Below are 58,617 nucleotides of genomic sequence, written 5' to 3' on the forward strand. Positions count from 1 at the left end.
GCTACGATTTCATCCCTAGCCTGGGACCCTCCATATGCTGCAGGTGTGGCCCTAAAAAAGAAAACAAACAAAAAACCAGATAATACAACTGTTCTTTTCTTCAACCTATATGGACACTCTTTCTAGGTTGAGAGGTTTTGCTTTTAATTCTATTTCCCCAAAAGGGCCCATGTCCAGCAGCAAACGTAACGTGTGGTTTGGCCAGTGTGGATGCCTGTGGGGGCAACAGCCGGGCCAGGCCCCCTGGGAGGCCTGTCTTTGGGCGCAAGGGTGACAGACAGGTTGTCGTGTATGCACTGTCGTCTAACAGCTCTCCGATCAGGAGGAGGTTTTGCCCCCAAAACCCACGACCTCCTTTTCCTGGACCTGAAAATGTCTCATCTCTGAGAAGTGCTACAAGTCCACTTCTTGGAGAGCAGCTCAGCCTGCTCCCCGAGCCCCTCCTCTCTGGCCCTGTCCTCTGAGAAGCCCCCTGGGACCACCGGCTCAGATGAGGTCTCGTTCCTTTGATCTCAGAGTTGGCCTCTCCCCAGCTTCCCACCCGGCATTGTGTTCTGTATACGCATCTCCTCTCCCCAGCAATTTGGGGGCCACACATCTTGTAGCCTGAATGTTGACTCTGTTCCCTTTACAAACAATCTCTGAGCCTCTGTTATGTGCCAAGAACATCTGTGCCCTAAGAAAGTCCCATGCTGGGGCGGGGCTGCGTGTTTCTCTAAACCCACCCTTGCATCCAGGGTGGTCTGGGTGCAGGGCACTGTGGCCCACCAGCCAGTGGGGTTTGGATCTGGGCAGGTGACACCTCGAAGGTTCAAAAGTGAGCATTGACGGGGTAGGGAGGGGAGAGGGACAGGGGACAGCATTCCAGGGAACGAGGCAGCAGGCGTGGGATCTGCAGCATGGGGACGGGGACCTGGCAGAGAGAGGTGGGCCTGGAGGTGGGTGCTGCTGGAGCCGAAAAGTGAAGGTGGGGCTGGGAGCTCAGGCCAGAGTGTAACCGAGCAGAATCCAATGGGGTCTTCCCAGGACGGACCCGCGCCCCTGCCCTCCCAACCCTGGCCCACGTCCCCTGCCTCTTGTTTGTAGAAAAACTGCAGTCTCCCGGGCCTCCCTTGAGTCACAAAAGCCTGGCTCAAGAATTAATGATGGGTGGAGTTCCCTGGTGGCTCAGTGGGTTGGGGATCTGGCATTGTCACTGCTGTGGCTCTACTGTAGCACGGGTTCAATCCCTGGTCCAGGAACTTCTGCGTGCTATAGGTATGGCCAAAACAAAAAAAGAATTAATGATTAGAAGGATGTGAACATGTAGTGACAAAAATAGCAGTTGTGCCAAGAGAACTGGTAAGAATTTGAACAGTACAACTGCCATATGGCAGCCACAGAATCTCGAGTTCCTCCCTGCAGTCCCTAGATAACAGTAGCCGAGGTGCACTTTCTGAGTTTTTCACAGATGCTAAAACCCCCATCGAATGGGAGGAATTACCTGCTTGATGACGATGAGCCCTGCGACACAACCCAGATCCTTCGCCCTCAGCCACTCAGAGACGTGTGCGTGAGCTGATCTTGCACCTGCAGCTCCTCTCCTCACCTTGCCTCTAAAACCTCTTCCCTGAAACCCATCTGGAAGCTGAGGCCTTTGGAGCAGGCGCCACTCCCCCTCCTTACAAGGCCCTTGCAATAAACGTATTCTCTCCAAACTCCAACCTTTGACTTCGTTTGGCCTCCCTGTGGATGGGGGTCCCCAACTTCGACAAAAGCAGCAAGCAGGCAGGCATGACCTTGGACCCGAGCAAGAAGGCGAGGTGGGGGGGCAGGGAGTCGTCCCGGGGTGTCTTCTTTGCCCTCCGGAGCGGGGCTCCATCCTTCGCAGAGAGAGAATTCAGAAGCACTGTGAGCCTGGGTCCCAGCGAGAAAAGGGAGTTGCAGGAGGTCGGGGAAAGCTCCGCGCGCGGAAGAGCGGCGGCGGGGCGGGGGAGCCTGGAGACCCCCAGCCCCAGAGCACAGGCTGGGGAGCTGGGCCCCCCCGCCTCGTCCTGACTCTGCGGGGACAGCACAGGGTCTGGGGCCAGGGAGAGAGGAGCCCTGGGGGTTGGCTGGGCTCGCGGGCGCGGTGACTCCCGTAAGCCCGGGAGAGACCCCCGGGCAGGGGCGGGCTGGGTCCCACCGGCGGGGCGGCCCCTCCGGGCTTAGCGCGCCGACGGCACGAACGCGCCGGCCCAGCAAATCTTTTGTCCCGGCGGCGCTGAGCCAGCAGGGCGCCGCCCGCTATATCGGGCCCGCGGGCCGGAGGTCGGCGCACCATGGCGCAGCGCTCGGGGAAGGTGAGTGCCGCCCTCTCCCCTCTGGGTCCCGCCAGCAGCCCAGGTAACCGCGGGAGGCGGGCGGGGGGGAGAGGGCGGTGCGAGGCCGAGAGAGCCCCTCCCATTGCTCTCGGGCCCCGGATGGAGGGCGGGGGCGGGGGTGGCCACCTGTTGCTGGATGCCCTTTGCATCTGCAGAGCTGGCTGCATTTCCAAACGAAGCGGGGCATCCTGGCCCTGGTTGAGGGCCTCTGCCGTGTGGGGGCCCTGGCTCTGGGCGTCCTTCCTCGAGTTAGGAGCAGGGAGGGTGGGCAGATCTGAGGGGTACCTGGGTTGGAGTGAGGACACTTGACGTGCCCTGCAGCCGCTGCCAACCCCCACCCCCTCCACTTCTTTGCCTGAGAAGTTCTAATGCAGCTGCTCCTTCCTCAGAATCTCCTTGGGGTCACTGGGGCTGCTTCTCTGCAAAATGTTCAGATTTGAGGGACTTGGAATCCTATGGGAGACCCGTTGTCCTTGAATACCTGGGGTGGTGGTGGTGGGGTGCCCTCCATCAGGCTTGCCTTGTGCAGGAAGCCTGGCCCATTTGGACCTCTCCCTGCTTCCCAGCTCCCTCTCCTAGCTAATCTGAGAAAGCCTGTCGTTTCCAGGGGCTACATTCAAGGTTAGTGGATGATGAGAGCATTAGAGTATCGGTCTGCCTGGGCTAGGTTCTGCCTCAGTAACAAACAACCCCAAGAGCCCACCTCCACCGTTGCCTGCCCGCCCTTCTCTGGGCTGCAGAGGGACCTTTTGGTATGGGCAGAGGGAAAGGGAGAGATGAGAAATGGTGGCTGATTTTTGGAGCTTCCGCAGCTGGGCACATCCCTTTGGCCAGACCATCCGGCCTCACCTAACTCCAAGGGGCCCGAAGTGCCATTCCACGTCAGTGACAGTACACGGGACAACAACGGTCCTGGGCCCCAGGCGACGGGACTTTGCCAAGGCCCTTCTAGGAGCACACATCTTGAAACCCAAAGAGTTCTTGATGGTTGAGATTTCAGATTCCTCTGCAGAAAGGAGTGCCTTTGGGGGTCAATATGGTTCTTTTTGTTGCTGTTTTCTTGGGGGTGGGGTTGTTTTTATTGAAGTATCATTGACTAACGAGATTGTATTAGTTTCAGGTGTTTGACAGAGTGATCTGATATTTGCTTGCTTTAGCAAACCATCACCGTGCTAAGTCTAGTTCCCATCTGGTTCACGTTGTTTAGTTTGGGGACAGAGAGTACTCGTCAGTCCTAACTGACCACTGGGTTAGAAAAGCTCCAGATCTGACACATGCCTGTCACTCAAAGGAGTGGCCGGGTACAAAGGGATGGGGTTACACTGAAAGAGCCCTCTTTTGAGTTGTTAATCCCACGCCTGACTCTGACTTGGCTCCGTGGATTCAGTCTCTTGGGTTAAGGGGCTGTGTCCCGGGAAACTGGCCTTCTGAAAACTAGACTATTTGGTTATAATGGTGGGTGTGGGTGAAGTGTTTTCTTTTGAAAACATTTCCTTGGATGTTATGTTTTAAAGATAAGCAAAAACTGAGTTTAAAAAATGCAGTGGGAACTTGCAAAGAGCCTGTTTTCAAATGGGCCCCTGGACAAAGGGGGAAATTCCTGCCCCCTCGTACCTTCTGACGTCTGTCTGCCCGCATGGGCTCCCAGCATGAGGGGGGCCGGCTCTGGGTCTGACCTCAACCCGCCATCCAAGCTGTCTTTCACCGCGTCAACAGCCAGTGTTGAGCACCTACTGTATGCAGCAGGTCTGAGCTTCAGGGCTGGGAGTCAGCGTTCCATTAAGGGCGCTGGGCCCACGTGTCCATTTCCAAAACTGAGAGGAGAGGAGCCCGTGATGCCACACCCGTTCACCTGGTCTTTCTAGATCACTCTCTACGAGGGCAAGCACTTCACGGGGAGGAAGCTGGAGGTCTTCGGGGACTGTGACAACTTCCAGGACCGGGGCTTTATGAACCGCGTGAACTCCGTCCGCGTGGAGAGTGGGGCCTGGGTCTGCTTCGACCACCCCGACTTCCGGGGCCAGCAGTTCGTCCTGGAGCACGGTGACTACCCGGACTTCTACCGCTGGAACGGCCACAACGACCACATGGGCTCCTGTCGGCCTGTGGGAATGGTGAGGGGGCCTGTGCCGCTCCACCTGGCTGGGAGGAGGGGAGGCTTCCGGCTAGAGTGACCCAGGGCCTGGTTAGGCCTGGTTGGGCCTGGTCAGACTTGGGACCAGGAATCAGGGAGCATGGCCCTCCCGGCTTTAAGAACCGATCATTAAGACTGACAGATGGGGAGTTCCCGCTGTGGCTCAGCAGGTTAAGGACCTGACTAGTCTCCATGAGGATGAGAGTTCAATCCCTGGCCTCACTCAGTAGGTTAAGGATCTGGCGTTGCCACAAGGTGCGGCATAGGTCACAGATACAGCTCGGATCCCTTGTGGCTGTGGCTGTGGCTGTGGCTGGCAGCTACAGCTCTGATTTGACCCCTATCCTGGGAACTTCCATATGCCACAATTGTGGCCCTAAAAAGAAGAAAACCCTGAGCGCTGTCCCCACACAGACCCAGCCTGTCCTGTGTGTGGAGGAGATGGCCTGGGGACCCAGTTGGGGAGCCTGCACTTTCAGCCATGTGTCAGAAAGCCACTTTTCATTTTTGATGCCAAAATCTTGCTAGCGTTTCCACTGAAAACACTGTTGGAAACGTGAGAGGTTTGGATTTGCCACCAGATGGGGGAGCATTTGGCATTAGCAGGGCAGATGTGGGCCTGCTGCATCCAGCCTGGCAGGCCATCCTGTAGTGCTTTTTGGGAGCCTCCAGTGGAGTGGCTGATGGAGGAAGCTTAGGTGTCATGGGCAGAGATGGGGAGATTGGGGAGAGAAGCCAGCAGGTGGCTGCTATCTCATAGTGCGCCCACTGTGTGGAGAAGAGCAAATGAGGGGTGTCACTCCCCCTGTGTGTCCAGTTGCCCCTCGGGTGAGATTTGAGGACCTGGCAACCCTATTCCTTAAGTGTCTCCCAAGTTAAAGTCCGAACTGACCTGCTGTGAGCCCCGGAAGGTATGACAGGAAATGGCTGGTTCCTGAGACCAGCGGTGAGCAGCTCATCAGAGATTCAGCCCAAGGAGGGGCCTGCTGTGTGGCGCCCCCTCTCTTTTCGACATGGGTTGCAAAACCAGCTGGGCTTTGGCCTCTCAAGCCGTAAGAATGTTTTTTTAGTATTTCCACCAGGTCATGGACATTTGGGAAAAGGAATTAATACTGGCTGGCCCTGGATCTTGCATAATGCTATTTATATGAAAACGATCTTAGATATCTTTGAATGCTATTCTCCAAAGAGCTGTCCTGGGGGCCCGTTGTGGCACAGACCCAGCCCCAGCCGGCGCCAGAGCCAATCAGGAGCTGGCCCGCCTCAGTCTTTTGGAAATAAAGGAGAATCTTCTAGGGAGATTCAGGTTCTTGTCCCAGCGTAACAGTGGGGATTTCAGCAAATGAGAACTCCATTCTTTGCTTTAGATTGTTGGCCTCGTGTTTTAATAAAAGTTTCTCTTGGAGTTCCCATCGTGGCTCAGCGGTAACGAATCCGACTAGTATCGAGGATGAGGGTTTAAGCCCTGGCCTCGCTTAGTGGGTCGGGCATCTGGTGTTGCTGTGAGCTGTGGTGTAGGTCGCAGATGTGGCTTGGATCCCGCGTTGCTGTGACTGTGGCACAGGCCAGCAGCTACAGCTCTGATTGGGCCCCTAACCTAAGAACCTCCATATGCTGCAGTTGCAGCCCTAAAATAAAAAAGGTTCTTTTACAGTTTGTAAAATCTTATTTGCAGGCTGCCCATGGCCTGCGGCCCAGGTGGGTGACGGGCAAAGGAATGCGTTGGTGTGTCTGGGGCCTGAGCCCCCCACCTGTGCACCAGGAGGAAGCCCAGTGCCCAGGGCCACGCTGGTCAGAGAACAGCTGCTGTCCCAGGCAGCCTGGCCCTCTCTGGACCTTGGGTTTTTCTGTTTGTTTGTTTATTTGTTTCTCTTTGGTCATTTTAGGGCCACAGCTGAGGCATATGTAGGTTCCCAGGCTAGGGGACAATCGGAGTTGTAGCTGCCGGCCTGCACCAGAGCCACAGCAATGTGGGATCTGAGCCACATCTTTGACCTACACCGCAGTTCACAGCAACACCGGATCTTTAACCCACTGAGTGAGGCCAGGGATCAAACCCCCGTCCTCATGGATACTAGTCGGGTTTGTTAATCACTGAGCCATGACGGGAACTCCGACCTTGGGTTTTTTAGTTGAGGAAAGAAGAGATTGGACTGGTTCATGGGCTCTAAATCTTTTTTTTTTTTTTTTTAATTGCTTTTTAGGGCCGCACCTGCAGCATTTGGAGGTTCCCAGGCTAGGGGTCCAATCAGAGCTACAGCTGCCAGCCTACACCACAGCCACAGCAAGGCGGGATCCGAGCCGCTCTGTGACCTACATCACAGCTCATGGCAACGCTTAAACCTTAAACCACTGAGTGAGGCCAGGAATCGAACCTGTGTCCTCAGGGATACTAGGTGGATTTGTTTCCGCTGAGCCACAACAGGAACTCCCTGCATCTTTTAAAGCAATAGACCCCTCTCATCCAACGCAGTCTCAGGTGCAGGAACTAGCAGAGGTTCCGGGCTGAGGTCACACGCTGGCCCCCTGGCCCAGGAACTCTTGGGTGCCCTGGGCCCTGGGTGAGTCTAAGCTCCGCCCACATGGGCGGGGCGGGGTGGGAACATCACTGTCGGCCTTCTTCCCTTCCCCCATCCGCGGGGCCGCAGCACGGGGAGCACTTCCGCCTAGAAATCTTCGAGGGCTGCAACTTCACGGGCCAGTGTCTGGAGTTCAAGGACGACTGTCCGTTCCTTCAGAGTCGGGGCTGGGCCAAGAACTGTGTCAACGCCATCAAGGTGTACGGGGACGGAGCGTGAGTAGAGCCCTCGTGGCCACCGACCACCGGTCTCCACCCACCAGGGTGGGTCAGACCCCAGCAGTGGGGGGGCTCCCCCACCTCCCCCTATGTGACCCAGTGTTGGCTGCTGGGCCCTGGGCCCCCTGACCCATAGGCCTTTCGGAAATTCCAGGTTTGTCCTAAACTGATGGATTCGCCTGGAAGTGGGGCTGTAGAATTCTAAAAGGACCATTTGCCCTGGAAAATGGAAAATTGTGTCTCGTGAGGCCTGAGTCATGCCTTTGCATAGAAGGGGCCCTGAGGAGTTCTTGCTGTGGCACACCTGACATTTTCTCTGTGTGGGCTTGGGTTCAATCCCCAGCCAGGTGCCGTGTGTTAAGGATCCAATGTTGCGGCAGCAGAGGCCTAGGTCACAGCTGCAGCTCAGATTCGACCGCCGACCTGGGAACTTCCATATGCCCTGGGTGCAGCCAAAAAAAAAAAAGGTGTCCTCCCAGGCCCAGACCCCCCTCCCCCTCCCCCTACTCTGGAGGTGGGGGGTGGGGTGCTCCAGGGGCTTGTTTACAAAGAGGGCAGGAAGGTAGCAGCTAAGATTTGACTATAAAAACTTCAGCCGCCACTTAAGCTAAGAGGAAACCAGGCTCAGATGGTGGGGCCTTCACAGGAGGCTGCCTGTGGGGCCCCCCACGTGGATGCGGGCTCTGCTCCATTCCACATGAAGCCTCAGCCTTTGCCTCCTGAGGCTTTAACTTGTAAAAAAAAAAATATATATATATATATATAAGCTCTTGGCAAGAAAAGGCTGTCCTGTGCTGCCACCCTGAATCCCCCGGACATGACCCCTTTGAGGCCTTTCGAGGCACCTAAGGGCGGGTATGCAAGGCGGGTCTCCCCACCACCTCCCACGTGCCAGGAGTCATTTTCCTGTGGGTCCCAAGTCAGCTCCGGAATGGCCTGTCCCCACAGACCCAGGTCCTGAAGGGCACCTGGGGGGACAGTGCCCGCATCTCGCTGCCCCCATGCTGGGGGCACGGTCCTGGAGCGGATGTGGCCAGCGTGCTACCTCGCACCTCGCTCCCTTCTGCCTTCTTCCCAGAAGTCACAGCAGGAGGCAGGGAGGGTGAGGGGCTCCTGCCAAGGCCTGGCTAGTTCCTTCCTCTTCTTCCTTTTGGGGGCCCCCCTGCATGCTCTAGGGATAGCCCAGGACACTGCTGGGGGCATTTTGCAGCTCCGCAAGGTAGAGTGATTGGCTGGCTCCCCTTGGCAGTGCCTCGGGTCACAGCCGTGACATGTGGGGAGGTGGTGGGTAGCATGGGGGGTCATGGGCAGAGGGAGACCTGGGGTGGAGGGGCCCCAGTGGAGCAGGGGGCAGGGAGGCCAGGCTGAATCAGGCCCGTGATGCTCCTGGCAGGTGCTCCCCACTCACTCACACCCTGTGCCTCTCTCCTCGGTCCTGCACCCGGACCCCCAGCAGGCTGGGCCAGGCACAGATGCGGGATGGGGTGGGGGAGGAGAGGGCTGGCAGCCGCAGGTGGGCAGCTGTGTGGCCTGGGCAGTCTCTCCCTTCCAGGCCTCGTGCTGAATGAGCTCACAGATCCCGGGAACGTGTCTCCTGGGGAAAAGCTCCGTCAACACCCGAGCCCTCTGGGGTGGGCGGGCAGGAACGCTGAGGGCCACGGCACAGACGAGGTCAGAGCACCCCATGGCCTGGGCCAGAAGGGACCTGGCAACCAGCCCCTGAGTGTGTAGCCCCTTTGTCGGAGGCCTGGAGACTGAGCCCCGCTCTGCCTCCTGAGGCCACCAGCCCCTCTGCCACTGATGGAGAAAAGCTGTTTTCTATCAGGGGACAAAGGGAAAGAGGCCAGCATGGGGTGGAGAGGGCCGTGCTGGACAAACACTGGGTGGGGACCACGGGGGCGTGGAGGCCCCTCTAGGGGCGCCAGCCTGCACGCTGCCCGCCCCCCGCCTCCAGCCCCTCCGCCCAGGCTCTGACCCGGTCTCCACGAGGAGTCCCTGGGGACCTCCCAGCTGCAGGCTTGCCTCAGGGACAAAGGAGGGACAGGGCTGGGACATGCTCGCCACATGTCCAGAGGCCTCTCCTTGGACCAGGCTCCCTTCCCGGAGCCGAGAGGACCCTCCCATGCCCCCTCGCGCTCCCCTTCTGAGAGAGACCTTCCCGACCACCTGGGCCCTGGCCCTTCCCCTGCAGCCGCACAGCCTCCCTCCGGCCCCCCAGCTGCTCACGGCCAAGTCCGTGGCCTTGTCAGCCGGTCTGTCTGCTCTCCCTCCCCCCATGGCCCCTCCCCCCACGGCAAACACCCGAGAGCCTGATTGGCTGGGACTCTCCGGGCCTGAAGCAGGACTGGGCACACACGTGGACACAGGAGCCCATGTGCCGAATGAACAAATGAACAGCAATTGGTCCTCATTCTGTGCCAGGCACCCTGCCACGTGCTGGGTGCTATCTGTGCAAACAGTCCTTTCCAGGAGCAGGAAGGAGTGTGTGTGTGTGTGTGTGCGTGCGCGCGCGTGTGTGTGTGCGCGTCCTGGGGCAGGGTGGGGGTCGGGGAAGGAGGGTGCACACGAATCCTGGCATCGCTCCTGGCCCTCATGATGGACGTTCTAGCCTCATCAGTTTAAAATGTCCCCTTTTGCTGAGCACCCCTGGGTGCATGGTTCACCCAGCCCTGACCCCCAGAGAAGCCAAGAACAGGGCTGGGGCCGGGAGGGGCGAGGGGGGTGCTGAGGCCGCAGCACCCAGGATGCGGCCCCTGACTGCCCCGCTCCTGGCCTAGGTGGGTCCTGTATGAGGAGCCCAACTACCGCGGCCGCATGTACCTGGTGGAGCGGGGGGACTTCCGCAGCTTCTCCGACTGGGAGGCCCACAGCGCGCGCATCCAGTCCTTCCGTAGGGTGGCCAACTTCTTCTAGCCACCCGTGGGGTCTGGCCACGACCAGGAGCGGCCCGGAGAGAAGCAGTCCCCTCCGGCCCCGCCCGGGACTCGGACTCTGGGGAATAAAAGTCATAAAGCGGAGAGCTGGGCTGGCCTGATTTCCTTGTCCTTTGTGACCAAGGGACAGCTGCTGGGGGCCCCCAGTCCCTGGGCAGGGAGCTGGCAGCAGTCCCCCGGGGGGGGGGGACAGATCGGGGAAGGCTGGAGGGGGACACTGGGACGCACCCGTCGGGGGAACATGAGGGCTGGAAGGGACCTACAGGTCATGGAGTCCAACCCTTTCATTTCAATGTCCTACATGAGTCACCACCGGCCGGGTCCCAGAGCAGCTCCACCCAGGCCCCCGGCCCCAGTTAGGGGAGGAGGGACGGGATGGCTGTGGGGGGCAAGGACTGTGGAGCGGATGGGGGTGGGGCCGGGGACCCAAGGGGTCTGAAGCAGATGCTCCCTCTGGGCTGTGCCCTTCCCGGATCAGAGACAGAGGCTGCCAGGCCATGGGGTGTGGTCCACTCCGCAGCCAGAAGCCAGGCCCAGGGTCTGCATCTCTGGGGCATCTTGGCCTCGGGGGTTTATAGGGGAGGCCCCTCTGAAAGGATGGGCTGGCCCAGGGACATATCAGGGACATAGCACCCCTTCCGTGCTGTAAGGAGAGAAAAATGGAGGGAGGAGTCATTGCAACGACATCCTCAATCCTGGGGACGGAGGAGAAGGTGATAGGAGGAGTCTCAGGGCTAAAGGGACCATGCGGGGGTGGGGGGGGCACCGCTCAGGGGAGAGGGAGGGAGGCACCTGGCCTGGGAGGTAGTGGGATTTCTGGGAATAAGAGGCTGCCCCCACCTCCACCCACACCTCAGTGTCCAGCCTCTTCTCCCCAGTGAGAGAGGACCCTTGGGCCCTGGGAGTGGCCCAGGTACCTCTAGCCCCCTACCCACAGCCCCCCGCCAGCTTCCTGGACCACAGAGCCACCAGGAGTGACCTTGGCTGACCAGATATGGGTGGATGTGATCCTTTGAGAGGACACATCAGCTTAGGTCCTGTTCTGCGGCCAGGCTTCTGGGCAGACCACTGGACACCTGGACAGGGGGAGGTGGAGGTGGCAAACCCAGAGATGGCAGCGTCCTCTCTCCCCAAGGCCCCTGGCTGGAAGGGGGAAGGGGGCTGAGGCAGCACGAATGGCTCAGATCCCCCAAGATTTCTGACCATTGGCGCAAGCCTGTGGTCCAGCTTTCCAGACCCCTGCATCTGCCACCCCGCTGCGGGCCCCCTGACCGGCCAACTCTCTCCCCTCTCCCCCCTCCCTACACATCCTGCCCCTGCTTTTCTAAGTGAAGGGGGTCCCCCTGGGAAGGGCTCCCCTTCCAGGCTGGCCACGCTCCTCAGGACCCCACAGGAAAGGGCTTGAACCTGGAACCACAGCTTCTACTGGAATGGAGGTATGTGCACAGGCCAGGTAGTGGGAGCAAAGGAACCCAGAGATGAGGGAGGGAAAGCCGGCTCCGGAGCCGGATTCTGCTGCAGGGCTCTGTGTGCCAGAGGATGGGATGGCTGGCCCAGGTCCCACGGACCTCCCACCTGGCTGGGCCCCCTTGTCCCTTGCTGAGACAGAAACGGGAGCAGGTCTGTCACTCAGGACAACGCCCACCAAGGGCTGGGTCTGTCTGTTGCGGGACCCCTCCTGGCGGAGAAGTTACATCCCTGGGTGAGTCTCAGCCCCCCCCCCACCCCCCGGGAAGTGGGACGGGCTGCCCTCCTTCTGTCTGTAGATGGGGGTCCCCAGGGAGTGCCCCCAGGGGATGGAGTCCTGGCAGCCCCCCGGCCCCTGGCCAGGAAACTGACGGTCCCCAGGGCAGCAACTCTCTCCATCCGAACACAGCACTTGAAGAAACTCCCACAAAACCAACAGCAAAGCAGTGGAAATCTCCGAGCCCGGAACGCGTGGGCATTTGGATGTCCCTCGCCCGCGTGAGTCAGGAAGAGGGTTTGCTGGAAACAGGTGCGCTGTCGTCTTCCTTTCCGCTGCCAGTTTGTCAGGGAGGTGACGCTTTCTGCGTGAGCTCAGCCACGCCTGTCTCCAGGTGGGGAGGCCCTGCCTGCAACTGAGACCCCGTCCCTGCTCAGCTGGGCTTTCCCACAACTGTCGGACCCTCAAGCCTCCACGCCAGGCCTGGGAGAGGAGGCTCCGGGCCTCCTGGACCTCCCAGTCCTGCCTGTGTTGTCGAGGATGCCAGCAACGCCGCTGAACTTGTCTTTCATGCCCCGGTTTCACACCAGGCTCTGTACTAGTGGGATCTGTGTAATTTGACTTATTATGTAAATAAGACCATGATGGTGACATGCTTATTATCACAAAGGAGGGCCAGCCGCAGACAGGTGAAGCCACGTGCCCAAGCTCACACAGCAGTCAGGATTCAGACTGGGTCTCTGCTCGCAACCTCGCTCCCATAGGGCATGCACATGGGCATATATGGTTGTATTTTCCCATAATTAAAGTACTAGTCACCGCTCCAGTGGCCAGCACACCAAGGCACAGTCCCCTGCCCCACCTCATTCAACGCCACTCCCTCCCCGTGACCCATGAGGAAGGGAAGCAGGGCGTCCGTACCCTGGTCACCAAGCTCCACGTGCAAGCAGGGCCAGGCGTGAACTGGGAGCAAAGTCGGTCAGTCTGCACGGGGCTGAGAGAATGGAAGTTTTTCCTCTCTCGGCTCTGGAGGCTGGATGTCCAAGATCAACCTTCTGGCAGGTTTGGTGTCCCCTGAGGCCTCTCTCCCTGGCTGGCAGGGGGCGGTCCCTCCTCTCTGTCCTCAGGTGGCCTTTTCCCCGTGTGTGCCCGTGTCATATGGGATTACGGCCACTCTAATGGCTTCGTTTCACTTCACCACCTCTGTAAACCTCACCTACGTCTCCAAATCCGGTCACGTGCTGAGGTTCTGACTTGAACCCCTGAATTTCAGAGGGACACACTTCACCTGGGACGTGAACCGAAGAGCCTCGCCAGGCCTATTGTTCCAGCTGTGTACAGCTGTAAGGACCAAACAAGTCAGCCTGAGAAGGTAAGAATATTGGTTAATATCCATCGTAAGTGATACACACGATGTCCCACAGATCACGGGGGAGCTGGGTTAGGGGTCTCCACCCCGTCCTCTGTTACTCACCAGGATGTGTCCTTGGAAAAATCACTGTCCCGTGCCTCAGTTTCCCCTGCTGCACACGGGAGATAATCCCCTCCTAGGGAACTGAGCAAGAATCACCCTGGAAAAAGTCCTCCGGCTGCAGAGGAGCTCGGTCCAGCCCCCAGTAGCCGGGGAAGAGCCAGGCCTCTCAGCCCTTCCCCGCGTTCCAGAGGCTTCTCCCCAACGGCCCTGCTCCCCAGCAGGAAGAGCGGCACCTCATTAACTGGTGATTTAGTGCTTCAGGACAGGCTTGTGCTCCTGGGCGACCTCCCCCTCACCCCAGCCCTCTGCTCCCTAATCTGTCAGCAAATCTGCTTTTTGTCTGAAAGAAGAAAAACAAGATTCCCAGCAAAGCGCTTGTGGGCAGGCTTGCAATTTGTCTGAAGTCAGTCCAGGGGGTCGGTGGACCGAGGGCCGAGCCTTCTGAGGAGAGTCACACGTGCTTCGCATACTTGTCTGCACTCTGCGGTCTGGAAAGCTGGGACTCTGCCCGAGCCATCCTCGCGTCCTGGCCTGCCCACCCCCGCTCCCAACACCCTCTGGGGACCAGGAGCCCACAGGCGCTGTTTATCAGGCCTGCTGACCACAGGACAAACATTCCCTTTGAAATCCCCACACATGTCGTCTCCCCCCCACTCCGTGAGCTCAGGGTCCCCTGCGCCCCTAGGGACCCCCCATGTTCCCTGGGAAGGCCTCCCATCTTCACCTCCTGAGCCCCACCTATCTGCCTTCCCCTCAAGAAACCACATGGATTTTCCATAGAAACCCACTGAATGAGAGAATTTCAAAATGGAATGCAAGAGTTTCCGTGTGGGAAGAGGGAAAAGTTCTGGGGATGACAGTGGCGATGGCTGCACACCAGTGTGAAGGCATTTAATGAACTGTACGCTGGCGAATGACAGCTCTTATGTTCTGTGTACTTTGCCACAATAAAGACAAAAGTCTCTTCCCGCTGCTAGAAGGAGGAGGGCTGCTGGGAGGAAATCTGCATACAGAGCAGCCTCCGATTCTGGAGGACACCGCAGGCTCCACCTGCCCACCCCTCCCCTTACCTGGAGAATCTCTCACTGGGCGTCTCCCCACCACCCGCACCCCCAGTGCTGCTGAGGAATGGAAAGAGGGCTTTCCTTCCACAGGGGGCTCAGGAAGCCCAAGTGACGACCTGGGCTGACCTCTGACCTCCTGACCCTCAGCCCCTGCCTGGTCATGCCCTCTGTCTAGGTCTAGGGCACCCCAATGACACCAGAGGGAGTGACTTGCCCTGAGGCCTGTGAAGCCTAGACCTGTAAAAGGAGTCTTCTGCAAACAGGCTCTTGGCTTCCCCGCTGCCTGAGGCTAAGCCCCTCTTTGGAATCAGTGATTGAAAACATCCCGAAGCGTCCAGCTGACGCTGATCCTTGGCAAGGCCCAGCCTGAGAGGGGGCTGGGCGGTGGCCGCCCCTGACTGGCCTGTGGGTTTGGACGTGGAGCCCAGCGCCCCCCGGTCAGGGTATGTGGGGGTAACAGGCTGAGGGGTCAGAGGTGAGAACCCTGCTCCAGGCCCTTGCAGCCCCCAGGACGGCACACCTTGGGTGGCGGGCGGGGACCAGGCGAACCGTATGGGAGGGTCCAAGTTCAACAGGACGGGGTTCATGGCCGTGGACGCTGCCGGGTTTGCAGATCGAAGTGCGGAGAGGGGACTGGAAGACGAAGCCACGCCTTCTCTCCACCCATCCTCCCCCAACGCCCAGGGCCGAGAGCCCACCCTTGGGGGCTGAGAAAGGAGTCTCCGGGGTCCCTTCCCCATCGAGGGGTGAGGAGGCTGCCCCTGAGTGCCTGGCACGGGGAGCAGGGCAGCGGGCCCACTTGGGCCGCGGGAGTCCTGGACCACGTGGGTGGAAGGCAGCAGGAATCCCGACCGCGGAGCCTCGGGAGGCGGCAGAGCCCTCCGCGTCGAGAGGGGGCGCTCCAGCGCCGCGGCGGGCTCCCCGCGCCGCTGCCAGGGCAGGGCAGAGGGTCCAGGGCCTCAGAAATAAGATGGGGAGGGCCTGTGGAAAAGTCTGGGGCATTTTGCAAAAGGTGAGACCAAGAGGCGATGCCGCGCCCGAATTCCTGGCTGGGACTCCTGATTAGGCCAAAGCAAGCCCGGAAACAAGATGGGTTCCGGGAGGCCAAGTCCAAAAGCTGAAAAGAAACAAACCAGTTTCCCAGGAGAAGCACAGCGATTCCTGGGACTCGGGCCAGAGAGGAATTTCTTCCCTGGGTCCTCAGGACCCGTGCCGATCATCCCAAGCTGCGTCCTTAGCAGATTCCCTCCCGCACAGAAAAGAACCAGTTTCTTAGGATTTTTTGCTGATCACGTCCCATAGGGCCAGGCCAGTGGCTGTGCGCCAAAGTAAACTTTCTGTGGGGAAGAAACATTCAACATCACTTGTTTACATAGGAACAGTTAGCAAATTCTAAGCGAACCTAATTGGGCTGTTAAAGCAGGGCCGGCCTTGCTAGGTTATCAGTAAATACTGGTAACAACTCTAGCAGCTAACGTTTACTGAGCAATTACTATGCCCCAAACACTGTGCTAAACCAGTTTTTACTTATAATGAGGAAAGAGGTGGATGTGTGACTGTCTTTCCTCTTCTTTAAAATTTATATATTTAATTTTTAAAAATTATTATTTTTTTGCTCTTCAGGGCCGCACCTGTGGCATATGGAAGTTCCCAGGCTAGGGGTCCGATGGGGGCTGCAGCTGCTAGCTTACACGACAGCCACAGCAACAGAGGATCTGATCCCCGACTGCGACCTACACCACAGCTCACAGCAACGCTGGATTCTTAAACCCACTGAGTGAGGCCAGGAATTGAACCAGAGTCCTCGTGGATACTAGTTGGATTCACTTCCACTGCACCACAGTGGGAACTCCCTAATTTTATTTTTTATTTATTTGGCCAAGATAAACAGCTGCTTCATGTGGGTGGGGTCCCAGTTCTTAAACCAGGGGTTGAACCCTGGCTGCAGTGGTGAAAGCGTTGAGTCCTAACCACCAGACCACCAGGGAACTCCTGAGACTCTGTCTCTTCGACAGTTAAAGAAATAGGCTTATAGGAAGTTCTCTTGTGGCCCAGTGGGTTAAGTCTCTGGTATTGTCGTGGGTTGCTCCTGTGGCTTGGGTTCGATCCCTGGCCTGGAACTTATACGTACATGCCCCAGGCAAGGCCAGAAAAAAGAAACAAGAAAAAGGCTGACAAGGTAACTTGCCCAGAGTTGCACCAGAAGGAGCCAGAAAGCCAGCGTATCTAGCTGGCCCCTGACTCCTGCCCACCACGTACAGCAGAGGCTGTCCTGGCTTTTGGACCGAGACACAAACATGTAAAAAATATTCTTCTCTTTGTAGGCAGTGTCCAATCTATTACTTAGAACATAGCTTATAGAATTTTGAGACAGTATTCGATGAAAAGCGACCGTCACTCGAGCTCTCGAACCCAGAGACCAGCCACCCTGGCACACCGCCACACCACTTCAGAACACGGTAAGCTGGGTGGGCCTTCGGGCTGTCACCTGCTGGGAGAGGGGCAGTGCGTGTGCGGTTCTTCCAGGGTAGCCCCTGGGAAGCAGGGGCCCTTTGGATCCGGGACCACGGGGAACCTGTTACTGGTGTGAGAGCTCTGGGCAGCCAGAGGGTCAACGGCGGCGAGCGACTTGGATCCATTACTGTTGCTGTGGTTCTGATGAGGCAGCAGTTCCAGGGCCCTGCTCCCAACCAAAGCAAAGTCAAGGTAGGGCCATTAAACTCTGTCTCCTTGGAAATGAAATCCGGGTGCCAAGTCACCCCGGGAGAGAAGAAGGCTAGAGCCAAGTAAACTCACAGCCGCATCCCCGAGTCGCATTCCTCCAGTTCTGGCTGCTGAGGAGCTGGCTTTCCCCAAGTCCTTAACCTTCTTTAATCTGGACATTGATCTCTCCTTCACTTGCTCTGTTTCCAATAAATCCCTCACCAAACTCAAATTGCTTTCCTTGCAACCAGAGAATGCTGAACTGACACCCCCAGTTGACGCCCCTCTTTCTGCTCCCAACAACAACAACAGGCAGGTGTGGGGTTCATGGTCAGCTGGCTCTGGCCTCCACTCCAAGGGACCCAGAACTCATGGAAATGCCCTCTGTAGGATTAGCAAGCTCAGTACGAATCACACTGGGCTTCAGAATCCACACAGAGAGCAAGCAAATGCCTGATTTTGCGGGCAGCTAGAAATCTTCTGGAATGAGTGAAAACAGATGTTGCTAAACCAGGCTCATTGTCCCTCCGAGTCTCTCTCTCTCTCTCACACACACACACACACACACACATTCTAACCAGGGTACCTTACTGTGTCAGCTGAGCATGAAGAGCAGAGGGGCCCACGTGCAGGTCTGAGGTCTCTGAAAGGGCAGAGGTGTGTCCCATGCTGAGACCAGCTGTCAGCTTGCTTATCTCATCCTCAGAGAAACGCTCTTAGGGCAGCAGCCACAGATCCTCATCTGAACAGTCAGGGAAAGGCACTCTTGCCAGATCTTTGCTCATGATCTCTCTCTAGGAAAATTCAGCAGTGAAAGTGCTGAATCCTAACCACTTGACCGCCAGGGAACTCCCAGGGAAGTGCAGTGGGACTGCAGAGAAAGGCAGTACCCTGAGCCTTCTCTGGGTTAGCACAGAGGGTGGGGCCTGCCTTTCAAGCCGTGGCCTCTGTGTCCTTTCCTTTGGTGGACCTGTCGTTCCACGTGGTGGTAACAGACTTGAACTCACCACTCACTAGAGCAGCTTCCCTCATCAGCGAAATCAGGAAGATGATACTTATCTTGAGAAGCTGTTATGGAAGTTAAAAGTTATTACACAGTGTGTGTGATCATGCCAGCCCTATGATGGTCACTTGATGAGCGTGAAATCATATAAAGATTGCCAAAGCATAGGGGTTTTTGTTCAGAGGGTCTTCTTGCGGGGAGGGATAAAATAGGTAGGAAATCTTTGACCACCCCTGTAAACCAGCTCTTTTCCCTCGGCCGGCAGTAGCCAAGACAAGACAGCTGGTTTTACTTCCCTGCGAGCTGTTGCGGGCAAGATGCTGGTGAAGACTGTGAAGGGTGGGTTGGGTTCAGGTAACTACTTGCAAGAGGAGTTGGCAGAGTTGGCTTGAAATCATAAGCCAAAGACAGCTCCCACCTGCACAGGGAAAAATCAGGGAGCTTGGGAAGGTCTCTCTGGCCCAAATATTTCTCCCTCTGAGGCTGAAATCTGGAATGTAGGGTAGAGCTCCCTGCACCCCGCAGTAATTCCACTTCAAGAAGAACTGTGTCTGGAGTTCCCATCGTGGCGCAGTGGTTCACGAATCCGACTAGGAACCATGGGGTTGCGAGTTTGATCCCTGGCCTTGCTCGGTGGGTTAAGGATCCAGTGTTGCCATGAGCTGTGGTGTAGGTTGCAGACGCCGTTCGGATCCCGCGTTGCTGTGGCTCTGGCGTAGGCTGGCAGCTACAAAAAAAAAAAAAAAAAGAAGAAGAACTCTGTCCTATTGACTTGTTGAGTAAGTGGAGTGTCCCTGTTGCTGGGGCCTGCGAGGGTGGAAGGCCTCAGACTAGGGCCCCGAGGGAAGGAGAGACAGGTCCCTGGAAACAGCAGGAAGGTCCCTGCTGGGCCCCTAGCCAGCACCTTGGGTGCTGAGGCAGCATTAGCTCGGCTAAACTCTCCGTGGGATGTTCGGGGTTGTTTCCAATGTGTGACCATTAGAAATAAAGCCGCTATGGAAATTCACGAGTCAGCCCTCATATGGATGGATGCTTTGCTTCTCTCGGGGAAAGAGGAATGGATGAGTCATATGGTGGGTGTATGTTCAAGACTGGGAAACTGCCAAACTCTTTTCCAAAGTGGTTGTACCACTTTGTCTTCTCTTCAGCTGTGCTGGCCACCTTGGCGATATGGTGGGCTTGGTTCCAGATCACTTCAATAAAGCGTCAGATGAATTTTTTGGTTTCCCAGTGCATGTGAAAGTTCTGTTTACACTATACTGTAGTCTACCAAGTGTGCAACAGCATGTCTTAAAAAACAATGTGGAGCTCCTATCGTGCGTGGCTCAGTGGAAACGAATCAGCCTAGTATCCATGAGGATGCAGGTTTGATCCCTGGCCTCGCTCAGTAGGTTGACAATCTGGCATTGCTGTGAGCTGTGGTGTAGGTCACAGATGCGGCTTGGATCGATCCTGCGTTGCTGTGGCTCTGGTGTAGGCCGGCAGCTACAGCTCCGATTCGACCCCTAGCCTGGGAACCTCCATATGCCGCAGGTACGGCCCTAAAAAAAAATGAAAATAAAAATAAAAATGTGCATACCTTAATTAAAAAATACTTTGCTGGATTTCCTGTGGTGGCGCGGTGGTTAACGAATCCGACTAGGAACCATGAGGTTGCGGGCTCGATCCCTGGCCTCATCAGTGGATTAAGGATCCGGCGTTGCCGTGAGCCGTAGTGTAGGTTGCAGATGTGGCTCGGATCCCAGCGTTGCCGTGGCTCTGGCGTAGGCCGGCGGCTACAGCTCCAATTAGACCTCTAGCCTGGGAACCTCCATATGCCGTGGGAGTGGCCGTAGAAAAGGCAAAAAGACAAAAAAAAATGGTTTGCTGAAAAATGCTAACCATCATCTGAGGCTTCAGCAAGTCATAGTAGTAACATCAAAGTCACTGATCACGACCCACGTAATAAATTTAATACCAACGGGAGTTCCCATTGTGGCTCAGTGGGTCAAGAGCCCAACATAGTCTCCGAGAGGCTGCGGGTTCAATCCCTGGCCTCGCTCCCTGGGTTAAGGATCTGGTGTTGCCATAAGCTGCGGTATAGGTTGCACATGCGGCTTGGATCCAGAGTTGCTGTGGCTGTGGCGTTGGCGTTGGCCTCAGCTGCAGCTCTGTGTTGACCCCTAGCCTGGGAACTTCCATATGCCGCAGGTGCAGCTATAAAAAGAAAAAAAAAAATGGAAAGTTTGAAATAGTTTAAGAACTGCCAAAATGTGACACAGAGACATGGAGTGAGCAAATGCTGTTGGGAAAATGGCACAAACAGACTTGCTTGATGCAGAGTTGCCATGAAACTTGTGAAAACTGCTCTCTGCCAAGTGCAGTGAAGTGCCGTAGAACAAGGTGTGTCTGTGCGTGAAAGTTCCAGTCGCTCCATAGTCTTGCCAATGAAAGTTCTTGGAATGGTCAGAATTGTCCATTTGAACCATTCTCATAGGTTCGTGGTGGTGTTTCACTGTGGTTTTGAGTTTCTCTAATGACTAGGGATGTTGAGCATCTTTTCACGTGTTTATTGGTTATTTGTATTCTTTGGAGAAATGTTATCCAAACCCTTTCCTCATTGTAAAATTGAGTTATTTGTATCTTTAGGTTGAGTTGTAAGTTTTAAAAAAATATATATTCCAAATATTAAACCCTTATTAGAGATAGGATTTGCAAATATTTTCTCCCATTCCGTGGACTGGCTTTTTAGTTTCTTGAGAGTATACTTTGAAGCACAAAAGTTCTAAGTTTGTTTGTTTTTTGGTTTATTTGGGGCCACACCCGCGGCATATGGAGGGTCCCAGGCTAGAGGTCGCATCAGAGCTGTAGCCACTGGCCTACACCACAGCAGTGCCAGATCTCAGCCGTGTCTGCAGCCTACAGCACAGCTCACGGCAGTGCCAGATCCTTAACCCGCTGAGCAAGGCCAGGGATCGAACCTGTGTCCTCATGGATGCTAGTCAGATTCATTTCCACTGAGCCACGACAGGAACTCCCCAAAAGTTCTAAGTTTTGATGAAGTCCAATTTAAAAAAAAATGTTTGCTTATGCTTTTGGTGCCATAGCTTAAAAATGATTCCCAGAGTTCCTGTCGTGGTGCAGTGGTTAACGAATCCGACTAGGAACCATGAAGTTGCGGGTTCGATCCCTGGCCTTGCTCAGTGGGTTAAGGATCTGATGTTGCCATAAGCTGTGGTGTGGGTCGCAGACGCGACTCGGATCCCGCATTGCTGTGGCTCTGGCGTAGGCCGTTGGCTACAGCTCCGATTCGACCCCTAGCCTGGGAACCTCCATATGCCGCAGGAGCGGCCCAAGAAATGGCAAAAAGACAAAAAAATAAAAAAAAATAAAAACGGCCTTCCTGGGGTTCCCGTGGTGGTTCAGCGGTAACAAACCCAACTAGTATCCATGGGGATGCAAGTTCGATCCCTGGCCTTGCTCAGTGGGTTAAGGATCTGGTGTTGCCTGTGAGCTGCGGTGTGGGTTGCAGACACGGCTCGGATCCGGTGTTGTGTGGCTTTGGTGTAGGCCAGCAGCTGTAGCTTCGATTTGACCCCTAGCCTGTGACCCTTAAAAACAAACAAACAAAAAAACCCCACAAAAAACCCTCCAAAACTGCCTTCCATTTATCTAGTTAGCCTCTGATACTTCTCTGAAACTGCTGGGCAGAGTCTATGAGGGAGATAAAATGAAAATTTGGAGGGATGGGATATTTCCCAGCTGGCTCTAAGGCTGCAGAATAGCCGTGTCTGTACCAACACAGCCCTGGTCAGACACCCAGGAAAGGCCTAGACATTCCAGTGCCAGATGTGGGGTGAGCCTGGGGAGCCACGTGAGTGTCCAGACTCTGAACTTGTCTCCAGCCCAGTCTCTAAGTGGCCTGACTCCTGACTTCTGGTGCCAGCAGCTAGAGACAATGGCCAGGGAGTGGCCAGTACAAAGATTTTTTTCTTGGCATGAGAGGGAGGTTGGGTTTTCTAAGCCTGCTTCTTCTTCTCTTTCTTTTTTTAAATGGCTGCACCGGAGGTATATGGAGGTTCCCAGGCCAGGATAAGCCTGCTTGTTTTTAATTGGGACCCTGGTTGGAACGGACAGTTCCTTTGGAGCAGATTTGAGAGTATGTTATCGTGGGAATGAGGAGGGTGGGGAGAGGGGCAGACCCGGGCCCAGTGGTCCAAGTCAGCCTGGCTCAGGACCCCTGTTCAGAGACTAGGAGACTCTCAGACATCTGATGCTGGTCCCGCCCTTCTCTGGACCCTGCAAACACTGACAGTCTGGGACGTGCGTGTGTACGGGGTTCTAAGGGCATATGGCAGTCTTAGCCTGCCAACAGTGCTTTTAATTCATTGATAATTATCCTCCAAAATTTAATTATAATAGTAATAGTATTGCAGCTTCATAAAGCCCTCTTTTTTTTTTTTTTTTTTTCAGGGATGCAATGTGTTTTGTGTTTGGTAAAATACACATAACATACATTTTATCATCATAACCCATAGCCATTTTTTTTTTTTTTTGGCTATGCCCGTGGCATGCGGAAGTTCCCAGGTGAGGGATCAAACCTGCACCATAGCAGTGACCCAAGCCACAGCAGGGACAACAACAGATCCTTCGCCCGCTGCGCCACGAGGGAACCCCCACCGTAACCATTTTAGAGCATACAATCCCATGACCTGAAGTACATTCACAGCGTTACGCAACTATCCCCACTATGTAGTTACAGACTCTTTTCGTTACTCTAAACGGAAACCCAGCACCCATCTGCCTTTCTCAGTGCCCGGAGGAGAGGGCCCCGGGGTCGTTCTTTCTAGCAGGTGGAATCATGGCTATTTGGGTGGCACGTGTCTAAGCACAAAATGACCTCCTCCATCGGGGTGAGTGCCAAGAGTCACCTCCTCCGGTCTTCATTTGTTAAATGTTGCCTCTTTCCTGATTCTTCCATGAGGAACAGGGGGCTCTGGAAGGTGGGGGGAGGAGACCAGTGTATGCCGACGTCACGGTTTTGCTGGCAGACCTGGCTTGGCTCCTGGGTCTCTACAGCTCTGTTTTCTCAAGGTAGGAGGTGGGAGACCCCCGTTTCGGGGGAATTAAGCCTTGTTTTCCACCTTGCCTGCCTTCTTGCACTGCTGTTAGATTTGGGCGAAGTCACCAGAGCAGAGTGTGTGTGATGCCCAACCTGCAAGAGAAAAGGGGCAAGAAGCAGGCCCATGACAGCATCTGCACTGCACGCGCAGACCCCCAGGCCCCCCACACCATCGCCCACACACTGTCCCCACACAGGCAAGGGAACAGACGGGCTGGCTCACTCCCCACTGGGGAACCTCTTTGTGCCAAACCAATGAGGGGGGTGTGAGAGGGGAGGTGAATGCAGGAGAAGATAAATACAGAAGAAGAACCAAAAACATCATGATTTAGCAAGAGGAAGATGGGGCGGGGGTGAGCAGTACTGGACCTTGGCTGGTGGGTGTTGTGTTGACCACAGCAGTGCTTCTGAATCCCCTCCGTTGTGTTGTGCGCTGAGAAGGCAGGGGGCGTGGGGGTGGTTTGGTGGCAACTAAGGCACAGAAAACTGTGGCTCCATCTGGCTCACTAGTATTGCGTGGGCCCCTGGAAAGTTCAGGTTTTCTCGAGGTGTAGCCATCTCGTCTGGGAGACGAGTAGCAGGCTCTTTGATGGGTTGGCCGTGGCCAGCCCCCTCTGCCAGGGACCTCCCCACTTCTTAAACCCCCTCTCTCTCCTCTTAGCATCCAAGATAACGGATGCCTGCTCACAACATTTGGGGTCTCCTCTGGCTCTTCTCCGTCTTAATTTGTCCCGTCTTCTCACTCCTCCCCCACCGTCCCCAAGGACCGCAACTCTCGGCAGGCCCTTGACTCCCGCCCCCTCTGCCTGGCCTCACCTGTAGGCCACACCTGTATGGCCAGATGCCCATCAGCCTTCACGTCTGGATGTTGCAATGGCCCCGTTAAGTACGCAGGTCCTAAAATGAACTCACGATCAGCCTGAAGACGCATCTCTGAATATGTGTCACCAGCAGGTCTACCCAGGCCTTCCTTCCAGCAGGCGTCTGGTGTCTGAAGAGTCCCCTTCTGGGTTGCGACAGCCCCTGCTTCCTCCAGCTCTCCTGCTGGAGCACAGCAGCGTAACTCCTGCCTCCTTTCAACGTCCCCTCCACCAGTCTTTTTCCAGCAACTCCAAATGCCACTCTAAGGCCTTCCTCAAACCCTTCACGGGCCCCCATCACCTGGGAAATAAGTCTCCTGATCTCTCCTTAAGCCAAGCTGCAAGGTGATTCCTAAGTTTGGGAGAAGGAAGAATGGGTTTCTCAGGTTTTGACCACTTGGAGAATAAATGGCCCAGTGCCCGCCCTGTGGGACCCCACTATGGGGTTTTCTCTTGGAGTCTGGGCATGGTCAACGGTGGGAGGACCGGTGGTCCAGATGAGGGATGGCTTTCCAGAGCCACCCTGCTTCCTGCCCGCACCACCCACCCAAACACGCAAACACAAGTTCGACCTCAGGTTTGCCCAGATTTCTCCTCTAACGGGCCCTGGAGCATTCGGGAAATCCTTCTACCTTTAGGACCTGGAAGATCCGAGTGGGGGGTTCACCCCTCCCCGCCCCCCGCGAAGCCGGAACTCCGCTGATGGGAACCAGCAGACCCGCGCTCCAGGAGGACACGCGGGCAGCCGGGGCGTGGGATTCCTGCGGAGACCTCGGTGGAGGGTCAGAGGCCCGCGCCGAGCCTGGGGACACGGGGGTCGCTCCTCCTCCGCTGGAGGGACTGACTTAGAATTTGGGGTGTGTACGTGATTCCCCAGCGAGGGCGGACTAAGGGCGCTCTCCAACATGGGGGAGCGACCCCAACTCCCTCTGGCAGGGTCCTTAGGGCGGGGAGCCCGGGAGGAGCAGACTTGCCTGGTGGTGGCGCGCAGCCGCGGGCCCGAGTGAGTTCCTGGCTTGTGCGGCTCCCCAGCCCGGACCCTGCCATTCACCTCCTCCTCGTCCCGGCCTTTGGTCCCGGCCGGGGTGGCAGAGGGCAGGGGCCCAGAGGCGCAGGCTGGGCAGCCGGGAGCGCCGCACGTGGCGCGGTCCCCTGCGGGCGCAGGGACCGCCGGCTGAGATCGGTCCCCAGGGGGTGGGGTGGGGGGTGTCTGCGGGAGCGCGGGCCCGAAAAGTGGGAGGGGACAGGTTGAGGGGTGGTCTCTGAGGAGGAGCCTGGCTGGACTGTATTGTTCGGCGCCCGGCAGTCCAGAGCGCACAGAGCGGGGCTAGGAGGGTGCGCAGTTCCCCGGGCCCCCCGAGTCCCCGACGCCCGGCGAGGAGATCTGGGTTTTCCAGCGCGCCCCGCGAGACGCCTCTGCTCAAGTGGGGTGCGGGTGTTCCCGGGGGGCACGAGGGAGGGAGGCGTTCCCCGCAGGTGGGGCTGCGGCTGCTTCACCCGGGGACAGGGGGTCCCGAGTGGGTCGCCCCTGAGCCGGGTCAGGAGACTGGGAGGCTGGGTGGGCGCACCGGAGCTTGTCTCCCCCGCCTCACCCCCGCCGCTCCCGGTGCCTCTGCAGGAACCCGGCGCCGGGGCCCCGCGATGGCCGCGGGCCGCAGCCTCAGGGAGCTGCTGCCGCGTGGGTGCCGGGGCGCCCCTCCCTAGCGGGGCGCAGCCTGCGCCCGGTCCCCGCCCGACCAGCGGAATGGGGGGCGGAGGGTCTGCCCTGAGGGTCTGCGCGGACCACCGCGGGGGCATCAACTGGCTCAGCCTGAGCCCCGACGGGCAGCGCCTGCTGACGGGCAGCGAGGACGGCACCGCCCGGCTCTGGAGCACCGCGGACGGCCAGTGCTGCGCCCTCCTGCAAGGTAGACCCGCCTGGCCGCGTCCCGCGCCCTCTCGCTCTGTCCTCTTCCCTGCCCGCTCGCCTGCCGCAGACCTCGGCTCTTGCCGCAGACCCCTTCCCCAAAGTCCAGCCGGCGCCCGTCGCGGACACTTGTGGAAGGGCGCCGGGAGGGGTGGCCGTGCAGAGGGGGTGGCGTTGGGGTCAGTGAGCCGAGCGGCGCCGCTGTCAGGGCGAAGAGCATTTCTCCACCGCTGCATGAAATCACTTCCATCACCTACGTTTTAACACGCAAAAAGGTATCGCCCCTCTGCCCCCTTCAGCTAAGCTGCGCCTTCCCTCATCTCTCAGTGGCCAGATGACCTGCGGCCGAACATTTCCTCTCTCCAGGGCTTCGTGGTCACAACGGGGGTTCCTTAAGCGCCCTGGGCGCTGTCTTGGGTAGCCCTCTCCTTGTAGACCTGTTATCCTCCTCGTGCAGACAGAAAACAGAGGCACGGAGTTAAGTAGCTTGCCAGGGGTTTACACAGCCAGCCCAGGGGGGCGGCAGGATTGAAATTTGATCCCCCCAACTGGACTACCCTGCCCTCCTCTCCTGCTGCCGCCTTTCATCTGCAGTTTCGCCTATTTAGAAACTCCATGAAGTACACATAGACGGAAATACTCGTTCATGAAGGAGTTCTGCAAATGCACCCTTACTGATGTATATTTGTGTGCTTGCCCACAGGAAGGTGGCTGTTTTTCTTACCCTGGGTCCCTGTCACAGGTCTGTGAGGTCCCTCTGTTCTGAGTGGCCAGTATAGCCCCTTGCGAAGGCACCAGACTTCCTGCCTTCTGTGCCCAGTTATCACTGCTGGTTTTTCCACCCTAATCAGCAAATCCTGGGTGACCTCCCTGCTCATGGAGGCACAGGGAGTAAATTAGCTTCAGTAACTGGCTGATCTTGAGCCTGTTGGTTTTATGTTTTATTGTTTTATTTTTTCAAATCCCAGATTTATGTATGTATGTATGTATTTTATTTATGCATTTATTTTTGGTTTTTAGGACCATACCAATGGCATATGGAAGTTCCCAGGCTAGGGGCTGAATCAGAGCCACAGCTGCAGGCCATCGCCACAGCCACAGCAACGCAGGATCTGAGCTGCATCTGCGACCTACACCACAGCTCATGGCAATGCCGGATCCTTAACCCACTGAGTGAGGCCAGGGCTCGAACCTGCATCCTCATGCATACTAGTCAGGTTCTTAACCTCCTGAGCCACAACAGGGATGCCTTAGCATCCCCATTTTGTGGATGAGGAAACTGAGGCTGGCCAGCCCTCTGTGCCCCTCCCTCCTGGTCCAGAGCCCTTTCCCCCTCGCCTGCCTGGTGGCTTGCCTGGGCTGGGTGCCTGTGTCAGATTCAAAGGTGCAAGAGTCTCGGATCTCGCCCTGGGGAACTGGCAGATTGGACTGAAAGAATGATTGCTACGCTGAGGGGCTGTGTGCCCTTGAACTTCCCATGAGCGGGAACTCGGTGACCTGGGGTAGGCAGAGTTCACCTCTTGGCTCAAGAGGGCCTGAAACCAAGGCAATTTTTAATTGTCACTTGAAAAACCTCATGACATTCAAATGTACCATCTTAATCACTTTTTCAGTGTACAGTTCAGAGATCGTCAAGGTTCAAAATGTGCAACCGTCACCACCACCATCTCTAGGACTTTTTCACCTTGAAGCAAAACTGAAACTGTCCCCATTGAACAAAACCCCATTCCTCCCTCCCTCCCTCAGCCCCGGGCCCTCGCTGCTGTACTTTCTGCTCCAGGAACCTGACTCTTCCAGGTACCTTGTATAAGTGGCATCGTGCGTTGCTTGTCTTCCTGTGACTGGCTCCTTTCACTGAGTGCAGCTTTCCCAAGGTGGCAGCGTGGGCCCCGATGTCCTTCCCTTTGAGGGCCGAATACTGGCCCGTTGTGTGATCGTCGGTCGGTGACCGCTTGGGCCGTTTCCCCTGACCGTTGTGCATGATGCTGCCGTGAACGTGGGTGTACAAATGTGCCTTCCGCTCCCTGCTTTCCATTCTCTTGGGCATTTGCCCAGAAGCGGGATTGCCGAGTCATCGCATACATATTTGTAAGAGGGCCTGTGGAGCACAGGGCAGGCTCTCAGACATAAACAGATCATTATTAACTTTGTCTCGGTCAAGGAAGAATTCCATCAAAAGGCAGTTTGTTTTAAGTGTGGATGGGAAGGAAGCCCACGCTGGCAGGGCGTTCTTCGGCTCTGCAGAGACCACTCTCCAGGGGGAGGTAAACTCCCTTGAGGGCTCCGGAGGATGGAGAGGGAGGCAGGAGCGCAGGGTCAAGGTCGTGGGGCGAGAGAAGCTGGGCTGAGGACAGGCCCCATGGTGGCGGCAGTGACTATAGAGCCTCAGCCCAGGCTGGGAACTTGGGGGCAGATGGCCCAAGGTGTGCAAGTACCACTTCAAAATGGTCACTCCGTCGTGGCTCAGCAGAAACAAATCTGACTAGGAACCATGAGGTTGCAGGTTTGATCCCTGGCGTTGCTCGGTGGGTTAAGGATCTGGCATTGCCGTGAGCTGTGGTGTAGGTTGCTGACGCGGCTCGGATCCTGCACTGCTGTGGCTGTGGTGTTGGCTGATGGCTACAGCTCCGATTCGACCCCTAGCCTGGGAACCTCCATATGCCATGGGTGCAGCCCTAAAAAGCAATAAATAAATAAATAAATAAATAAATAAATAAATAAAAACAAAATGTTAAAGCCAGGAGAGTTTCCTACAGGGATGCTTGCAGGGCATGGGGAGCCACAATACCTGCGGAAGGAAGCAGCAGGGCTGTCGGTTGCTGTCCCCCGGCCTGAAGGAGGGAAGGTGGGAGCGGTCACTGCAGCCTAGAAAGGGCCGGGGAGGCGCGGCTGTGGTTTGAGAGCCTGGGCCAACATTTCCTGACCTAGACTCTCTTGCTGGGGCTCCCGACTGTCTGAGCCCTGCGGGCAGTGGGGGGACAGGGAGCCCACAGGGGGTGGGAGAGCCGCAGGGAGCAGGCTGGAGAAGGGGCAGGGACCCGCTGGCCCAGAGGGAGAACGCCAGGGGCATCAGCAGGAGTGGAGGCCCCGCTTTCCATGCTGAGCGGACCGTGAGTTCAGCTGGGCCCGGCCCCTCCACCACTGCAGACCCGGGGCTCCAGCGCTGCGAGCCGCCCTGCACGTGGACAGGGCGCCTTGGGACCGTGGAGCTGGGAGGCGGGAGGGGCCGACTACCTTGGCAGCAAACCCTGAGTCTCAGCATGTTCTTTTGAACATAATAACCACATTTTATCTGCATTCTACATCCCTTCAAAAATATTTATTTTTAGTTTGGCTTTTATTTTTGCTTATTCTGCATAATTCCAGCAGCTCATGGCCGAGGTCCCTGGAGATGTGAGAGGCCCTCCCTCCTCCCAGCCCTCCTTTATCCATCCTCTGTGACCCTGCCGGCCCTCAGGCCATGCAGCCCTGTCATTAGTCTGTGGATTATAGTGTGTGTGGGGGGGTGGGCATGTTCGCAAACCCCCAGGGCTCTTGTGCTACAAGTCAGCTCGCTGGGGTTGTCAGATGTGAGGCGGGCATCTCTCTGGTCCCCCTGGAAGGGACTCGAGCATGGGAGGAGGACCTTGACCCATGCAGGGAGCCCCAGCCAGCTCGGCCAGGCCCCTGAGAGCACAGAGGGTCAGCCTGGCCCAGCTTCAGAGATGAGGTTTTTTCACGTTGAAAAACTTCTTTTTTTTTTCAAAAACTTCTTTTCACTATCACCTCTTTTCTCTAAGTCTTTGTTTATATGTGTTTGCATTTCTTTTGATTTGCAATCAGTGAATATATCCTCTTTTTTTTTTTTTCCTCCACGGCTTGGGGAGGTTCCCAGGCTAGGGGTCAAATCAGAGTGGCAGCTGCCGGCCTACACCACAGCCACAGCCACAGGATCCAAGCCACATCTGTGACCTATGCCGCAGCTTGCCACAACACCAGATCCTTAACCCACTGAGCGAAGCCACGGATTGAACCTGCATCCTCACAGACACTAGTCGGGTTCTCAACCTGCTGAGCCACAGCGGGAGCTCCAATATATCATCTTTGTAACCTCACATGTTGGAAGAGCTCTCAGGATCCTGGGAGCGCCTGGTTAGTGGCTGCGGTTTCCGTGAGCAGAGATGCCATGCTTGGGTTTTCAGCGCTTTCCCTGGCCTGATTGGCAGGTCCGCTTGGCACTCTCCCTTCCTGCCATTAGTTGCTATTGAGATGGTCACCTGGAAGGGAGGTGACACCCCGAGGGAGCCCCTCTTGGCCTTGGTTAGCCAGGGGGTGAGGACACGAGCTGGGCAGGACCAGCTCCCTGGCCACCTTCCAGCCCCGTGAGGAAGCCTGATATTCGTCGCACGGTTCCGGGCCCTCCTGACCGCAGATCTGGTCTCAGGGAAGGCTCGCTGACACTCCTTAAATATTTTATAAACATTTCAGGGTTGGCGAAGAGCTGGACTGCATTTTGCCAATGCATTTTGCCCTCAACTTTTAAAAGTGGGGTGCTTCTTCCAGGGCAGCAGCTGGCAGCTCTTCTGGTGTTTACTTAAGTCATACAAACGTTTTTCTGGAGGCCTGATATGTGCTATCCAAGAAGATGGAAAAACATCTTTTTTTTCTTACTTTAAAAAAAAAATTCTGTTTCTTAGAACCCAGGAAGTTGGATTCTTCCAAGAATAAGCTTGAACCCAGGGCCAGAAAAAAAAAAAAAAAATTGTGAATCAGCTTGAAACTGTCCAGGAGATTCTAAATCTCTACTGATTAGCAGGCATCTAGATGAAATTTTAAATCCGATCAAAATCCTTGATGTAGTAAACACATCAATGTTATTATTTGAAGTCATCGGTCTCCTCACCTGTGAAATGGCTCTTCATCTAACGTTCCTTTGATTCTCTTGATTTTCTGGTCCCTGAATTCTCCTCTGAGAGAGTCGGTTTTGGGGAGTTCCCATCGTGGCGGAGCAGAAATGAATCTGACCAATATCCATGAGGATGGACGTTTGATCCCTGGCCTCGCTCAGTGGGTCAGGGATCCGGTGTTTCCGTGAGCTGTGGTGTAGGTTGCAGACACAGCTCGGATCCGTGTTGCTGTGGCTGTGGTGTAGGCCGGCGGCTGTAGCTCCTATTCATTTGACCCCTGGCCTGGGAATCTACATAAGCAGTGGGTGTGGCCCTAAAAAGAAAAAAAAAAAGGAAAAAAGAAAAAATAGGGAGAGAGTCAATTTTGGAGTTCTCTGGTGGCTGAGTGTTAAGGATCCAGTGTTTTCAGTGCTGTGCTCGGGTCACTACTGTGGCACAGGATCCATCCCTGGCCTGGGGACTCCTGCATGCCGAGGGCACAGCCAAAAAAAAGAGAGAGTCAGTTTCAGTTGAAACTGGTTGAAAAACAGGCCCTAGTGGATCCAGGGGTTGAGGTCTCCCAGGAGCTGCTTAATGATGCTCGAGGCATAAACAGCCCACAGCCAAGGTGAGAGTCAAAAGGTCTGACAACCGCCCAGGCGCACTTGGCTGAGACCCCAGACTGCGTGGCCCCCTCCCTGTCCCAGACTTGCACCTGTGCCGTATCTGCTCCAGTCACCCCTTCAGCCCCGTGTCATCGCCTCTCCACACGCTCTTCCTCTTCTTCCGACGGACACAGCACCGTAGAGACCCTTCCTCGCCTGCCACACCCAGGCTTCTGCTCTGTGATCCTTTTCACGCTCCGTCCCAGCATGTGTCACGCTCAGCTGTCTGTCCTGCTGGGCTGGCTGCTCCCTTTGAAGGCAGGCAACGTGTCTAAATTATCTTGGATTCGTGTCCTGTGGCTGCTGGGACCAGTGGTTACACTGGGTTGCCTTAAAACAGGTTCGTTCCGACACAGTCTGGAGGCCGAACGTCCAAAGTCAGCGTCACAGGGATGGTTATGAAGGTGTGGGCAGGGCTGCGGTCCCTCTGAAACCTGCAGGGGAGAAGGTGGCTGCCTTTCCAGCCGCTGGTGCCTGCTGCCCCCCTCGGCTTGTGGCCGCCCCCCTCCAGTCTTCAGGGCCAGCACCTGCAAGTCTCGGCTCCTTCTTCTCTGTCCTCAGATCGTCCCCTGCCTCCTTCTCATAAGGACGCTCACGGAGTTCCCGTCATGGCTCAGTGGTTAACGAATCCGTCTAGGAGCCATGAGGTTGCGGGTTCGATCCCTGGCCTTGCTCAGTGGGTTGGGGATCCGGCGTTGCCGTGAGCTGTGGTGGAGGTCACAGACGCGGCTCGGATCCCATGTTGCTGTGGCTCTGGTGTAGGCTGGCGGCTACAGCTCTGATTCAACCCCTAGCCTGGGAACTTCCATATGCCACGGGAGCGGCCCAAGAAATGGCAAAAAGCCAAAAAAACAAAAAAACAAAGGATGCTCGCAATGGCCTTTAGGGTCTGACCCGATAGCCAGGAGAATCTCCCTGTCTCTTAATTATATCTATCAATGTATCTGTTTCCGCAAAAGGTAACATTTCTAGGATTTTGCAATTAGGATCTGCTTTCTTTGGGGCCAGTGTTCCGCCTATCACGGTGTCTCTCCCCAAATGAAAGCACAGCTGGCACCTGGCATGTATTCAGTCTGCACAACAACCCCCGCCCACCGCTGCATGAGATAGGCATCATCACTCTCCCCGTTTCAGGTGAGGAAATAGAGGTACAGGATGCTAGCCCAGCGTTCTGGCTCCAAAGACCATGCCCTTGGCCTCTATACTTCCTGCCTTTGTAACATGGGGTTTGTTGAATGACTGAATGAGTACGAACAGCTGAAAAGTTTGAAGAAGACTGAAAGGAGATGCGTGAGAAGGGAGAGGGAAGGAGAGGAGGGCGGAAGGAGTGAGAGGAAGATGAGGGAACAAAAGGATTCCGGGCAGGCTGCGTGTCCCCTGAATTGTTCCTGGCTCCCCGTGGCTCTTGAGACTCTTCCAGATTTAAGTCATCATCTCAGAGCATGCATCACTTCTGGATTCAAACGCTCTCTGCCCCCTGCTTTTTTCCCGCCTCCCCCATCTCAACCATTCTCCAAGAGAAACAGGAGCTGGCATGCCCTGCTACGCTCACACCGGCCCTCGTCTGCAGGACATGAAAGCTACGTGACCTTCTGCCAGCTGGAGGACGAAGCTGCCTTCACGTGCAGCGCTGACTGCACCATCCGGAAGTGGGATGTGCTGACCGGGCAGTGTCTGCAGGTGTTCCGGGGACACACATCCATTGTGAACAGGTCAGTGTAGCCCAGGCACCCCAGGCCACCAGGCAGTCAGGACATCGCCTCTTGTCATGGTACCTGGCTGAGTCCCAGGGGACAGAGATGTAGGCTGTGGGGCCCCTGCCTTGGGGGAACTAATTTTTTGTGGGAAACACTTGTGGACGTGTGGGGAGGTGATCAGAGGCACGTGGCAATGGGAGGCCCAGGACAGAAGTGTCCCCGGGTGTGACAAGTGCTAACTGCCCAGAGCTGCAGGTTGGAGGTTGGGAGGCGGGGGTGAGGGAGAGGCGGCACCACCAACAAACACCCCTTTGGCTGCGGCAGCACATCTGCCCCTTGCTGGGCTCAGGGCAAGGCACTGGGGGCGAAGCTCCAACTGATGGGAACGCATTCCAGAGGAGATGGATTAATTGGTACCTGATAGCGGACCAGGGCCTGGGAGGAGGAGCGCAGTGGGGATTGTTCGGAGGAGAGTCAAGGGTATTTGGGGATTGTTCTGAGGAGAGTCAAGGGTATTTGGGGATTGTTCTGAGGAGAGTCAAGGGTATTTGCAAACCTCTCCTCTCCGTGTTGCTGTTGAAAATAGCTCAGCCCCTCCTTCTCACGAGGTTTGACTTTGCCTTTCCTTGTTGTTGAGTTTGGGTCTGGGCTGAGCCATGGAAATTCCTTGCTGATCAGGAGCTCCTGTCGTGGCTCAGCGGTTAACAAATCTGACTAGGAACCATGAGGTTGCCGGTTCGATCCCTGGCCTCGCTCAGTGGGTTAAGGATCCGGCGTTGCCGTGAGCTGTGGTGTAGGGCGCAGATGTCGCTCGGATCCCGAGTTGCTGTGGCTGTGGTGTAGGCCAGCAGCTGTAGCTCTGATTCAACCCTTAGCCTGGGAACTTCCATATGCCACAGGTGCAGCCCTAGAAAACAAAAAAAAAAAAAAAAAAAAAAAAATAGAAGAAAGAAAGAAAGAAATTCCTTGCTGATCAGATCAATTGGACACTCTTTCTGTCACTTGCAGCTGCCTCAAGCTCCCCAGGGGACACCCAGTGTATGAGCAGGAGTCTGGGCACCGGTCCTCAGGCCCTCTTGGCCAGGAGGGGCACCTGCCTGGAAAGTTAACTGAGCAAGGAAGGGGCCCCTGGGTGAGTGGGTGTTTGGGGCGCCGTTGTGGTGGTGACAGAAGAATGTCCTCAGCCAGAGGGGATGCTGGCAGCATGGGCTTTGTGGTGCCTGAGTCCACGTGGGACCCATGCGGCCTAATGGTCCAGCGCAGTGGGTGGGAGGGGCGAGTGAGGCCGTCACTAACTGGCAGGAGGACCTGTCCATCAGAAGGCGCTCTCTCGGGGCGGGAACACAGTGACGTCCCCGAGCTGCCAGGTGGAAGAGTTGTGTTAACTCCGCATATTCTGAGTGGAGAAGGACCCCAGTGGGACCCCCGTAGAGCTCAGTTCCAGCCCCCCTCCCTTAGCTGGAGTAGGGGAGGCCTGGGACCTGGGAGACCAGGGCCAAGCAGGCTCGGGGTGCGGGGGGCTGAGTTTAGGACCCGGGACTCCGCTCCCGCTGGGCTCTTCGCACAACTCTTTCTGGAGAAGGTAGCTGGTGACCGAGTCTCTTCTTGTGAGGCTGTGAGCAGCGGGAGGGCTGACAGGATGGGACAGGGGGAGGAGGCCACCCCTCACGTGACCAGGGAGCTCTCAGGGTGTGCTGGAAACGATTCACCTGCTCCTCCAGAGTAAACCTGGAAACGAGGGCGAGACATGATGCTCTGCCGGGTCTGGCGTCTCCCGAGCGCACGCGCAGCACACACGGGTATTCACACACAGGTGCACGTACTCACTCATGTACACACCACACACACACACACGCACACACGCGTGCCCGCCATTGGCTGTCTTGAACACTAGCTCCGCGTAGACGTGTGCATCATTAAGTAACTGCTCACAAGTGAGCCGTGTCCCGGAGGACGTGGCCCTCACTTCTCATGTTTTCAGAGCTGGGCTTGGCGTGTACGCCCCTGGGGGCTCAGCCCGGCCTGGTGTCCCTGCCCTCTCACGCCAGGCTGCACCCAGCCGGACTCCGGCCCCTAGACCATCCCCTGAGGTCACACGTCATCACTTCCCTTTAGAAACACACACGTGGTGAGAGCGTATCTCCCGGTTTCAGGGAAGGAGCCGTGGGCAGCGCTGCTTCCTGAATTATTTGCAGGAAGTGAGACAGCCCAGAGGCGGCCAGAATGATCATCTCTCCTCCTGCCCGTGCTAAGCTCACTGGCAAAGACCTTTTAAAAGAACGGGCACAGGAGCTCCTGTCGTGGCTCAGCAGTTAATGAACTCGACTAGGATCCATGAGGATGCGGGTTTGATCCCTGGCCTCGCTCAGTGGGTTAAGGATCCAGCATAGCTGTGAGCTGTGGGGTAGGTCACAGATGCGTCTCTGATCCTGAGTTGCTGTGGCTGTGGTGTAGGCCGGGAGCTGTAGCTCCGTTTCGACCCCCAGCCTGGGAACCTCCATATGCCAGTGCGTTCGGCCCTGAAAAGCTAAAAAAACAAGAAACAAACAAAAAAAGAGGGGGCACAAGGCTTCCCTGTCACTGGGATCCCGACCCTTTGTCCCCATATGGACGACACACCCCATGCCAGATTCACTTTGTCGGGGGTGTGTAAAGGGGCCCTTTGAAGTTATACACGGACAGACGTGTGTTTTTGGGGAGAAGCTCTCAGCATACATCAGCATGAGGATGAGAATCAGGAAGCAGGTCTTACTGTACAGCACAGGGAACTATATCCAATCTCCTGGGACAGAACTTGATAGAAGTCGGTCCAAGGAAAAGACTGTCTGTACGTATGGCTGGGTCACCGTGCTGTACAGCAGCAAGTGACACAACACTGTAAGTCAGCTATACTTTAAAAAAAAAAAAGGAACCATGAATACTGACTGCTTGGGAGATCTCTGCTCTGCCTCCGGCTCTTCTGTCCCTTTGCTGTCCCCCTGGAGCAGGAGGCTCGAGACGCTTCAGCCTTGAGATGGGAGCATTGCATGTTCTCCTCCATCACCTGGGCTCGGTGAACATGTCAGGCGCCAGCCAAAGGGACCCTATGACAGCCCGCTGGCCCCCTCTGCGCCCTCTGACCCTGGACCCTCCCCCTCTTGCCACCAGGATCCTGGTCACCAACAACCAGCTCTTCAGCAGTTCCTATGACCGCACAGCTCGCGCCTGGAGTGTAGACAAAGGGCAGGTGTCGCGAGAGTTCCGGGGCCACCGCAACTGTGTGCTGACTCTAGCCTACTCTGCCCCCTGGGACCTGCCTGGGGCTCCCTGCGTGGAGGAGGCCGTGGCTGGGGGGCTTCTGGTGACGGGAAGCACAGACGGCACAGCCAAGGTGTGGCAGGTGGCCAGTGGCTGCTGCCACCAGACGCTGCGGGGCCACACGGGCGCCGTGCTCTGCCTGGTGTTGGACACACCTGGCCACACGGCCTTCACCGGCAGCACCGACGCCACCATCCGCGCCTGGGACATCCTGAGTGGGGAGCCGCTGCGCGTGTTCCGGGAGCACCAGGGCTCCATCATCTGTCTGGAGGTGAGACCTGCCTGGCCCCACCCTCGTGCATCCTCTGAGCCCTGCCCCCAGTGTACTAGTCAGCTCAGGCTGTGTAACAAAGCACCACAGACTGGGCAGCTTAAAGGGCACAGGTTGATCTCAGACTTCTGGCGCTGGAAGTCCAAGCTCAAGGCATCCCAGGGCCTCTCTCCTCGGCTTGTAGATAGCCGCTCCCCTGTGTTCTCACACGGTCTTCCCGCTGCATCCAGTCGTGTGGGATGTGAGGCTCCGCCCTCACGCCCCCATTTTAACTGTTGCCACTTTAACGACCCTATTGCCAAATCCAGTCACAGTCACAGATACCAGGGTTACGGCCGTTGGCAACACGTGGGTTTTGGTTTCCTTCCATGGACGGGAGGGTTAAGAGGAGTCACAAATGAAGCGATGGGATGGGCTCGAGGTGACGGAAGCAGAGTGCCGTGGTCCCCCAGGAGGCCTGTTTGGGGTTTGGGGGGTGAAGGGTAGCCCAGGACCAGTGGAGTAGAGAAGGGCTCCATTTTGCTTGGACAGAGGGACCCCCGACCCCTGGTGAACCCCAGAACAGCCCAGGTCCCTGCCATGCTTGTTTGGTCATATAAATTGCACTTTTCCAACTCAGCCCCTGCTGAGGACATGGTGATGGGGGGTGTTACTGAGCTGAGAGTCAGTTTCCGAGCTCGAGAGCTGGAGAGGTGGGAGGGCAAAGGGGGGGCCCTGGAGGCACCTGGGAAGCAGCATCGTGCGTGATGGGGAGAGGCGTGCAGGGAGCCGTGGCTCTGTGTCCTGGGCAGGGGCAGAGGGATGGGCTCTGGGTCCCTGAGGGAGGGGCACGTCTGGGCTCAGTCTTTTGGTGCCAACCAGGGGGGAGTGTGTCTCCTCTGCTGTCATCCTGGGGGTGAGTCTGTCCCCTGCGTTGTCCTACTGGGGGTGTAGAGCCCAGTGCCACCGGCAGGAGGAGTGAATGAGCTCCGAGCCGGCTGGCGGAGCTCCTCCCTCTGCAGGAGGGTGCTCAAGAGGCCCCGGAAAGCACAGGGTCAAGGCCAGCTCCCAGGGTGGGGTGTCCCAGTGTGGGGTGCTCTGTGGTGAAGTGCCCTAGTGTGGGGTGCCCCCAGTATGGGGTGCTCTGGGGTGGGTGCTTCTAGCTTGAGGTGTTCCAGGGTGGGTGCCCCTGGGGTGGGTGCTGGAGTGAGGGGTGCTCCCAGGGTGGGTGCCCCTGGGGTGGGCTGTTCTTGGGGTGGAGTACTGCTCGTGTGCGGAGCTCCCCGTGTGGAGTCAGTCCTGTTCCTGCAGGCACACAGCGGGACGGGTCCGGGATGGCTCCCCGACAGGGAGTGGGGGTGGGGACTGGCACATGGCGTGTGGGGGCCCCTGGGTGTGGGGTCAAGGTTGGGGGCAAGAGGGCCTGCGTGGTTGGCTGGGCAGGGAGCGTGCACCCAGTCGGAGGAGCTGTGGGCACCCCGGCAGAGGCTGGTCCCAAAGTGGGGTCTGAAGGGAGGGACACAAGGTGGCCCCTCCCCATTTCCATGGCAACAGCCCTTGATTCAGGAGAGTTGTTTGGTCGTGGGCTCATTACTTAGCTATTGAGTAGAGCCTGCTTCACCCCCAGATGGAATGGGGGCAGAGAAGCCCCCATTTTCTAGAGCAGCTGGGGGATAAGGATCTGCCCGAGGGAACCCCAGGCCCCCATCGCTGCAGGGCCGACCTGGCATGTTCCTGAGAATGGAGGGCCTGATGCTCATCGAGGCTTGACGTCCCCTCCCTGGGAAGGGGACAGGCCCTGGGGAGGGGACGGGCCCGGGGGCCGCCTCCCCGCAGAAGCAGCCAGGGTGCAGAGGCCGCATTCAGGAGAGAGGGCTGCTTCCCTGTGGTGTGGACGCTCTGTAAGTGGGTCTCTGTGGTGTTGCCGCTGGTACCAAATCAGTCGAGCTGTGCCGTGATGTGGGAGGCTGGGCTTGGGTGACCTTCGTGGGCGTTGCCTTTGCCCACTTTCCCAAGTCCCTCTTTCTCAGCGTTCACGTCTGTTTCCTTCCTCCGTCCCTTTCTCTGTCTCCTGCATGTCCACACACAGGACAAGCCACCTGAGCCGGAGATCGGATCTCCTCTTGGGGATCTGGCAGAATCCCCATCCTCCCAGCTCGGGGAGGGGCAGGCTGCCTTCCCAGATGCCCTGCGGGACAGGCAGGGTTCTGGTGTCTGGAGCATCCTGGGTCAGGAGGGTTCTGTGAGCCCAGCATCCTGGCCTCTGGCGGTGGTTTGGAGAGGAGGCGCTGGCGCTGGCAGGGAGGGCGTTGTCTGCGTTTCCTGTTGGGCTGCGTGACAGTCACCCACCAGGGTCCTGAGGGGCCTGCTCCGGGGAGCTGTGTGTTTACACTGTGCATTGGGAACAGGAAGGCCCTTTTGTGTGTTGAGATAAAGTTATGAGCTGCCTTTTCAGAGGCTGGGGAGGAAAGATGAGGCTTACAAGAGCAATCCAGCCTCATTAGCCTGCCTCCCACCCCCTGGCTCTGTGCCCGGAAGGTCCCGCATGGCACGCTCCCGCCTCCTCGTAGGCCCACAGCGGCTCTGAGCCTTCCAAGGGCAGAGGCGAGGCCCAAGAAATCGGCCACGGCCGAAGGGCCTGCCTTTCCCCTCTATTATGGGATTCGCGTGCCAACCCCAGAGGGTTCCAGAAGCCAGGTGGGGGTAGCCGAGAGTGCGCAGAAGGTGGGCCAGAGCAGAGGGAGGGCTCACTTCCAGGTAACCTCCTCAAGGTCAAGTCCACAAACCGTGGAGTCAAGGGACAGCTGCCTTACCCTCGCTCTTCAGAGGAGCTCCCAGGGCCTGAGCTCACCGGGTGGTCCTTGTGAAGAGGAGAAGGAGACCCTTTGCTGTCCCTTCATACTTTCATATTTATGTTTTTAAAAAATGTTGGTTATGAAACATCTCAGACATAAAATATAGCAGACAGTAAAACACACACCTGTGTACCCAGCTTGGAAATGAGATATTAGCATCAGGTCATGCTTACCTCATATCTTTTTTTTTTTTCTCCTGTTTCTTTTTTGGCCGCCCCGAGGCATCTGGAGTTTCCTGGCCAGGGATCAGAGCTAAACCCCAGTCTCAACCTAAGCCCCAGCCGCAGCTGAGGCAACACCAGATCCTTAACCCACTGTGCCAGGCTGGGGATCGAACCTGTGTCACAGTGCTCCCAAGACACCGCCAATCCTGTCGTGCCACAGCAGGAACTCCTTACTTCGTATCTTTTAAAAGAAATAAACATTTCAAATATAACCAGAGAGGGCCAGGAAACGTGCTGGTGGTGTGGGGCCACCCCAGGGCGCCTGCCTGTCTGCGGTCTCATCTGGATGCTCGTTCTTTTCCTGCAAAAGCCCTGTCCTGCCAAACCCAGAGGGGCCGGGCAGAGACTGGGTGTTACCAGCTCCCGGGTTAGACTAGGCTGCGTGCGATATCAAATGTATCCTCCCAGCCTCCTCCAAGGGGGATTATTTTTTCTCATTTTGCACATGAGAAGATGGAGGCTCGGAGTGGGTAAGCAACTTGCCCAGGCTCGCACAGCTTGTAAGGGGCAGAGACAGGATGTGAGCCCAGGACTGAACATGTAACCTGTGCTTGTAACAAGCAGCTTTTAAAGGGGTGACGGGGTCCATACCATGCTAGAGTCAGGGAGCCTCCTCTGATAGGAAAATGCCTGCAGCCTGGCTGTGCCCTGCTCACCACCTGGCCCAGTTGCTCCTCTCCTGCCGTGAGCAAGGGGGAGGGGGAGGCCCAAACCCTTGCCTCATCCTGCCCCGTCCAAGTGGGTGGGTCACACGCCAGGGAGATGGCCCGTAAGCCCGTCCCCTCAGAGTTGCCTTGGGGGCTGGGAGTCCAGCAGGACCGGCCTCTGTGACTCGCCGTCGGGGTCTGCCCTGCTTTCCCATTTGCCTCACGCCCCTCTGGCCTCCCCAGGCCACCCTGCTGCTCCCCGTGGGTCTCCTTTCAGGAAACCAGCCAAAGCGAGCCGTGAGGCCAGCCAAGGACAGCACGCTCCAGCATTTCCTCAGCCTCTGGATGTAGGATTTGTGCTTTGAAAGTGTACAGCTTGGTGGCTTTTTAAGCACAGTGTTGGAGGCCCTGCGTCATCAGAACATCAGCTCTGAGCAGGAGGCGTCCTCCCTGTGTCTCCGCACTCAGTGTCCCCTTTGTGGGGCCGAGCAGGCAGAGATGGGGAGGCCGAGTGGCCCGAGTGGCACTAGGGTCTTTTTTTTTAGGGCTGCACCTGCGGCATATGGAGGTTCTCAGGCTAGGGGGCAAATCAGAGCTGTAGCCGCCGGCCTACACCACAGCCACAGCAACTCGGGATCCGAGCCACATCTGTTAGCTACACCACAGCTCACGGCAATGCCAGATCCTTAACCCAACGAGTGAGGCCAGGGATCGAACCCACAGCTTCATGGATGCTAGTTGGGTTCGCTCCTGCTGAGCCACAACAGGAGCTCTCGCACCGGGGTCCTGACTCACCCGCTGCTCGTACCTGCGCCCCTTATTCTGGGTCTCAGTGGGTAGTTTGGGAAGCGTGATCGCTGGAGACCTGGGATTGCTTCTGGCAGTGACGGTTGGTGTGACGCCAGCCAGGAAACACTGGGGACCAGTGGCGATCAGCCTAGGGGCAGGGTGCAGACCCCGTGCCGGCAGCACGGGAGGGACCCAGGGGGGTGGCTTTCCCACAAAAGATGAGGGGGGATCAGCTCAGGGGCACTTTCTAGGCAGAGAGGACCTGTGAAAAACCTGGGGAGGGGAGTTCCCATCATGGCTCAGCAGAAATGAACCTGACTAGTATCCATGAGGATGCAGGTTCAATCCCTGGCCCCGCTTGGTGCGATAAGGATCCGGTGTTGCCATGAGCTGAAGTGTAGGTCGCAGACGTGGGCTGGATCTGGCGTGGCTGTGGCTGTGGCTGTGGCATAGGCCAGCAGCTGTAGCTCCGATTCCATCACCAGCCAGAGAACTTCCATTTGCTGCACCTATGACCCTAAAAAACAAGAACAAAAACAAAAAACCTGGGGAGGACAGTAGGTAGGCAGGGATCTTAGGGGACAGTGAGGACAGGTGAGCCTGGGGAAGCCGGGCTGTATCCGGGCTCCAGGCACAGGGCTGAGAGTAGGCGAGGGTGCTGGGCAGGTGCCCCTGCCCCCATCGATGACCAGGATCCAAGCCCCTGAGGGTGGTGCTGATGGGGGGAGGTCTGGGGGGTGTTCTGGACCCTGGGGAGGCCCTGTCCCTGGGGAGTGGAGCACCAGTAGGAGAGGCCAGAAGCCAGGCTCCATTGGCTGGGCCAGTCAGAAACCCATTAGGACTATAGGGCAGGGCCCGAGAGTCAGGCCATGCCCGTCTCCCACTTGGTCCACTGGAAAGCACCTGCAGTCTCTGCCTCCAGGAGGCCACATGTGTTCCTTGAGATTCTGCTCCTCCACCGTAGCAACTGACCGAAGGCCAGGTGTGTCCTGTGGCCGGAGTGGAAAGATGTACTGGGCCAGAGTCTTCTTCTCTGGGATGGAAACTGGAAAATATCGTGGGGCAACTGAGTCAGCCCCTTGGAACTGGCGTGGAAAGTGGCTGAGACCGGCAGTGCGCGATGAGCTAGGAGGACTTGGCACATGTTGAGGGAGCCTGTTCCGGGAGTTCCCGTTGTGGCTCAGCATTAACGAACCCGACTAGTATCCATGAGGATGTGGGTTCGATCCCTCAGTGGGTTAAGGATCTGGTGTTGCTGTGATTTGTGGTGTAGATCAAAGACGTGGCTCAGATCCTGCGTTGCTGTGGCTGTGGCTTAGGCCGGCAGCTGCAGCTCTGATTTGACCCCTAGCCTGGGAACGTCCATATGCCACAGGTGCAGCCCTAAAAAGCAAAAAAAAAAAAAAAAAAGATTAAAAAAAATTAAGACAGAAAAAAAAGGGAGCCTGTTCCAGGCCCACCACCCACTACCCCTGGGAGAAGGGCCTCATCTCTCCTGGGCCCCGGCCAAGCAGGAGGACACCTGGCGACATCAGCCAGCTAACTGCAGCTGAGGACCTCACCCCGTCGGCCTTGGGTTCTCAGCCGTGTCTCCGACCATGAGAGGTGCTGGGAGCTCTCTGGGCTGTGTGGTGTTTCGTCTAGGACATTTGTGGAATTACTTCAGTAGTCTCTGGGCTCTCTCTGGCTGGTACACTGGACTTCTTGGCCAGGGGTACTCTGGGAGGGGCCCCCCCAGGCCCTTCCCTTGTCTCCCAGCCCCTTTCCCCACCTCCTGTGACACCAGGCAGGGGTGTGAATGCCACTCCAGCTGGCAGGAGCTAGTGGGAAGTGGGGGAGTCTGTCTCTAGGGGCGGGGGCGGGCAGGGCAGGACCCCACGGTGGCCCCTGGATGCTCAGGTCCAGTCTGCCTCACGCTGCGGCCACTTAGGTGATGTCTAGACCTTTCTCTCACCTACCTGCCCTTCCCCAAGCAGAAGTCCAGTGAGCAAGCTGGAGCCTGGGCACCCCTTTTTCAGCTGGAAGACCCCCAGGGCACAGCAGTAGCTCCAGGGGGATTCGCATTGACCTTCCAGGGGCCAAGCTGCTCCTGAGGAGGCGACTGCTAATGAGAGCCACCTGGCAGTCACAGGCGTGGGGCCGGCCGGCATTTTCCGGTTCCTGCTCTTGGGGTGCTGAGCACTGGGGGGGTCGTGTCTGTGAGCCCCAGGAGGAGGGGGACAGGCTCCTTATCTGTGGCTGAAGTAGGTGAGAGCAGAGTCAGGGCCCGTCAAGATCTGACGCTGGGTCCCTGAGCCACACCGCCCTGCGGGGAAGGGAGGGCAGCCAGACGCTGGGCACCAGAGTGGGCAGGCGGGTGCGATGCGCGGGCAGGGGGCTTTCTGGCTGGGCCACGCTTTCTCCACCGAGACCTGCACGCGCCCCACCCGCGTTACACAGGGAGGTTTGGGGAGGACTTCGGCGGCCAGCGATGCCCGAGTCCGATGCCGCTCGCCCTCCTCCTGCAGCTGGTGAACCGGCACGTGTACTCGGGCAGCGCCGACAGGACGGTCAAGTGCTGGCTGGCGGACACGGGCGAGCGCGTGCGCACGTTCGCCGCCCACAGACACAGCGTGAGCGCCCTCAAGTACCACGCGGGCACCTGTAAGTGACCCCCTCGCCCAGGGCCCCTCTGCTTCCTCTTACTCCCCTCCCTGCTGAGCCTCAGTTGCATTCAGTTTGGTCAGCGGCCAAGGGCGGCAGCTGTGCACGTTTATTCCTCCGCGGAAATAAGGTCCAAACAGGGGTGTGGGGAGTTCCCGTTGTGGCTCAGCGGTAATGAACCCGACTAGTATCCATGACGACGCGGGTTCGATCCCTGGCCTCGTTCAGTGGGCTAAGAATCCGGCGTCGCCATGAGCGGTAGTGTAGGTCGCAGTCTTGGCTCCGGCGTTGCTGTGGCTGTGGTGTAGACCAGCAGCGCAGCTCCAATTCCACCACTAACCTGGGAATTTCCATTTGCTGCAGGTGTGGCCCTAAAAAAAAAAAAGCAAATCAGGCTGTTGGGATTCCTCCCCACCTTTAGCTCCCTAGGACATGCAGTGACCTGTGTGTTCAGAAGCCTTCAGGTCAAAAGCAGGTCTCAAGGACACTCTCTAGTTCTCAAGTGGGACGGTGACACCACTTAACTCCAGCCAGACTTGAGGGTCACGTAGGTTTGACTTCCCTTGGCATTAGGTTTGACTATGGATAAGAGAAAACCCAAGTAACTGGGATTTAAATGAGATAGTGGTTGGTTTTTCTCTCAGGTAGAAGTTCAGGAGCTGGTGATCTAGGCTAGAGTGGATGGCGCCACAGAATTGTTAGGCACCCAGATTCCTTTTTTGACTTTACGTCTTCACCCTTGGCATGAATCTCTATTTTTAAGGAGGGGTCCTCATGGTTCAAGATAGCTGCTGGAGCTCCAGCCATCATGTCATGTTTTAGGCAGGCATGAAGAAGAGGAGGGAAAGGCATAAGAATGTGTCTCCTAGATGAGTAGGCCCCTTTAGAGATCTTTCCTGGAAACCGCCCCGCCCCCCCCAAACACTTCTGCATACATCTCCCTGACCCCTTGCCTGCAGGAGAGGCTGAATAAGAAAATCTCTGGGGACCCTGCTGCGAGGATTCATCAGGGTTATTTTGGAAATAAAGAGGGGCTGCTTGGCTTACTGGGTAATCAGCAAGCTCTCTATCCCACAGGTCTCAAATTGTCCCACATCTGGGCCTTCCTGGCTCTGTCCGACTGGCTTGCCACAGGTTTACACCCCAGACATGTCCAGAAGACAGGCATTGTTCTGGGAGAGCAAACCCCACAATCTCACCACACCTACATGGGAGGGGGCCTCCCAGGTTCCTGAGAATCTCTTTCCCAAAACGACCCCTGATGTTCTGTTTCGCCACCAGCACCCTCCCTTTCCCCAGCTAGTCTCCCTCTCACACACATGCGTGCAGACACACACACATACACGCACACACCCAACAGCAGCAGGAAGCCCACCCCACATGGGGCTGAGCCTGAGTCATTTCTCTAGCACAGGAGTTAAGGGAGCAGAATGGGGGGTGGAAGCGGGAGGAGCCACAGTGGAAAATTCCAACCGACTCCACAGCACAGGTGTTAGATGAAGATAGAGTGGATTTCTGAAAATAGAGCCTGAGATGCCCTCAGGATTTCAGTGTCTGACGCAGGAAAATGATTTTTCCCTTGTTCCTGTGCCCAAGCTTATAAATGTGATTATGACTCTGCTTCTCCAACTTAAAAAGAACGTTGCCTAGAGCGCCTCCCCGTGGCAGCGGCTGGGATGAAACTTGCTGCGGCAGCAAATCCTGCAGACCCCACCTGCTGCCCGCGTTAAGGAGCTTGGACCTTGGTCTTGCCCGCAGGCTACAGGATGATCAGCCTTCATTCCAGACCCTTTTCCTACCCTCAGGATGCTCAACAACCACACTGCATGTGGAGGAAAGGCAGGAAAGGAGCTGAAGAGGCCCAGGGCCACATTCACCAATAGCTTTAGCAGAAATCCCTGGAGTGGAGTTCCCGTCGTGGCTCAGTGGTTAACGAATCCCACCACGAGGTTGTGGGTTCGATCCCTGGCCTTGCTCAGTGGGTTAAGGACCCGGTGTTGCCGTGAGCTGTGGTGTAGGTTGCAGACGCGGCTCCGATCCCACGTTGCTGTGGCTCTGGCGTAAGCCATTGGCTACAGCTCTGATTAGACCCCTAGCCTGGGAACCTCCATATGCCACGGAAGTGCCCCAAGAAATGGCAAAAAGACAAAAAAAAAAAAAAAAAGGAATTCCCTGGAGTAGGCAGGTCACACAGGAAACGGGATAAGGTATTGATGCTTCAAGGACAGGGGGTGCTGACTGGCTCACTCAGGATGCTTGGTGGCTGTACCAGATGCTGTGTGTACCCCACAGTCGAGGCTAATGGGAGTTGATGGATAAACACCCGGCATCCTTGTCCCCGGGTGGAACAACTCTGAGACACAGTTTGGGCCTTCTCCCAAGGCCCCCAGCAGTCCCCTGCTCACTAACACACCTGCATGGGAGGCCTCCCTTCCTGTTCTCTTCCCACCTCCTGGAATGCCCTGCCAGATGAACCGTATGCACGCAAATCCTAGCGTCAGGGTTGGCTTCTGAGCAAACCCAGGCTAAGATGATGAGTGGACGAGGGAGTTCCTCTGGCCAGTGTTCTCAGGGAGCTCTCTGACCAGCAGCATCACATGGGCCTGGCTAGACATGCGGCCCCACCCCAGACTTCCTTATTTTTTTAATTTCATTTTATTTTGTCTTTCTGTCTTTTCTAGTGCCGCACCCATGGCATATGGAGGTTTCCAGGGCTAGGAACCCTAATCGGAACTATAGCTGCTAGCCTACGCCAGAGCCCCAGCAACACCGGATCCGAGCCGCGTCTGCAACCTACACCACAGCTCACGGCAATGCCGGGTCCTTAACCCACTGAGCAAGGCCAGGGATCGAACCCACAACCTCGTGGTTCTTAGTCGGATTCCTTAACCACTGAGCCATGACGAGAACTCCAGACCTCCTTAAATCCGAAAATCAGGTGGGCCCAACCATCCGTGTCTTAACAAGCCCTCCTGGTGACTGTGATATTCAGGGCAGTTGGAGAACTCTTGGACTAAGAATGTAGGAAGAAGCCCAAAGGAGACAGAATCCGGGGCCTTCCCGTGGGGGCGGTTGGGCAGCGGCACTCTGGCGAACCCCAGAGGGGCTGGATTGTTTAGAGGACCAAGTTCATTACTGAGGAGGGGGAGGAACGCGTTTCTGGTTGGTCTTTGCCCCAGGAGGCTGCTCAGATGGTGGGGGGAGGGATGGCCCCCTGAGGCAGGGGCTTCAAAGCCGCTAGAAACTCCTGAGAGAAAAGCCAAGCTTCACCAAAGGCTTCCACCAAATGGCCTAAGGGTGGGGACTTTGGCCCAGGTGATAATCAGGAGGGATGGAAGCGCCTGGAAGGACAGGGTGGACTGATCTGAAGTCCAAGGGAGGTGGGGCAGCCAGGCCTGCAGAGCCAGCGGCAGCCCACGGAGGGCGCCTCCCAGCCCCCGGTGAGCACCTGGAACTCGCAGGAACGCGCTGAGATAAGGAAGGTGCCGCCTCCTGCCTTTCAAGGGGCTTCTGCTATTTCCCATTTGCCTTTTGACATCCTTGGGAGGTGAGGATGGGTCCCAGGGAGGGTCCTCGTCACTCCCCGCCCTGCCCCCTGCCCTGCGGCGTCGGGGACGAGGCCGAGGGCTCTGGGGCGGGAGGCCAGTCGCACTGCGTGTTCACAGTGTTCACAGGCAGCGGGGACGCCCGCGCGCGCGCCTTCGACGCCCAGTCTGGAGCGCTGCGGAGGGTGTTCCGCGGCCACGCCTTCATCATCAACTGCATCCAGGTAGGCGCTCCCGCCCTCCCCTGGGCCGCGGGGCCAGTGGGCTGAGCGAGGGCGGGCCCGCCTGCACCCTCCGCCCGGGAGAGGAAGGGGGGGACACGCAGCTCCCACCCACCCCCCGCCCCGGGCAGAGCCTCCTCCAGGCCGAGTCTTCCCTAGCAATCGGCCTGGGCAGTCGCAGTTCACGCCGATCCGAGGCGGGGAGGCGGGGCGGGCCCCGAGCCCTTGACGCTGTAGCTGCCGGGGCCCGGTGGGAGGGCCCGCCCCCGCCCTAGCCACGCCCCACCCCCGCAGGTGCACGGCCAGGTGCTCTACACCGCCTCGCACGACGGCGCGCTGCGCCTCTGGGACGTGCGGGGGCTGCCGCCGCCGCGCCGCGCCGCCCCCAAGCGCAGCCTCTCGCGCCTCTTCAGCAACAAGGTGGGCTGCGCCGCCGCAGCGCCCCTGCAGCCGGCCTGAGGCCCCCGGATCCGCCGAGGGAGCGCGGCCCGGCTTCCCGAGAGCCCCCAGCGGGCGAAGGCGACACGTGGGGCCTTGCCTCCGCCTCGGAGGACCTCCGAAGCCGTCTCCCGTGGGGAGACTGTGCTTGGCCCGGACCGCGTCCCCAACCTGCCCGCCTGTCTGTCCCCACCCTCTTCAGCCCGAGCCCAACCCTCAGCCTGCTCTCCGGCCCACCCGGGACCCTCCCAACTCTCAGGGTCTCCAGCCCCACGACCTGGGGCGCCTGCTGAGCGAAACGGACGCTTCAAAATGCCGCTGAGCCACAAACTGTCGTTATTCTGGCCAATTGTACAACTTGTGCAGAAGCGAAATACAGGTCCTTAAAATGCTCTGCAAGATGTCTTTTGTTCTGCAAACTGAGCCTCAGCCTCCTCGCAGAGGGAGGAGGGGTTCTGGGGCACCAGGGGCCGGCCTCGCTCCCGGCCTGGGCCTGCCGGCCTGGGGATGAAAGGAGGGGCTGCAGCCTCACGGCCGCGGCAGTGTCCCTCATGTGGGGAGTGGCTTGAAAGAGGCACCTCGGTTGGGTGACAGCAAGGATCCGTCACCCTGGCTTTGGAGCTGCAGTTCCTGAACGAGTCGAGGAGGGCCTCTTCTCTCTGGTCTGGAGTAGAAAGACCTCACGCACAGGAGCCAGCTCTGCGCCGGCGAGGGGAAGGCCCTGGAGGTGTGCACAGGTAGGGTAAATGGGGAAAGCGGGGAGCGGCCCCCAGCAGTCCCTCTCCCCACCAGAAGGGGCGCTCTTCCAGCCTTTGGCCGGTACCCACTGTTTACGTCCACCGTGCCGTCCATGCCAGGCCCTAGCTGGTCCCTGGTGCAGGAAGAGGAAAAGCTGCAGAAGACAGCGTCCACTCTTGAGAGTTGAGCGTCTCGCCGAGGACAAGCCTCCCCAGACAGAGGCAGCCCTGACGCAGAGAGGTGGGTGCTCCAGCGTCTTCATGCAAAAGGTGTTTCATCTGCAGGATGCGCCGCAGGACAGGCTTCACCAGCTCCCTGGGGTGCCCAGGGCCATGCCTGATGGGTGAAACCCTCCTGCTTGAGCCAGATGAGCAGGTACAGTATTGACACCAGGGGCATAGAAAGGGTTGTGTATCTTTGTGATGTGCTCTAGTCCACACCCCAAACCCTGGGAATGCAGGGGCCTCCCCAGGAAAGCAGGCTTGCTGATGAAAAGAACGTGCGGGAGCAGCATCAATCAGGCTCCTTTGGATGGAACTCAGCACACAGTACAGGTGAGGGGTTCCACGTGTGCTGCCTGCATCTCATCTCCAGGGCCAGCAGCTGTGGCTGCGAGGGCAGGCCCACCCCCGGGGGCTTCTGGGAAGCCGACTTCATTTCAGGGAGGGCAGGCAGAGAGAAGCCCTGAGTACCTGCACCCGCATTTAGTCGCCTTCTCAGACTACTTTGCGGACAGAGGCAGCTGGAGTAACCAGAGGCTGGCTGGACCACGCTCTCTCTTGGAATTGTTGACAGCTGATACCCACCTCAACAGCCCTGGCTTACACCTTATCCAGCAACACCCCCGTCTTTTCTCACTCTACCCTGAGAAACAGCCACTGGCTGTGGATCCTAAAACTGGCTGGCGCCTGCGTGTGTTTTCTCCAGCCTGCCCCTCCCAGGGAAAGAGTAAGAAATGGAAAACCACTCTTTTGCTTTTCCTCCTCCCTGTTTACGTTTTTAATTGAAGTATAACTGATTTACAGTGTTGTGTTAATTTCTGCTCTACAGCAAAGCGAATGTTTTATATATATTCTTTTCCATTACGGTTTATCTCAGGACATTGAATATATTTCCTTGTGCTGTAGAGTAAGACCTTGTTGTTTATTTATTCTTTATATATTTTTGATCTGCTAATCCCAACCTCCCAATGCATCCCTCCCCCGCCACCCTCTCCCCCTTTGCAACCACAGGTTTGTTCTTGTCCCTGAGTCTCTGTTTTGTAGATGGGTTCATTTGTGTCATATTTTAGACTCCACATATATGTGATATCACATGGTATTTATCTTTGACTCAGTATGATCATCTCTGTGTCCCTGCTGCTGCAAATGGCATATTTTGTTTTTGTTTTGGCTGAGGCATGCAGCAGCTTGATGGGGGAATCTCAGTTCCCAGACCAGAGATTGAACCTGGGCTGCAGCAGTGAAAGTGCCAAATCCTAACCACTAGACCACCAGGGAACTCCCCATTTCATTCTTTTCTAAGGCTGGTAATATTCCATTGCATGTGCATATATATCTCATCACATCTTAATCTCTTCATCTCTTGATGGATATTTAGGTTGTTTTCATGTCTTGCATATTGTAAATAGTGCTGCTTTGAACATGGATCTTTTTCAATTATGGTTTTGTCCAAATATATGCCCAGAAGTGGGACTGCTGGGTCATATAGTAATTCTATTTTTAGTTTGTTGAGGAACCTCTGTACTGTTTTCTGTAGTGGCTGCTTCAACTTACATTCCCACTAACAGTGTGGAAGTGTGCCCTTTTCTCCCCACCTTCTCCAGCATTTATTGTTTGTAGACTTGTGTGTGTGTGTGCTTTTTAGGGCCACATCTGTGGCATTTGAAGTTCCTAGGCTAGGGGTTGAATCTGAACTGGAGCCACCATCCTCCACCACAGCCATGGCAAAGTCCGATCCAAGCTGTGTCTTCATCCTCTGGCACAGCTCAGGGCAATCCACTGACCAAGGCCAGGGATCAACCCCGCATTGTCATGGATATTGGTCAGGCTCATTTCTGCTGAGCCACAGTGGGAACTCCCTGTTTGTAGACTTTTTGATGATGGCTGTTCTGACTGGTGTGAAGTGGTACCTCATTGTGTTTTGGATTTGCATTTCTGTAATAATTAGTGATGGAGTTCCCGTCGTGGCTCAGTGGCTAATGAATCTGACTAGGAACCATGAGGTTTCGGGTTCGATCCCTGGCCTTGCTCAGTGGGTTAAGGATCTGGTGTTGCTATGAGCTGTGGTGTAGGTCAGAGACGTGGCTGGGATCTGATGTTGCTGAGGCTGGGGTGTAGGCCAGCAGCTGTAGCTCCGATTCGACCCCTAGCCTGGGAACCTCCATATGCCGCGGGTACGGCCCTAGAAAAGCCAAAATAATAATAATAAATTTTAAAAAATGAGTGATGTTGAGCATCTTTCCATGTGCCGACTGGCCATCTGCATGTCTCCTTTGGAGTAATGTCTGTTGAGGCTTTCTGTCCACTTTGCGATGGAGTTTGAGTTTTGCTGTTTTGAGTGGTATGAGCTGTTTGTATGTGTATGAAGTTAAGCCTTTGTTGGTCGCGTCGTCTGCAGGTATTTTGTGCCGTTCCTTCGTTGTCTTTTCATTTTGTTTGTGGTTTCCTTCCCTGTGCTAAAGCTTGTCAGTTTGATTAGGTCCCACTTGTTTGGCTTTTGTTTTTAGGTCTATTGCCTTGGGAGACCCACCGACCTCAGAAAGCATTTGTATGATTTATACTTAGACCATGACCTCCCCTGGGAGTTTTATGGTGTCGTGTCCTGTGTTTCAGTCTTTAAGACGTTTTGAGTTTATTTTTGTGCGTGGGGAGAGGGTGTGTTCTAACTTCACTGATTTACCTGCAACTCTCCAACTTCCCACCAGCCACTGTTGAAGAGCCTGCCTTTTCTCCATTGCATATTTTTGCCTCTTTTGTGACGATTAATTGACCAGAGGTCTATGGGTTGATTTCTGGGCTCTCGATTCTGTCCCATCGATCCATATTGTGCCGGTACCACAGGGTGTTAACCACTGTAGCTTTGTAGTTATTGTCTGCAGTCTGGGAGGGTTATACCGGCAGCTTTTTGTCTTTTTCCTCAAGTTTACTTTCTGTGGTTCCATGTAAATTTTAGGATTATTTGTTCTAGTTCTGAGAAAAATGTCATGGGTTATTTGATCGAGATTATATTAAATCTATATATTGCTTTGGGTAATACGGCCTTTCTTCCAATCCAAGAGCATGGGATATCTTTCCATTTCTCCCTTCCTTCCTTCCTTCCCTCCCACCCTCCCTCCTTGCTTTTGTCTTTTTAGGGCTACAACCGTGGCATATGGAGGTTCCCAGGCTAGGGGTCAAATTGGAGCTGTAGCTGCCAGCCTACACCACAGCCACACCAGAGCTGAGCCTCGTCTGCGGCCTACACCACAGCTCATGGCAATGCCGGGTCCTTAACCACTGAGCGAGGCCAGGGATTGATACTAAGTTTCCACTGAACCCTGATAGGAACTCCATCTTTCCATTTATTGGAATCATGGTTATTTATTCATGTTTATGATTCTCCGCATATGTTTTTCACGTCTTTGGTCAGGTTTATTCCTAAGTATTTTGGGGGGGGGTGAAATTTTATTTTTTCTAACATTCCCTTTCTGACATTTCATTGTGGTTTAAAGAAATGTCACTGGAGTTCCCCTTGTGGCTCAGCAGCAACAAACCCAACTGGTATCCATGAGGACGCGGGGTTTGATCCCTGGCCCTGCTCAGTGGGCGAAGGATCCAGCATTGCTATGAGCTATGGCGTAGGTCGGAGACATAGTTCAGATCCTGCATGGCTATGGCTGTGGTGTAGGCCAGCAGCTGCAGCTCTGATTCAAACTCTGGTCTGGGAACTACTAAATGCCACAGATGCAGGTCTAAAAAGACAAGAAAGAAATGCCACCAATTTCTGTTTGTTAATCTTGTATCCTACTACCTTGCTGAATTCATTTATCAGTTCCAGTGCTTTTTGTGTGGGAGTTTTTAGGATTTTCTATATATAGTATCATGTCATGTGCATATAATCACAAATTTACCTCTTCCCTTCCAATCTGAATACCTTTTATTTGTTTTTCTTGTCTGATTACAGTGGTTAGGACTTCCAGTACTATGGTGAATAGAACTGGTGAGAGTGGGCATCCTTGCCTTGTTCCAGATTTTAGTGGGAAGTCTTTCAGCTTTTCACCATTGAGGATTATATCAGCTGTGGTTTTGTCATAGATAGCTTTCATTATGTTGAGATATGTTCCCTGTATACCCAATTTGGTAAAAGTTTTTTATTATGAATGGATGTTGAATTTTTTCTTTTTTGGCCACCCTGAGACATACGGAGTTCCCAGGCCAGGGCTCAGATCTGAGCTGCAGTTGTGACCTTTGCCACAGCTGTGGCAACACTAGATCCTTTAATCCACTGTGCCAGGCTGGGGATTGAACCTGTATCCTGGCTCTGCAGAGATGCCACTGATCCCGTTGTGCCACAGCAGGATCTCCCGGATGTTAGATTTTGTCAGATGCTTTTTCTGTCTCTATTGAGGTGATCAAGTGCTTTTTGTCTTTCTTTTGTTGATGTGGGATATCACATTGATGTATTTCATTTTATTTTTATTTTTAGGGCTACATCCATGGCATATGGAAGTTCCCGGGCTAGGGGTCGAATCAGAGCTACAGCTGCTGGCCTACACCACAGCCATAGCAACTTGAGATCCAAGCTGCATCTGCAGCCTACACCACAGTTCACCACAACACTGGACCCTTAATCCACTGAGTAAGGCCAGGGATCAAACCTGCATCCTCATGGGTATACTAGTCAGATTCGTTTCCCCTGGGCCACAACAAGAACTCCTGGTTTCTACGTGGTGAACCATCCTAGAGAATTTAGGATGAATTCTACTTTGTCGTAGTTTATGATCTTTTTTATGTATTGTTGGATTTAGTTTGCTAGTATTTTGTTGAGAATTTTTGCACATACATTCATCAAATACATTGGCCTGTATCAAGGATTAAGCCTGTGCCTCTGCGGCAACCTGAGCTGCTGCAGTCACATTCTTAACCCACTGGACCATAGCAGGAACTCCTGTAGGAAGTTTTTAAATTACAGATTCTATTTCAGTTCTAGTGATCTAGTCTGTTCAAATTATCTATTTTTTTCTTGATTCAGTTTGGTGGGCTATGTGTTTCTATAAAGTTGTCCATTTTTGTCTAGGTTGTCAAATTTGTTGGCATATAATCATTCATAGTATTCTCGTATGGTTTTTTGTATTTCTGCAGTATCAGTTGATATTTCTCCTTTTTCATTTCTTTTTTTCTTAATGGCCACACCCATGGCATATGAAAGTTCCAGGGCCAGGGATTGAATCTGAGCTGCAGCTGCAACTTATGCCGCAGCTGCGGCAATCCTTTAACCCACCGAACCGGGCCAAGGATAAAACTGATGCCTCCGTAGTAACCCAAGCCACTGGAGTTGAATTCTTAACCCACTGCCCCACAGTGGGAACTCCGTGTATGTGTGTGTGTGCGCGCGCGTGCGTGCTTTTTAAGGCTGCAGTTGTGGCATGTGAAAGTTCCCAGGCTAGGGATCAAATCAAAGCTGCATTTGCTGGCCTACACCACAGCCATAGCAAGGCAGGATCCTTATCCCTCTGAGCAAAGCCAGGGATGGAACCCGCATCCTCATGGATCCTAGTCAGGTTCTTTAGCCACTGAGCCATGAAGGGAATTCCAGAACTCCTTTTTCATTTCTTGTTTTGTTTGGATTTTCTCTCTTTTCTGCTAGGTGAACCTGGCCAGAGGTTTGTCAATTTTGTTTACCCTTTCAAAGAACCAGCTCTTGGTTTTACTGATTTTTTTTTCTGTTGTTTTTTAAAATCTGTTTCATTTATTTCCTCTCTGATCTTTATTTCCTCCTTCCTTATGCTGATTTAGGTTTTGTTTGTTCTTCTTTTTCTAATTCTTTTCGGTGGCAGGTTAGGTTGTTTATTTGAGAGATTTTCTTGTTTTTTTTTTTTTTTTTTTTGAGGAAGGTCTATATTGCTATGAATTTCCCTTTAAGAACTGCTTTGGTTGCATCCCATAGATTTTGTATGATTGTGATTTCATTGTCATTCATCTCAAGGCATTTATTTGGGGGAGGGGCAGGGCATTTGGAAATTCCCTGGCCAGGGATCAAACCTGTGCCACAACAGTGACCAGAGATACAGCAGTGACAATGCTGGATCCTTAACCTGCTGAGCCACACAGGATCCTATGACTCGAGGTTGTTTTAAATTTCCTTTGTTATTTCCTTGTTGACTCATTGATTTTTTTTTTTTTTTGGTCTTTTTAGGGCTGCACCTGTGGCATATGGAAGTTCCCAGGCTAGGGGTTGAATTGGAGCCACAACTGCTGGCCTACACTACAGCCACAGCAACACAAGATCTGAGCCATGTCTGTGATGTATACCACAGCTCACAGCAATGCCAGATCCTTAACCCACTGAGTGAGGCAAGGGATCGAACCTGTGTCCTTATGGATACTAGTAGGGTTCATTAATACTGACCCATGATGGGAACTCCTGACCCATTGATTTATTTTCTAGTAGCATGTTGTTTAGTCTCCATGTAATTGGTTTTTTCTTGTTTCTTTTTCTATGATTGATTTCTAGTTTTATGCTGTTGTGGTTAGAGAAAATGTTTGAGGAGTTTGCATCATGGCACAGTGGAAATGAATCCAACTAGGAACCATGAGGTTTTGGGTTTGATCCCTGGCATTGCTCAGTGGGTTAAGGATCTGGCTGTGCTGTGAGCTGTAGGTTGCAGATACAGCTCAGATCTGACATTGCTGTGGCAGCTGTAGCTCCGATTAGATCCCTAGCCTGTGAACCTCCATATGCCACAGGTGTGGCCCTTAAAAAAAAAAAAAAAAGAAAAAATGTTAGAAATAATTTTTATACTCTTAAATTTGTTGAGGTCTGTTTTGTTCCCTGGTATGTGGTCAATCCTAGAGAATGTTCCATGTACACTTGAAAGGAATGGGTATTCTGCTTTTTTTGTATCTAATGTTTTGAAGATATCAAATCTAACTATTCTTTTGTATCATTTAGAATTTGTTGTCTTACTGATTTTTCTATCAGAACAATCTGTCCATTGATGTGAGTGCAATGTGAAAGTCTCCTACTATTATTGTAGTCCCATCAATATAACTCCTTATGTATTTTTGTAAGGTATTTCAGTGCTCCTATATTGGGTGGATATATGTTGACTAGTGTAATATGTAATATTCTCTTTTTGTATTGATCCATTCATCATTATATAGTATCCTTTTTCTTTATAGCCTTTGTTTTAATGTCTATTTTGTCTAGAGTTCCCACCATGGCTCAGCAGAAACAAATCTGACTAGTATCCATGAGGATATGGGTTAGATCCCTGGTCTCGCTCAGTGGGTTAAGGATCAAGCATTGCTGTGAGCTGTGGTGTAGGTTGCAGATGCTGCTTGGATCTGGCGTGGCTGTGGCTATGGCTGTGGCGTAGGCCAGCAGTTACAGCTCCAATTTAACTCCTAGCCTGGGAACCTCCATATGCCACTGGTGTGACCCTAAAAGAAAAAAAAAAAAAAAAAAAAGAAAAGACAAAAAAAACAGTCTATTTTGTCTGATATGAGTATTGCAACCCCTGCTGCTTTCTTGTCATTTCCGTTTGCATGAAATCTTTCTCCATCCCTTTCAATCTATGCCTCCTTTGCCCTAAAGTGGGTCTCTTGTAGGCAGCACATTATAGACTCTTGTTTTTTAATCCAATCTGCCACTCGGTGTCTTTTGAGTGAAGCATTTAGTTCATTGACATTTAAGGTGTTTATTGATAGATATTAATTGCTGTTTTAAACCTTGCTTTCCTGTTGATTTTATATTTCTTCTTTGTCCTTTTCATTTTCTTTTTATGGCCACACCCATGGCATATGGAAGTTCCAAGTCCAGGGTTGGAATCAGAGCTGCAGCTGCCAGCCTACACCACAGCCCCAGCAACCCTAGACCCAAGCCACATCTGCAGCCTACACCACAGCTCACAGCAATGCTGGATCCTTAACCCACTGAGTGAGGCCTGGGATCAAACCTGCCTCCTCATGGATGCTAGTCATGTTCATTTCCACTGAGCCATGACGGGAACTCCCTCTCTTTAAATTTTGCCATTTTTTGCTATATGTCTAGCTGTAGGTCTCTTTGGGTTTATCTTGTTTGGAACCCTCTGTACTTCCTCTATCTGGATACCTATTTCTTTTTTTAGGTTTGGGAAGTTTTTAGCCATAATTTCTTCAAATACATTTTCAATCCATTTTTCTTTCTTCTCCTTCTGGGATCCTGATGATGCATAGATTGGCATGCTCTCTATTATCCAATAGGTCTCAGATTGCTTTCATTTTTTTTTCATTTGGGTTTCTGTCTGTTCTAATTGGGTGATTTGTATTATTCTATCTTCCTGATCACTTATTTGTTCTGCATTATTCTTTCCACTATTCATTGCTTTTAGTTCAGCTTTCATCTCTGCAAATAAATTTTTCTTGGCTCCTCCTTATAGTATCTAGTTCCTTTTTACAGTAATCTGCATTTCTGTCAATAGCCTTTTTTAATTTCTTCAGTATTTGTATTGTATCCTTTTTGAACTTAGTGTCTATTATACTAAAAAGGTCTGCTTTGTGGTTTGTTCCTTTAGGGGAATTCTCTTGGTCTGTGAGTGGTTCCTCTGCTTCTTCATTTTACTTGTATTTCTCTCACTCTGTGGGTTTAGGAGAAACAGTTATCTAATGTAGTTTTGGAAGGCTGTTTATATGTGGGAACATCCGTGTGTAGCTGCTGGCCTGCGCCACAACTATAGCAATGCCAGATCCGAGCCATGTCTGCAACCTCCAGCACAGCTTGTAGCAACACCTTAACCCACTCTGCGGGGCCAGTGATCGAACCTGCATCCTCATGGATATTAGTTGGGTTCTTACCCCACTGAGCCACAACGGGAACTCCAGGTCACCTTTTAGTAACAGACATCCATGCTGCTTTTGAGGGCACACCATTTAACCTCCACAAAGAGATCAACGGAAGCAAATGTCTTGGGTCTAAACGAAGCTCTAGAACCACCCAGACACTTTCACACCAAAGTTTAGGAGTTTGAGTAACTTATGGCAAAGTTAGGCTGACAATTTTTGAATGTATTTTCCATCTTTTATTTTCATCTGTATCATCCATTTTAAAAGAATGACAAGAAAAGATTTCCACCCATCCAACCTGGACTGCTATCCAAGCTTTATGAAAATGATTAGTGAAAAAGTTGAAGCGTTTCGGCCAGCCCCTTGACAGCAATGACGTGACCCATTTGCCCTCGGTCACAGGAGCTTCCGGTGACTTCTGGAAGGGCAGGAAGAGTACAGGCTGCTCCTGGCTGTGTCCTGGTGCTAGAGAGGGTTTTCATTTAATTCACCTTTACAGAGGAACACAGGGTGCAGAGAGAATGGTTATTTGAGGCTAACTAACTACCTAGCTTTAGAAATAGTCTTCTGTAATATACCAAAAACCCCCACAAAAACATGGAGAAAATATATCTCAATCTCTGACAGGTATCTCAGCCAGCCGTGAGCTTAGTCTGACAGCACTGCATCTAATGCGCTAATTAAAAATAAATTGCTTTGGTTAGCATTTAAGACCTTCC

General features: G+C 55.1%; 2 protein-coding genes across 4 annotated transcripts; both read left to right on the forward strand.

The window, feature by feature from the left end:
- Positions 1–2,270: 2,270 nt before the first annotated feature.
- CRYGN (crystallin gamma N) lies at positions 2,271–10,344 on the forward strand. The gene is made up of 4 exons (XM_047763401.1): positions 2,271–2,321; positions 4,208–4,456; positions 7,125–7,270; positions 10,051–10,344. Exons 1-4 carry the CDS (start codon positions 2,301–2,303, stop codon positions 10,184–10,186), a joined length of 552 nt encoding a protein of 183 aa, XP_047619357.1. The 5' UTR covers positions 2,271–2,300; the 3' UTR covers positions 10,187–10,344.
- A 6,449-nt stretch (positions 10,345–16,793) lies between these two features.
- On the forward strand, positions 16,794–48,309 carry WDR86 (WD repeat domain 86). Of its 3 annotated transcripts, none has more exons than XM_047763779.1 (7): positions 24,784–24,952; positions 25,714–26,002; positions 33,102–33,243; positions 36,376–36,796; positions 43,798–43,933; positions 47,599–47,702; positions 47,994–48,309. In XM_047763779.1, the coding sequence occupies exons 2-7, from the start codon at positions 25,840–25,842 to the stop codon at positions 48,156–48,158; spliced, it is 1,131 nt and encodes a 376-aa protein (XP_047619735.1). In that variant the 5' UTR covers positions 24,784–24,952; positions 25,714–25,839; the 3' UTR covers positions 48,159–48,309. The 3 variants fall into 3 exon arrangements, with proteins under 3 accessions (XP_047619736.1, XP_047619735.1, XP_047619734.1); XM_047763778.1 differs by lacking the exon at positions 24,784–24,952 and adding an exon at positions 25,329–25,519; XM_047763780.1 differs by lacking the exons at positions 24,784–24,952; positions 25,714–26,002 and adding an exon at positions 16,794–16,887.
- The last annotated feature ends 10,308 nt before the right edge of the window (positions 48,310–58,617 follow it).

The sequence above is a fragment of the Phacochoerus africanus genome, chromosome 16 (assembly GCF_016906955.1).
Source record: "Phacochoerus africanus isolate WHEZ1 chromosome 16, ROS_Pafr_v1, whole genome shotgun sequence".
NCBI lineage: Eukaryota > Metazoa > Chordata > Mammalia > Artiodactyla > Suidae > Phacochoerus > Phacochoerus africanus.

Bases quoted from the DNA above. Each gene is read 5' to 3' on its own strand.
- WDR86 (XM_047763779.1), top strand. From the start codon at position 25,840: ATGGGGGGCGGAGGGTCTGCCCTGAGGGTCTGCGCGGACCACCGCGGG. The intron at 26,003-33,101 runs GTAGACCCGCCT...CCTCGTCTGCAG, and splicing joins GTGCTGCGCCCTCCTGCAAG to GACATGAAAGCTACGTGACC. The intron at 33,244-36,375 runs GTCAGTGTAGCC...TCTTGCCACCAG, and splicing joins CACACATCCATTGTGAACAG to GATCCTGGTCACCAACAACC.
- CRYGN (XM_047763401.1), top strand. From the start codon at position 2,301: ATGGCGCAGCGCTCGGGGAAG. The intron at 4,457-7,124 runs GTGAGGGGGCCT...GCGGGGCCGCAG, and splicing joins CCTGTCGGCCTGTGGGAATG to CACGGGGAGCACTTCCGCCT. The intron at 7,271-10,050 runs GTGAGTAGAGCC...CTCCTGGCCTAG, and splicing joins AAGGTGTACGGGGACGGAGC to GTGGGTCCTGTATGAGGAGC.